The following is a 72,089-nucleotide window of genomic DNA, read 5'->3' on the forward strand; positions in this document are numbered from 1 at the left end:
ACACTGGATGGACATTTGCAGGCCAGAGCCATGGCTGTGGTGTGCTCTCACAGCCCCTTCAGGCTTGCTGGGGTTTTTTACCACCGTGACAGTTTGGTTACTGGAGAAGCCTGGACAGGAAACGTCCAAAATTAACGTATGAGAGGATGGTAGCCCAGGCTTGGTGGGTTCCCTTCAAAGGGTGCTGAAGGGAACCTGTGTGTGGACATCAGTGAGAGAACATGAAGCCTTCAATAACTCACTGTCGGTTGTTCTTAAGTCAATACATGTATTAATTGTGTAGGAATATGTTGTTGAGTTTGGAAAATGCCCTAGTCCTACTGTGCTTAGCATTCAGAGGGCTCTTCAAAGGCAACACTGGAAACTTCTGTTGACGCTGTCAACTTAAATAATGTCCTGTGGATGCCAGGTAACTCCTCTACAGATGTATAATGAATTGCTTTGCTTAAATCAGACATTACCGTTGGATACTGGTCCTCTGCCCAAAACTCCTGGCCAGGTCTGGTGAATTATGGCACACTTTCCATTGTGCTTTGCAGGAACTGAAGCGTTCCAGTCTCCATTCTCTGAGCCAAGCAGAAGTGTGTGGAAATGTGCTGAACGATTATTTTTTTTTCTGCAAGAAACAAAGGATGTATATGTCACTTGCCTCCACTGCTTTAACTGATTGGCTTATTTCCAGGAGGAGATGTGGTGCTGAGTGTGTAAATTAGTGGCATTAAAAAAGCTGATCAGCCCACACAGGGACAAGGTTGACAATATGTTTTAAAATGCTAGGGAACCTACCAACCTGCTAAGTTTGAGGCTGGATTTGTCCTCCCATTTGAGTCCTGCTTTCTCTGATTGTATACTTACGCTTTTACACATGTTAACTGTGGCAATGCTATGAAGATCCCCACTGGACCTCGTTCTGTACTCTGTGCCATGTCTAGTCTGAAGTAAATCATTGAGCCCATAGTCTTCTGAAGTTAGAGCAGTCAGCACATCTCGGTTCAGAGGGCCACATCAGCACTGTTTGAGCTGGCTCACCAACTGCAGGAAATATCTTTGCAGAGTGAACTCTTCTCGGGATGGCCCCGATCCAGCCTTCACTGAAGCTGGTGGAATTGCTCCCATTTTCTCAACGGAGCTTGGATCAAACTGTCAACTTAAAAAAAAAATAAAATCCAGTAATACTTTGCCAAAATGACATGGTACATTAATTTCTGGGTGGAAACCAAGTATCTTCCTGTGGTATTTTGTCTGTCTTCTTTCTTCTTTACTTTTCTGCTGATGTGGTTTTGGGAAAGCTGTATGGAGATAGGTAACAGTGGGAGTATGCGAAGGCGAGGAGCAAAGCAGCTGCCCCTGTGTGGGTTGCTGGATGAGAAGGGTGGGATGTTCTCTTTCTCTTATGCCTCGCAGTTATGGTAAAATACCTTTTTTCTTTTCCTGTTCATGAATAACAACTGGATTGAAAGCCTTGAGTTGCACAAAGGACAGCAGAGGTCTAGATGTCTGGCTCTGCTAGTAAAGCTCTGCTTTCTCCCTTTTCAGATACACTCTTGTAATCTATTTCACATCAGGTGAAAAAATAAAATGGTGTATTGGATTGCCTACTGGAAGATGGTAGCACACCATGTGGAAAACTACGCCCATTGTAGTATGAAAAAGGGATGGGTGATCATGTTGCAAAGTATTTTTGAAAACAAGAAACTTTTTCCCTGGCAAAGGGCTGGCCATGATACAGCACTTGGTACATGAACACTGCCACCTGATTGCGGGGCTTTCCCTCCCTGGCTTCCCTGGTGCCTCCTGCGGGACTGGTGTCCCTCAGACTTTCTGTGCCCCTGAGCAGGTTCCTGTCTTGGTTTCACAAGTTGCCAAACAAGGGTGATTGTAGATGTGCCCTAGGATGTGTTTGCCATGTGTGCTGTGAATGGGAGTGTCACCGCTGAAGCAGTTGCGTTTAGCAGAGGCTGACAAAATAGGTTTTAGGAGTGTGGATGTTTTACGAAGGCTCTTAGCTCACAAATGGAATTAATTTTAGAGTTGCCAGCTGAAGAATCAAAATGTAGTTCCTCTTTCGTGCTGTTCAATTATTCACTGTCATTTTTTGCTACCAGTACAGCTGATATCTTCATGGTGTAGGGCTCAGATGCTATGAGAATACATGGTATACAGGAGTGTTATATCTCAAAGAAATAGCTTAGAGATCTAGGAACCACAGCTGGCTGTGGTACTTTTCTAGCCCTAGTGGTGGGTTTTGGGAGGGATGCTGCAGAGTGTTTGTAAACTGAGTTGCTCAGCTCCGAAACTGGATTGCTTTTGCAGATTGACAGTGGTGCAAGGTTATTACCTCAGAGGACGATTGGTTGTGCTTTGGAAGCAGTTAAGGACTTCTTAAGACAGGGATCTACTCTTTGAGGAAGGTGAATGAACTGAGCAGTTTGGCACTTTTTATTTGTCTTCTGTACTGTTTTGTCTGTAAAGCAGCAGTAGTCTCAAATCCAGGGTACAGAGTCAGTCAGTCTGATTTGATGCTTAGAACTTATTTTTAAAATAAAAATAATAATAAAAACCAAACATCCTCCCACCCCCTACCCCCCCCCCCCAAAAAAAAAAAAAAAAAAAAAAAAAAGAAAAAACTCCACCAGTTTGCTGTTGCAGTGTAGACGATGATAATTTTTGGTCAAGTTGCCCATGACAGGATTTCATCTACCAGCTGGCATTTTTTGCCTTTTTAAATGAAGGCAGTTGATCACTTCCTGATGAGTTCATTATCTCTCAGGAGCTACAACTTCCCTCTTCAAGCTTTTACTTTGCTCATGACTGGGTCACTGTGCTTAGCTTCCCAAACCTGTGCCTGAAGTGAAAAGAGGGGTTGGTAGGTGTTTACAGATTATATGAATATTGTCTGGTGACGGTGCCAAATATGTGTCCTCTCTGCAGCAGAACACATTTTGTAGGTCCGGTTTTCCAGTCCTGAAGTAATGGCACATAGAAGGAAAATGTAAAAAAGTTTTTGCTGATTAGGGAAGGCAAAAGCAAATATTTTGTACCTAGACTTGTAAATCAAAGTACCTGTTTTTTTGTGACCTCATATTTCAACTTTTGCACTTATTTCTTAATAGGTTTGAGTTGCTTGGGATATTTTTCCTCACAGTTATAGACGGATTACTAGGGGTCAGTACTTAGTGAGTTATTTTGTGTTTTCCTTTGATAGATAATTGATGAGACACTTGGAAGGATCTGTGTGATTTGGCAAGTGCAAGCTGTCTCCTTGTGTGGCTGTTTAGAGGATGTTTTACCCTCAGCTTAGATCTCATGCTCTGGGCTTACATCATCTGTAAAATGTTCTCCCACAGTCCTGACATGCACAGAAACTTTGGCAATATTAGTGGACGTTTCAACTGCAAGAAGTCAATACTGAGGCTTTAATCAACCCTGCATTTTGGGGGCCAAAACACTATACACAAATTCCTGCAGCTGTAGGTAATATTGGACTTCTACACTGAAGAGAGCACAAGGGAGTGACTCTTCTTCATTTTCCAGAACAAAAGGATTTGATTTTATTTTTATTGCAGGTAGCTCTTTAGATGAGGTCTGAAGATGTTTACCAATTACCAGTTTGGCCAGAGAGGAGGTCCAGAAAACAGTTAAATCAGTTATGGAACCAAAAGTGAAAAATAAAAGCTTAGTGATATTTACAAGGGCAAATAGCGGGGAGATGGAGAAGAATCAACCTTCAGTTCAGTCAAGCACATGGTAGCTGTTCCCAAAATTTATTAGAAAAAAAAGGAGTCAGGAGTGAATGCATCTGAAGACTTAGGTTTTTCATTGCTACTGATTTGGGACCTCATCCAGTTTGTTGAAATCCAGTTGAATTCCTGGTGTGCCGGAGTAGGTGTTAGATGGGGAACAGACAGCCACAGTCCTGTATGCTTTCATAAAGGTCGTATCTACTGTCTCGGATAGGAGAAACCACAGACACTGTAGTAGCTGTCAGCTGTGCAGCCTTCATGCTGATCCAAAATCTTGTTTTGGAATCTGTTAGGGCCATCATCCACCGAGGATTCAGGCAACCTGCCCAAGCTTAGACCATTGAAAAAGGTAGGGAGAGATGCCTGGCAGGATCAGACTGCAGCCCAGGGAAGTGGTGGAAATGTTCCCCACTGCTCAGGGGCCCTAAAAGTGACTGATGTCCTGGGCCATTCCTGGATGCCCGTTTGTCTGGGTTGGACTCATCTGGCCTGGATGGAGCTGTGGTATTGATGTTGGGAGTGAGCAGCAGTGCAATGCATCCATCCTGTGGTGTAGGGCTGTTATGCTGGGTAGTGAGCAAGATACTGGGGTTTGTGCTTGGTCCTCCTGTTGGTAAATCTCCATTTCCTGCACCACTGGGAGTGCAAACTCCCAGATATAATCTAATGTGTCTTTTATCCCTCTGGAAGGATGAGGTTTTATTTACAGGTCTCCACACCACTGTTGCTGAGATTGGTGTACTTTTATACTTAGTGGATATTTGTGCTTAAGTGAGGCAGTTTTTATAGTCACATTAATCTGTTTGGGGGAGACTGGAGGATTTGTGCAAGATCCTGCTGAAGGTGGATGAATCCCAGCATCCAGTGGCTACAACTCTGTCTTGTCCTTCCCTCATTTCCACCCATACTACTTCACTCTTAGGCTTTTCTCAGTTTCAGCACTACCTTTCTTCCCTGTCTGCATCAGATTTCCATGTGTGTTTCTATTTCTGTGTCAACTTTAATATTTTTGTAGTAGTTCTTTCACTGACTTGGATCTCCCCTGTTTCAGCTTCTTCTCTCCACGCTCCTTTTCTTGGACCTATTCTTGTCTCCATTGGTCTAGGATTGAAATGATGCCTTGATTTTTCAAGAGGTTTTGCTTTCTTTAGCCCAATATGGTAAAAAAATCCACTGAATAGTCTCTTGAGCAAGTTCAGATCTTGCCATCTCTAGGTTCACATACAGCACCTAAATGTGCAGTGAATGGGATCCTAGTGATACAAGAAGGTGATGGGATGTGTCTTCATAGTGCTTGATCTGTGGTGACAGCATCCTCTAATTCTTTCTTCATTAGCTGTGAGATGTTCAAGACTATTGTCCCTGGGGAGTTCAGTGTCCCACAGGAAGGGACTACTTTGAGAACTGAATGTCTTAAACGATGCACAGGATTTATTTCTTCCTCATCCCACACCTTCCCTGATGAGTGTAGGTTGTTTAGGACAAGGTTTTTCTCTTTTTTTTTTTTCTTTGGAAGATCAATGAGCCTGGTCAGCAGGACCGATCTCTGGTCGTTAGGACACAGTAAGCTCTTCTTGTTGCTCAACCTCCACAGTCTCAGGGTTATCCTCCCCACAGAAAACTAGGCTATTTCCTGGAGCCAAGATGACAGGAGGAGACCAGGACAGGAGAGTGCTCATGTGCAGGGCCTGTGACAGCAGGAAGCCATGACTGGCTGTCACATGGGGGACTTAAGGAGTGGGAAATGTCCTGACTGGGGAGTCCTGGACCTACTGTGCAGCCGAGCCTGGTGGGACAGCAGCCCTGCAGGTGCTTTTACGGGGTGATGTGAGCCCAGCTTCACCTTCTTCCTCTGTGTTGCTGAAGTCAGGGCCTTCAGCCTCATCCCAGACCAGGCTGATGACTCCTGCGCTGTGGACTACAGTGGGGTGGCCAAGGTCCTTCTGCTGCTCTTCATTTTTAATGAGAAATCATTTCCATGTCAAGTCTGGCACAGACTTCACACAAAATTACTGGTTTTGGTGGATCATCAGTTGTCAGCAAAGTAATTTAAACTATTCTCTGATAGCTCCATCCTGGATGCCTTCAGATTCATGCTGGTCAAAATGTGAGAAGGAAAGATAAATAAATGCTGGAGCTAACTAGTGAAATGGGAACAATGGGCAGTAAAGTGTGGTACTACCACAAGGAAAGTAATCGAAGCCTTAGAAAGCCCTGGTTTTAAAATCTCAGCTGATCCCTTGCATTCAGCATTAGGGTCGATAAACTTCTCTTTGCCTAAAGCCACATTTGTTTTAGATTGAATACTTTCCATATGGCTCTCTAGCTGGGTGGTTCCTTTTGTATCCTTTGTCCCTTGTGACTTTCTATTTTAACTCCAGTTGGAAGCTGCAGCTTTGACTGGAGGAGCAGAGCTGATGGGCTGCAGTGTTTCTCGTGGCCACCCCGGGCCAGCGGGCTCTCGGTGTTCCATGGCATAACGGGACACTGAGAGGAAACCTGAATGGTGTGCTTGCACCACAGCCCAGCAAGCTGCAGGCACCCAAGAGAGCATGGCGGGTCAAGGGGATGTGTTACTCCCCTCTGGCCAGGGATGAGCTGCTCAGGAGAGATGTTGAGGATCTGGGGAGGTGGTGGCTACTTACAGCAGGTGGGCTACAAGGAGAGACTGGCAGTGGGGCTGGCCCAGTCTGACAAACAGGAGGGGTAGGGTGACATCCCACAGCAGCCAACTGCTACTTGATTGGGAGCTACAAGGAAACCACTTCGTGGTGGTGGCAGGCCACAAGTTGCTGTTTGGGAGGTTTGGGTTGGACATTAGGAAAATATATCAGAAACAGTGTGGCCAGCAGGACTAGGGAAGTAATCATTGCCCTGTACTTGGCACTGGTGAGGCTGCACCTCAAATACTGTGTTCAGTTTTGAGCCCCTCACTACAAAAAGGACATAGAGGTGCTGGAGGGTGTCCAAAGAAGGGCAACAAAGCTGGTGAGGGGTCTAGAGCACAAGTCTTAGGAGGAGCAGCTGAGGGAACTGGGGTTGTTTAACCTGGAGAAAAGGAGGCTGAAGGGAGACCTTATCACTGTCTATAACTACCTGGAAGGAGGTTGTAGTGAGGTGGGTGTTGGTCTTTTCTCCCAAGTAACAAGCAGTAGGACAAGAGGAAATGGCCTCATGTTGTGCTAGGGAAGGTTTAGACTGGGTATTTGGAACAACTTCTTCACCAAAAGGATTGTCAAGCATTGGAACAAGCTGCCTGGTGAAGTGGTTGAGTCATCATCCCTGGAGGTATTTAAAAGTTGTGTAGCTGTGGTGGTGCTTAGGGTTGTGGTGGACTTGGCAGTGTTAGGTTAACAGTTGTACTCAATGATCTTAAAGGTCTTTTCAATGAAAATGATTCTGTGATTCTATGATAAAAGCTTTCCCCCTAGGCAGCTGGTGCAGCATAGGAGCACGTCCGCAAGGGGGGCTGCGCCATCTCCGTCCTGAGAGGTTTTGAAGACTGAGCTAGGGGAAACCAAGGCTGGCCTCACGCAGTGTTGGTAATAGTTTCTTTTTGAACAGGAGGTTGCGAAGAGATGTGCAGGCGTCCCTTCCAACTTGAGTTTTGCCCTCTTGGAGTTCTCCATGGTGGTGGTGTGAATGAAGGCTGTGTGCCTACGTGATCAGTGACTAACGGGCTTTTGAATTCTGTGTCGAGCAGCTGCTCAGGAGAGAGCAAGAAAAAGAATCGGTGTGGGAACAGGTGGGGTTTTTTAATAGAGTGCATGACTGAGAAATTCCTTGAAAAGTGGTCAGAGAACCTCATGAAAGGAACCATATTTATTGTGTAGCAGAAAGTATTTATTGTTTGTTAAACACTTAGGACCAGATCCGCTGCTGTGATCCAGCTAGTATACACTGCTCTGGCAACATAAAGTGTCTGTAAAACCAGCCTAATTGGCTGATTAATCTGGGTTTATAGCTTCTTTGTTTTGCTGGGCTGGTGAGGAACAGCCAGAAGAGAGAAGCTGCTGAAGTCCAAGTGTTTAAACTGATGATCTGTCTCTCTGTAGGCAAAACAGAAAGGCAGGGTTTACCATGCTGAGCTGTTGCCCCTGTTTCAGTAGAAAAGTAGAGTTCCCTGGGAGTGTGCAGTTCTCTGCATGTTTTACCCCTCATCAGCACTGAAACCTTGCATTTCTCACTGGGATTTCAAGAGAGGCTTAGCAAACAGCTTTGAGAGTTGCTACGATCCTTTCCAAAAGGTAATTTGATAGAAAAATCTTTGTTGGGAGCATGTAAGAAGATGCAGCCTTGTCAGCAGATCAAGACCAGTGAGCACTTCAGTTATAGGAGGTGTCACTGAGCAGAAATACTGGAAAAGGTCCTGCTTTTGGTGTATATAGGGACCTGCAGACATCAATACAGACAAAGTAACATGTTTAAGCGCTGTCATGAATAAATGTGAGCTCTCGAAGTGTTACTGGAAAGAGGATCTCACTATTGTTTTGACAGGGTACTTTGGTGCATCGTTTTTTATTGTCTGTCCAGGTTCCTGTCCCAGTCTCTTGTTCCCTCAACATTGCTGTGATTGCAATGACTGGCTTAGCTGGCGAGTGAGAGGGTTTGAATACAGCGTGTAGCTTCTGTGCTGGCAGGTTTATGCAACCTTGTGCTTGGGGGAATGGCATTGCTAGAAGAGACTGAGAGAGTCCTGCTTTGAATGTGAAATGTAAAAGATAAGAGGCAAAAAATTACTAGTGGTGTGGGAGATCTCAGTCCTGGTTGGTGCTGCCAGCACCTTCCTTCCTGCTGTCTGCTCTGCTTGCAGTCTGCACTGTAGCATGGTGCGGGTCATATGCAATGGAGAATGCTGCGAAAACTGGGGATGCCATTCAGAGCAACAAAACTGATTGCTTGAGTAATCCTTTTATCAGTGCCACTTCTTAAAAAAATGCTGCCAACTTGAGAGCAAGTGTAAAAATAAATGACTTGCATAAGGTACCTGTTACAGTGCTGGATGCTCAAGCGTTAGTATAACGGGAGTTTGGGGAGTCGATGAAGCATGTGCAAAACAGACCTGTTAAATGCGGGGCTGTCAGAGAACAGAACTGTTAGTGATGGATTTAGGAGAAGAGAACCTGCTTTTAGTGTGGATTGCTTTCTAAAAGAAAGTTTAAAAATAGTGAAAAAGTTCTGTGCTTTATTTTACACTGACCTTTAGCACTTGACAGAGATATAATGTACTGGTGTGCCTGACTAGGGAAAGGGGATTTTAAAAAGAAAAAAGGAAAAGATTAAACAGGAAAGCTACGCCAGTTTCTGGCAGGAGTCCTTGTATTACGATATGTTTTCACTTTAAGTGTCTTGCAACCATCTGTCTGGGGAGCCTGGGAAAAGATGCTATTGAGTATTGTACATCCTGCCTGGAAAACTTCTTGTTAACGCAGTTGAGTTTTATAGCAAAATTAAAAAATGATAAAATTATGCCTTTTATTCTGATGTTATTTAATAGATGTGCTTGCAACAGACATATGTGGGCTGCTATATATGTCATGTGCTTCATAATAACTGCGATGTGTGTGTTTGCTTATTTTTTGAAGAGAAGGACATGCCAAACAGACCTTTGAGAGTGCGCGCCCAGTCTCCAGATGGCAAGTTATCTTTTCGGTGGAAGCCACCTTATGGAGCAGGCTTCAGGGGTCCACGCAGCAGATCCCAAGGTTACCTCCGTGGGTATGGAGAGAGCAGCCGAAGGATGAGCTATGCTTCACTCCTGCAAGAGCGACAAAACCAGGAAGCAAGAAAACTAGGTGAGTCAGAATTCCCTGATAGCATCTAGCTGAGCTAGCATACTTCTGTAATCCCCTGCAGCTGCTAGGTGATCACAGATCACATGTTGTTGTAGCCATCAAAATGACTTCTTCCTATAAATGAAAATGCTCACTATAATTGCATTCTTAACATGTTCTTAACAGAAAAATATGATGACAAGGGTAGAAGGTGTAGCAAACTTGATGCTGCTTAAAGAGACACCATGTGCAAGTTATTCATTGATAGCAGAGGGAAGGGCTGGGGAGGAGAGCCATAGCTCAGATTCTCCTTACATGCAGTGGGACCACTCTGAAATCCATTGTCTCTTGTCCTCTTCTTACACTTTGTGTCCCTGTGTTACTTCAGGCCAGTGGAGAAGAAAATAATGCTTTAATTAAATGTATCCATGCTTACCATTAAAACTGTTTCGTGGGCTCCATAGTAGAGTGTTACACTTGGGTGCCCATATTCTCTCCAGTTTCTTCATGAGGTCGTGGTCACTAAGGGCTCCTGCGACAGTCAGGTTGGCCTCTTCTGTGCCCAGCACCCTGCTGTGCTGTGATGGTTTGCACTCATGCCCTAGCTCACCTGCCCTTGATTTAAAGGATTTCCTATCTAATGGTATCAGTGGAGTTTGCAACGTTTTATGTCCCCAGAGGCTGAGCATCTCCCTTTGCACTATTTGTGTCACTTGCCTGTGTTGTGGCTGACCTACCTCTGTCCTGCTGCCTGAGCTCCTCTTGCCTGAGTGGGTGCTAGGCCTGCACTTACAAGTCTTACTTTGCTCCTGAGTTGTTCCAGTGCATTTGCTCGAGGTTAGGCTTCTTTCTCAAAATCTCTCCTGTAGGCTGGAAGCTCATCCCACAGATAGTTTGGTCTTGGCTTACAGAACGGGTGATGATTCCAAAATTACACATGTCTGCCTGAATTCCTGGCTTTGCAATTTAAATGTCTATTTCCCCTTCTGCTTTGTGGGGTTTGTATTAAACACACATCTTTATCTCTGTTTCTCCAAAGAGAGGGAACTCCTCAGTCACCTTTCTCAGTCATTCCTCCTTTTCCTAACAGGAATCTCATACTAATTTCTCATCCCTTCTCTAGTATTCACTTTTTCGTCTTTCTATGCACCACTTGTGGAGGTGCCAAGACACTCTGATGTCTGTGCCAAGGTAACAGGGCCAAAATACATATGCGTGGGAGATGCTCTGCTGTTTGTTTGATGCCCAGCATGTACCACTGCTCTGCAGGTTGAGAACCTGTCCAGGCAGTACAGAAGTCAATGGAAATCTTGTCATGGACTTAGTGGGAGTTCAGTAATGAACTTAATCTTGATGAGAAATACTATATAACATGGTTAGGAGCACCTACTACTTGTTTTCATTACTTTTATACTATGTTTTTTTTAAAGAGGGAGAACAAATGTTATTTAAATAATCAAATTATCAGGAGATTAACTCAGTCTTAGAATACAGAACTTTGTCCAACTTTACCCTTCTTACTGCATGCATATTGAACTGACATAAATGCTGTGACTATAAATAAATTAACTTTCAAGTGAGCTTCTCCTTTTGTATCTCAAAAAAGAATAAAACAGAGTTCTGCCTGATAAAAACTAAAATTTTTTTTCAGTGAAAAAAGTTACAGGAAAGCCTCTGTTTTTTCTCCGATTATACAGCCTCTGAGTCAGTTCATGTGGTTTCGCTGCCATCAAGGAGCTCCCAAGGACGGAGCCAACCTGTCTATAGGTCATCTTTAACTAAAAGAAAAGTCACAGGTATGTTTCTTTCACATTTGTTTTCAATTCATGGAGACATTTGTATGCAATGAGGTAGCTTTGTGATTTTTAGACTGCAAGTCTTCTGGTGCTGGAGCTGCTAGGTTTTTTGCTGTGCATTAAAGAGCTTGGTGGATGTCTCCAGTTGCTTCTGTAATTCAAGCAGGATTAATAAATGATACAACTCTGCGATATGAGTTGGCTGGGTTTCTGTTGTTGGGATTTTTGTTTTGTTTTTCTTAATCTCCTCCTCTCTAGCTACTGGCAAATGTTATGCACTGCAAGAAGACTTGATTAAATCAAAGCCAGGACCTCCACAATAGTATGCCTTCTTGTCAGATCTTCACCCCCTTTTTTGAAGTGTTGATTTCCAGAAGCCTAAACCTGGTCAGCAAAAGTTTTCACTTTTTTTGGGGGGGAAAGAAGGCATTACGTACTGCTTCCAAGGTTAAAAAGGATGAGAGAGATTCTGAGTCATCTCCATGCCAGCGCTGCTTTCTCTCCCCCTCGCATTGCGATGAAAATGCTGTGGGGGTGACAGAGAGTTTTAGATATTTTGATGGTGATAGAGAACACCTTTGTCAGAACTGACAACTATGGTGTATTGAAATCCCACATCGCACCTTTTCTGGTGAGGTGATGCCATCCACTTCTCACACTCACTCTCTTTCTTTGGGTGCTCCCATTGCAAAACTTTGTGAATATGTCCCCTAAGCCACTTGTGGGTAGTAGATGGGTCCTCTCAGCCATTTTTTGTGCAGTAGCTGTTTGGCTTGGAAAACCTGGAATTGTCTGAGAACCCTCTGCATTAGAAACCTGTTTGGAAAAAGTGAAATGTGCTTCCCTGCTGTTTGCCTTTTGTGTGGGCAGTGCTTGGTTTCGGGGTAACATGCCACCTGCTGAAGAGAAGGGCAATCTTTCCCTGGACTTCAGTCATACATGACTAAGGTCACTGAAGAATGAAATTGCACTCCAGAGTTTACTGGCCTCTTTCTTTTCCTGAGACATTGATTTTTTTCCAGTGTTACTCTTCTGTAAAACTTGGGCTGGAAAGTTGTACCTTGTGCATTCTGTGCCTCTGGGAGACGGAAATAGTTGCTGTGACACTAATAGGAAAAGTAAATTCTTCATGAGGCTGTAGGTAGACTACACTGGAAAAACTCTGATGGACAGATAGAAAAAGGAGCCTCATCAAAATTAAAAACCTCAAAAAATCAAATTGACTTCACTTAATTTAAAGTTTTGTAAATGATTTGCAAAAGATATTCTGATACGTCAAAACAGCCAACTTCAATGATTTTATTTTTTTTCTTTCAAATTTTTTTTTAAATTTTTGTCTTATATACCATAAAAAATGAAGAGCTGAATTCAAACAACCTGTTTGAAGCACTCAGAAATGTAAAATATGCAGGAATTCTCTATGTGAAGAATTTTTGACAATCCTTGATTTTATTGCCCTCCAAAATGAAACCAAATTTTGAAATCTCAAAATTTTTCATAAGGCAAAATTTCTGCTCACCAGGCAGCTCTAGCAGTGAGTTTGCCAGAGACAGTGAATGTCGGTATGTTAATAAGACATTTGCTCTAGGTGACAGTTTGGGGACTGATAGAATAGTGAAGGGCTGTAGAATATATTAGTACTCTGGTCCTGTAAGCAAACAAATACCAAAAGAAATTATGTTTCCATGGAGTACCATCAGTAATCAATGTACTTGGTTTTCCACTACCACTGTATTTGTTATTCATCTTTGCTGTGTACATGTTATAACATCAGTTGAAGACAGTTACTGTTTTTTATGAGAACTCCGATGTTGTTATTGATATGCTATTTTGTTTTGCTATTTCAGAGGAGGAAGAGGTGGAGGTGGCACAAGACATAACTGTTCGAGTTATGTCCTCTCAATCTGTGCTCGTTGCTTGGACAGACCCACTGTATGAAAAACAGAAGGTTGCAGCAAATAGGTAATTAGCCCTGTTTTCTTTTCTGAATGCATGCTGAAGGTGAACTGCTGACAATGCACTGCTGATGGTTTTTGCATTTATTTAATTACAGTTGGCTATGAGAGTAATTGAATTTGCATATCCCTCCCTATGACAATGGCTGGTAGGGATGCTTCAGAGAAGTTAGAAACCTGATGTGGGTGGATGTGGGGTGATGTACCCTCCTTGATTCCTTGTGCTCTGGTCTCCAGTATTTAGAGGTCTGTGTAAGTGCTGGATGACTGGGGTTAGGATCCCTTCTGAAATGTCATCACCATCAGCTAGGGATATTTCCCTATTCAAATGCTGGTATATCACCACCGTCAGAAAATCTCCATGCGTGCATGGGAAAAGATGGGATGGGGGACACGGAACAAACAGCCCACAGAGGTGAGGTGTTGAGTTGGATTGTCAGAGAAGACTACAGCTTTGAGATGACCCTATGGCAGGTGAAGGAAGCATCACTGCAGTGGGAAAGATGTCCATCAGTGCCCCTGCATCAGCATGCTGCAGCAGTTGGAGACCAAAACAAACAGAGAAACGGCTGGAAACTGCCAAAGGTTTGAAAGTGCTGGACTCTGTTGCTCAGCCTGGGAACATTGAAGGGCTATGCAACCACACGCTAAAACACCCCGAGGGGCACAGCAGGAGAAGTGGTAATTTTAGATGCTTTCAGTTTCCTTGTGGATGCAGTAATCTGGGCAGACATGTGGGAACCGAGCTGCTGGTGCTGCACTGGGAATGAGGAGCTCCCAGCCGTCCGGCCTCGCTCATGGTGAGATGGTGGTGTGGAGCCCCCTGGGATGCCTGGCTTGTTTTGGAAAGCCCTGTGGCTTCCCCCCAGGGCAGGGAGTGTTTTGAGTAAGAGGCTGAAAAGAGTGGTCTGTCCCTTGGGGTGAAAGCAATCAGACTCGGTTAGAGGAAGGCACAAATGTTTGCTTAAAAGATGCTGGCTCTTGGTGATGGTGGTACTTTGTTGTTTGCATTTGGGGAGAGCAGCCCTGTTCCTCTCTGGTTCTGCTAATGCTAGGTTTTGACATCTGAATTTTTTATCTTTGTGTGTTTCTGATCCCAGGCAATACAATGTTCGCTATCGGGAAAAGGGAGAATCAGCAAGGTGGGATTACAAGCAGGTGTCTAACCGACGGGCGCTGGTGGAGAATCTGGTGCCAGACACCATGTACGAGTTTGCCGTCCAAATCTTGGAGGGAGAAAAGGAAGGCAAATGGAGCGTGTCTGTTTACCAACGGACCCCAGAGGCAGGTATGTATTCAAAACATCCTTGGCATAACACGACTCTTACAGTTTGAGCTGTGAAATAAGGCTGACTTGTGGGAAATCCAGAATAAGTGGTTGCCTGGGGCAGCAGAGGGTTGGGAACGTAGGAAAATCCTCTGTGCTGCTGCCTTGCCTCCCTGCAGCAGTGCTCTGGGACCTGCTCTTGTGGTACAAGAACAGCTGCTCTTGTGGCATGGTGAGAACAGGGGGAGATGGTTTGGGTATTTCGGGGAGATGGGTCAGTACCTTGAACCCATGCAGCTGGGTGTGCCCCTTGCTTTGGGAGGAGCAGCCTGGCTGCTGTTCTTCTCTGTGGACAGGAAATTTAAATTCTGCCTTCACCACTGAGAATCTGTGTCGCTCCTTTGATACAGGGAAGTGGTGCATAACAACTGAATTACCATGTCGTTCCAGCTAAACCACAGCAGCAGTCTCATGCAGGCAGCCTGTTCCTAAACTTACGGAACAAAATTTCAACACAGGAGTCTGATAGAGAGATGTAATACAGGCACACATGGACCTGAGCCGTATGTGCTCTTCACATTTATCTTTGAAAAGGCTGTGTAGGAATTTCTGCTATGAGAAGAAGGACCAAAAGGTGTATGCTAAGTCAGCTGTTTTCACTTGCCTCTTCTACGTATGGCTGTTTCACAGCTCCTGCCAGTGCACCTGAAAATTTGGATGTTTGGCCACTAAAGGGGAAGCCAACCTCTGTAGCAGCATCTTGGGATGCTCTCCCAGAGAGTGAAGGAAAAGTCAAAGGTAAGTCGCCACGGTCAGTTTTTAACCGCCTCAAAGAGCTGGTCTTGAGACTAGACCACCACTCCGCAGCAAGCTGGAACCACTGACTCTGCTGGGATTTTTTTCTCTTGTTAATGGCTTATACCCAAGCAAGATTTTCTTGTTTCCAGCCCAGCGTCTCCACACCGCCACTGGGAAGCCATCGTCACCATGCACCTGGGATGTTGCAGAGCTTCCTGGGGTGTCACATGTGCACGCTTATCTCTTCTTCTGTTAATGAGCAGGTGTAAACAGAACTCAGGAAGGAAGTTTCCCAAAGGATTTGTAACAATTAGGTGAAGAAGAAAAAGTTGGTTAGTTGCCAGGAAAGCGTGTGGGTTTATGTTGTGCTTTATTTCTAGTTTATCACGGAAGGAAATCCTCATCTTAAGAAGCAAGTGCAAATAGTGATTTCAACAGATATCACACATAAGCCTTGTGTACTGTAGTATTATTGTACATGGTCATAAAGCTAACTTGTCAGTGGCTACTTATTTGCACAGGACATTAAAAAAAGCTTTATTGGATTTTTTTTTTCCTTTTTCCCCCCTGAAAATGAACTGGCTGATTTTTTTGGCAGCTCTCATTCTCCAGTGGTTGATGGGATTGTGTTCTCAAGTTACAGAAGTTTCTGGAGGTGCCTTATCAGCACTATAGCATCTCAGAATTTAAAAAAAACCCTTTGGCCTGGAGGGAAGTGCACCGTGTCTGCATACAAGACCTACTTTATGTGTTCTTCAGGGCAGTGGTAGAATTCCTTCCTCTTTGAAGTCAGTGGGAGTCTTGCCAATTTCTTCAATGGAGCTGCAATTGTGTCCAAGAATTATTATTTCTTAAAGTAGGGTCATGCAGGGACATTATCTGAAATTTCAAATCTGCTCCTAATTTTGAGCAGTCTGTAGCCCTTTGTGCATTTTTGTCTGCTGATCTTTAGATTGTTCATCCAAGGCAATAATTTTATAGATACCTGATATTCAAGGGCTGAACACTTATATGTGTTCATTGTTTTTCTTGAGTATGAAGTATTACAGGAGAGGTCTTATTTTTAAACTAAATAAATGACAAAAATTTTATTTATACTGGCTAAATGAAATCACTGAATTAGCACTTCATAGTTGTTTTCATAGCATATGGTAATCAGGAATTTTTGTCTTTTAGTCCTTTTGTTTTTCAACCCTGTCTTTTTATATATTTATACCACATATTAAAGTAATGGGAGAAAATGCCCTCTAGTAGTCTTTTGAGAGTTACCAGAAGTTACACCAGTGCCTCTGCTATTAAAGCAATTCCTGTGTATCTTAAAACAAACAAAAAATCCTAATCCAAAGCTTACCATGCCTTCTAATACATTGATTTTTGTTTTCAACTGAGTATTAAATGCATTTGCATATAAAATACTGATTTTTTTTCTCAATTTTGATTATCTATCCATGGCTTATTTCTTAACACAATGAATATGGGCTCATTTTCAGAAAAAAAAAAACAAAAACGTTTTTAAAAGTATTACTATGTTCTAGAATTTTCCCATTGTGGCACTGTGACTCCTCAAGTGTTATTGTGTTTCTTTGTGTAGAGAGGCAAAACTGTCAGCCTTTGGAATTTTATTTTCAAAACCCCGTTTTGGTCCAATACCTGTGCCTCTTACAGAGGATTGAAAAGAAAAGGAAGCCTGTGCAAGGCCGAAATCTTACCTGTACTCCTTGGGAGTTTAATGGGAAGACTCCTCTTCATGCCTACAATTATTCCTATAGGGGTGGAATTTCTCTCAATACAGAAAGCTAATATGAAGCACAGGTACCACAGTAATCCTAAACTGGAAAGTGAGGGCCGGACAAGTTTCTTAAGTGTCAATATGACCTTGCTTTGCTCTCTCGGCAGTGGTGGTTAGCCCTGGCTATAGTTAAGCACAGTGTATTAGATTTTGATTTTGTTGGACAGGGGTGCTATTGCCACCATTTGGCAATATACCATGCTGTTATTTCCTGGTAGAAGTATCTTTTCTGAATAAGAACCTCAGTCATCCAGGCATGAATTTTACCTACTGGCCTGTAGATTACAGCTAAAACCCCTCTAAGCAAAGACTCAGCTGGAAACACTTATATTTGACTGCAGTAATATTGTTTCCAAGATTAAAGTAAGTGACTTGGTGTTTTCATGGGGATGCCCCTGCTGAGGAATGAGTATATGGCCTTTGGAGCTGATAGACTTTCACCACGGTGGACTGTCAGAACTGCTTTTGCATGACTAGGGTCAAAAAGTACAGTACAATTATAGCCGTGTCAAGTCTCTGTTGGAAATGTAAGATAAGAAATTAATTAATAGTAATGAACAGTGTCACCTGAATTTAATACTAATGTCTTGAATGATAATGATGTGAATACACCATTTTATGCTTCAAAATAATTTCTGTGTGAAAGAAAGTTTTTTAACATTCTTATTTTCTGTGGACATAGCTACAGTCAGCAACACAATTGTGTGTTGTCCACCATTGTGAGCAAGTTATGTTTTGTAATAATATTCTTGGGATCATGTGTTGTTGATAGCAAATCTGATAGCTAATCAGTAAGTTCAAAATATCTCTTTCTCTTGGGAAGTCTAAAATCCGCTCATGGTTCATCAGCTGTAACCACACAGGTATTCTGATTGTAGCAATCCTCCCTACCTAACATTTTGCAGTCTGAAAGATTTCCACAAGTAGTAGGACAGTGCATGTTTTCTTGACAGTGTTCAAACATGTTTTCTCTTTGTAGGTTTCCTCTGTTATTTCTGATTTAGGGCAGTTAATTTTTTCAGAGTATTCATTTCAGAGGACTCATTCAGAGGACAAAAAAAGGTCTCCTGGTGCAGCATACCAAATCATGCAATAGTTGGTGCTGTAACTTTATCCTGTCCCCGACACTTTCTCTGGAAGTGCACATGGCTGTCATCCAGCTCCTCTTGGTGATACTTCACTCTAATGGACATTGTTGCTTTATGTATTTTTACAAAGGTATAGCTAACATATTTTGTCTCAGTCATTAGGTCATTGATGTGATTTGGTTTTGTCTGTTAAGACGAACAAATGTTCAACTTACCTACATACCTATGTATATATCTCTCTCTCATGTCTTTATACTCCAGCTGTTGACTCGGCGTGCATTGCTAGTGTATTAATTTTAGTAATGCACGTTCTAATTCATCCTACCCATACAGTCTGTCCGCTGGAAACAGGACTGTTTTCAGTTTCCTCCTTCCAACCGTCTGCCAAATCATTTCAGAATACATTCTTTCATACGCCCCGGCTCTCAAACCATTTGGAGCAAAGTCCATCACCTACTCTGGAGCTACAACATCAGCCATAATAGATGGTCTGCAGGCCGGGGAGCGCTATATTTTCAAAATTCGTGCAGCAAACAGGAGGGGACCTGGTCCTCAGTCTAAAGCCTTCAGTGTCGCCATCCCAGCAGGTGAGCACCAAGCCGTGTACCAATTCTATAGTCCACCCATTCTTGCCTCAGTCCCAGTTATGTTAATTTTTACTGACTTAGCTTCCTTTGCACTGCATCTAACCTGTGGGATTTTACTTCCTTAATACTGTTTCTGTTAGCTCTTTCATCATGATATTGTCCAAAGAGATTCTTGTAGGTAAGCATTTATCACTCTGCAGCATGTATAAGGATATTTTATGGACATTTTAACATCTTAAATAAATGCATATTATACTCTATTTCCTGCATGAAAACACTTGTGTGCTCTTGTTATCCAAAGCCTAAAGGATACAGTGCTTCGGGTCTTTGGTTGCACTATTCCTGATAACTCCCAGTCTTGAAAGACACTTAGAGTGGCTTACTCAGATACTATTCCTTGCTTTTGCTTCTTGTTGAAGAGATGCTGTTGTGGGAACAGCAGATTTGCTGAGTTAACTAAAAATGTGGGCCACAGCCTCAGATGGGATAATGCAGCACCATGCCTCAATATGACCAAGCTCTGCTGAAGATTTGATTCCACTGATAGGATGATGCAGTCCCTGCTTTTAGATATTTGATTTTAATTGCTCTAAGTTTTACCCAAGCTACAGTAATTCCACACAGGTACTTTCCTACAACACAAAACTTACTCAGCCAGACTCCAGAGACTGGCTAATACAGAAATAATTGTTGTCTCATACTTTCATAAATTGTTTTGTTCTTGCTATCTGGCTGGTTTCTTTGCTTGGTGTGTTTTTTGTGCTTCTTGTATTGTTGTGAATAAATGTTTTGGTTTTTTTTCCCCCAGCTGCTCATGAGGAGTCAGTTGCTCAGCAACAAACAAGTATTCAAGATAATTCAGAGGCTAAAAAAACTGTGACTGCTGCCTCATCTCCTTCTCAAACTTCTGTTTCTTCAAAAGTCCAGCCATCACTTTCCTCCAAGCAGTCATCTGTTCGTTTGCCTAATGTTAGTGATAAGAAGAGTCTTCTTTCTGAATATAAGAATAAAGTCTTGACTCGAGGAGTTCTAAGTAAATCTCAGTTGCCTTCTAGAAATACAGGAGAACTGGAACCTGATCTCCAATCCACTGAGGTGACAGATGATCGTGATTCCTCCCAAGAAACTCCAACGATGCCACCAAAAGCCCAGGATCAGAGGAGGAATGTTAGACCCTTGTCCCTTAGTCGGCCAGTCCACCCTGTCCTTGCCTCAGGGAGGACCTCTGTTCGAACCCACACATCAGAGGTGTCACAGCAGATGAGCACAGAGAAACATGAGCCACCATCGTCAGCACAACACTCTTCTGCCTTATCTGGTCCCAAATATACAGATAATGAAACAAAGCAACTGAGGCAAAGCAGCCCTAATGTGCCTTCTAAAACCTCTTCCCATACTCTGCCTGTCAAAAATAATGATCTTGTAGGTAGTGTGGAAAGAAAGCCAGACACCATGCCAGTGAAAGTGTCTTCTAAAACTTCAGAACCTAGCCGCCTGGCTTTGCCATCAAATCAGCAGTCTGCTATCTCTCATGAGGTTGTCCAAAGCCATCCTAGTAGGTCTGGGTCTCTAGGTCATTCACATCAACCCTCTTCCAAATCAGCAGATTCGCATGCTCATGATAGCCATAATGAGTTTGGCAGTGAGGAAGCAGAAGACAGAGGAGGACAGACCAGTTCTAGGTCACAACAAACGAGGCTTCCCTCAGGCTCCAGTTCTCGCACGTTGAAGGATTCAAAATTAGCTGCAGTGGCAGTCTCATCAAGGTCTGCTGTTTCTGGTCACACTCGCTCCTCCACCAGTGCCAAATCTGACAGAAAGGATGTTGATAAGAATTACAGGGAGGACTCACAAAATGGAAACCCCTTATTTCCTTCTCTACCCTCTTCCAGGCAGTCTTCTTCAGCAATCTATTCCAAGAGAAGAAATCCTCAGGTCGATTCTGATTCTCACCTCAGAGACACACACAGTGAAAAGTCATCCCACTCTGACTCAGAAGAACAACAAAGTCAAGCAGCTGCTCCAGAAAAGCATACTCTTTTGCAGTCTTCTCTTTCCAAACATAAGTCTGAAGAGCAGGACAGTCGAGAGGTAAAAGAAATGCTCTCTCAATCAAAACCAAGTGTATCTTTACCTAAAAAGACACTCCCCTCTCGTCTTCCATTGGAGAAGACCTCTCACTCAGAGCCTCCACAAAGGGCACAAACCAGTCCTTCCTTACTGCATTCAAGGGGCCGTCGGCTCCCATCTCACGTCTCATCCCAGAGTAACGAAGAATTGCAGGAAGGTGATGATGGGGATATAACAGAAGGGAGTGACAGAGCAAGCAGCCAATCTGTGTTTCCTAAAAAGATGTCCTCTTCTAGGGGATTACCTGCATCTTTCTCTCAGGGAAGCTCAAGTTCATCTCTATCAAAGCAACAGCAGCCAGGTTCTCAGGTACCTTCCTACAAACCAAAACTTACTCAGCCATCCTCCAGTTCTGCCAGTGATACAGCAAAAGACAACCGGTATAATCCAAGGTTGTCATCCACTTCTTCGAGACAAGCTCGTCCTTCATTACCTGCTCGCTCAAGGGTCACTACAAGAACAGAATCCCAAACAGACAAAAAATATAGCCTATTGCCCTCAAAAATGTCCAAAGCTGAACTTCCTCAAAAAGTTCCTTCGTCCTCTTCATCTAAATCTCACCAGTCAGTTTCTGATGAAGAGGATGATTATTACAGTGAATATGATCAGAAAGAAATGGAAGAGAAACCCTCATCCTTGGCAGCAAAATGGTCCCCTTCTGTTTCTAGAGGTAACAAGAACACATACGATGACACTACTAGCAATAAAAGGAAATCTATGGACACTCTTCTACCTCACAAAGTAAGCTCTGAAGAGGAGGAGAAGGAAAAAACCCCAGCATTAAAAATATCTTCTCCTGAGTCACCAGGAAGTTCTGCCATAGCATCACGGATTACTCAGTCCTCTAACAAACATACCCCGTCTAAACCAAGCTTTGTCTGGCCACGTTCTTCTGCATCTACCGTGACACACACTGTTTCTCCAACAGTTTCTTCTTCCACTCTGTCCCCTCGCCAGCGACTGTTGAACTCGAGGCTACGGAACCCTTCCCAACGGCAATTTGTTAGACCTCCTTATAGGCAAGGTATCTTGTTTTTGTTGTAGTAATCTCACTGGACTGTGTTTTTCCTAAGATCAGCAGTTAGATGAAAAGCCCTCCATCAGAATGCACTTTCAGTTATTTAGTAGAATGTATTACTTTTTATTTTGGTGGTTTTCAGGGAGCCCAGTTCTTGAGGACATGGGCTAATTGGTTAATGTGGTGCCACAGTCCTTTGGTCCTGTGGTCTGATCCTCACAGAATCCCATGATCCACAGAGGAGATGACAGAGATAGGCGCTAAATTGGAAAAAGGATTATGTTCCTTATTGAGCAACGACTTCACTGAATGCTCACTGAAAGTACATGTGTACATATGACAACTTCTCGGGTATATTGCTCTTCATCGTATGGATTACTAAAAGCTTTTGTAGGTTATACCCACAAAGTGCTACTTTGACCACACCTAGGTAGTAAGGTGTTTCTTCATCATGTCCTGTCATTCTGTTTTCTTTAATTAATTTTTAAGCCTTTTTACTTTTTTCTCCTCTTTTTTCTAAGTGACAGCTCAGGGTTTCACATTCCTGTTGAGGACTGCTCACATCACAGTCAGGCCATCTAATACCTTTATGGCTCTGATTTACTCCAAATATTAGAGGCTTTCTTTCTGGCAGAATATCTGCTGACCCTGAGTGGTAGAACAGAGGGTCCACTACACATCAAGGTGTGTCACGTATTGATTTCCCATGTCACCTATGGAGAATCCCAGTCTCAGTGACTTTGCTAGGTAGAAATAATTTTTCTCCCTCCGATGCATGGACATCCAAAATAGCATTGAGTGACCTGAGTGTTTTAGTAAATACCTTCTATGCTATATGTAGATGACAATGTTTTGTTCAGTGTGGCTGGACTATTGTATTTGCTATGTTTTAGGCAGATTCAGTGTTGTGTAGAGGTCTACCAGCTTGCAGACCTTTAAGGTAGGAGTGGACCTTAAATAATAACATGGATTATGAGATGCATGGCATGAAAGAATAATATATTTCTCTGTGGAGGTTGTGTACCAGCTTACTGCTAGCCATGCAATTGGGAAGTTAATAGCTGAGGAGTGTTCAACTAGTGTATTTTTTTTTTTTCAGTTAATATATGTATATATTTTCATATATTTTTCTGGAGGCATGTCTCTGAGCTAGGATTTGAAAACTTCTGCCCTTTTTGCCCTGGGGGGCCTGCAACTCAGTGCCACTCCTTCTCCACTTCTGAGCCGAGTGTGCCTCTATGTAGCAGTGTTTTTTCAGCAAGAGAAGGAGAGTCCTTCCTTTTACAGGTTTAAATAAAAAAAAAAAAGATAATTCTCATCTCCTCTCCTGCAGTTAATCACTACAGCTTTATATAAGGATAGGATTGAACAAGTTGTGTTTAATAATGGTTTCTTCCCTCTTCCCACTCCTTAAATGTTTACAAAGATCACAAACATTTTGATGACTGTAGTGCCATCTAGAAATGTTGCCTTGCTTTCTTAAAAAACCAAGAGGGAATAAAGAGACCAAATAAACATGGTAGAAACAAACCATGAGTGTTTAATCTCTTCAGGAGAAACCATTTCAGATGCTTGTGTCAGCTGTGGGGATCTGACAGTGTCACAACTGTTCCAAGCAGAAATTAAATGCCTGTTTTGCCAAGTGTGGTGAGGGTTCTTTCTGTGCTCGTTTATGTCCAGATCAGTCTGAAAATGCATTTCTTTGAATTTTAAAATGTGGTTTGTAAGTTGTACAACTTTCTTCAGAATAGTATTTTCTTCTCCATTTCAGGTTACAACAGCAGACCTAATCTTACAATGAAAAATGGAAATGGAAATGGAAAAATAATACCTGGTAATAATGGAAAACCAAGTGGACAGAGAGTAATCAATGGCCCTCAAGGAACAAAGTGGGTAGGGTGACCTTCTCTCCAAATTCAAGATGCTTTAGCCTTTTATTGTACTTACATTTTTATTAAGAAAAGAAAGGAGAAAAGTGTCCTCAGTCAATGAAGCTGTAAAGTGAGGTTATACTTAGTGATCTGGTTTCCACTGTTTCATTGAAATCAAATGTGAAATTTTGCATTTCATTATTTGAACATTTTAAATGTCTGATTTAAAGCCTGATGGCTTGAATTTCAACTATAGCATTGCTCCCATGACTTTAGTGAAACATTTTTTTCCTCAAAGTCAGTGGGACTTACACTCCCCAGTGACGCAGGGCTTGTCTGCCGTGCAGTGTTAGTGGGGACTACCTGGGATAGCTGCTGTGAAAGACATGTTCAGCAATGCTTCTCCCAGACTCACACTCCAGGTTGAAGCTCGTGAACAAAAGTATTGAAATGTAAAGTTACTCTGTTAAGTGTCACAGTGCTGCAAATGTACATACATAGGTATCTTGTACATTTGTACAGACATGTTTCCAGTGATATTTTCAGACAATCTCAGACACCATTGATAGGAAAGCCCCACTAGGTGTCTACATGCCAAGACCTTGTCTTTTAAAATCCTTTGCAGTGAGTTTGCAGTGAGTTTATAACGGACCAATGCAGGGAAGGAACTAGTGTTTCCTGTGTGTTCATCCAAATGCTGAGCAGGAGGAGACTGTGACCATCCTCCCTGGCACCTTACAGGATGATATTTGATGAGCTGGTCACACACAGTATGACACATAAAGACATTTATTTTATGGCCTCTTCAATCTCACTGTTTGCATTCGAGGAACATAAAAAGGTTCGTCAGGTATGTCACATTCAAGGGAGGCATTTCAAAAAAGCATACCCAAAGCCCTTTAAATAGACTCCAGAAAGTGGGCTGAAAAGGTCCTTGGGAGAATGTGGGGCATCTCTCTAAACCCCATGAGAGGAGGGCATTGCTGCAAGCAGGACAAACACCTTGTAAATCAAGAGGTTCTGTGTCAACATCTGGGGCCTGGAGGGCTTTGGAGACTGATTTCATGATCTGCCGTCCCTCCTGCTACAGTCTTTTCCCCATCACCAAATGTAAGTCTGTCTTGCCCACCTAGAACTGCTGCTCATGTCCTCTTCCCAGTTTTCTCCCAGCACCTTTTGCATTTTTGTGTTCTGTGGTTCAGTGTCTGTTACCTCAGGTTAAAACATCATACAGTTCAGCTATTTTGGGTTGAAATAGCAACAAGGACTGGATTTTAACTACAGTTGCATCTTGAATTCCATCCAGGCTCTCAGACAGATTTGTTTTATGAGACAGAGGCTTTTCTTCAGTCTCCTACCCCAATTAAAATCTTAGCTACTTTGTTTTCACTGCTATTTCAATCTAAATTAACTAGTTTAATTTTTTCTTTTTCTTTGTTTAGAAGACATGCTTTTAAATCCTGTTTTAAAAAGGTCTTGGGGTCATTTTCAAAACAGTATTACAGGAATCCACCTTAGGAGTTGCGCAGCCCAAGAAAATCAAGGCAGTTGCTCCTTTGCACATGAGAGCTACAGTAGACGATATGAATATAGTTGTTGTGCAACTCTAGAGCCCAGCTCCTGGGGATTTGCTTTCTTCAGCAGTCATTTTTCAGTGATTACTATACAATTAGTGACTCACTTTTAAAAGTCTGTGGGTGTTGTAGTTATTCCTGAACATCACACTTAGCATCTGAATTTCCCCAGGATTTCTGTTGCTGTGAAATTTCATTTCATCTCCTCTTGTGTTAGCTAAACTTGAGTCCATCTATTGCTTTTAGATTGTAGATCTTGACCGAGGGCTCGTGTTAAATGTTGAAGGAAAATACCTCCAAGATTCCCAAGGCAACCCTCTCCGAGTGAAATTAGGAGGAGATGGACGTACAATTGTTGGTAAGTGGCAGCTTCCTTCTTACGGAAAAAAATCTACAGCTTTTGTGCACATGGTACAAATCTTTGAGCTGCTGAATGCTTTAGGCATCCCCAGGTCCCATGCAAGCATTTGGAGCTGCTTGTACCTCAGGTCTCCATCAGGCAGCACGTTGCAGGACCTGGGGAGTCTTTGGAGCATCCTGTGAGGCTCTGGAGTATGAGGCAGCAAGAATCACCCAAATCCATCTCATTTGTATCAGCATTAGACAGGACTGCAGAACTGAGCTAGGATAAGGATTGACTCCTGTTTGTCTTCTTATACATAGAAGTAATTATTTCCCACCACTAGCACTGTACTAGCCATACGTATGTGATTATTTTTTCTTCTGAAACTGATCACAAATAGTAAAACCCCCCCGTGTGTGATCTGTAAAAATGTTGCTGTTTGCTTATCAGTCCACCTGTATAGATTTCTTGAATGCAAATTCAGTGCCTGCTGCCAAACTGGTTGCCACGACTGTTTGCGGTAACCAGAATTTGGCACAAAAATTTATCTGCAGTGACAGCATCTCACCAGCTCATCCCAGTTTTTCCTTGTGCATGTTTGACATTAGGGAGTAGTTCATCATACCTTTCATCAACAGTTACAAGACTGACTTCAATTAAATACAGGCACAGTCTCTACATTGTGATTCTGAAGTGAAACCTCCCTGCAATCTTCCTGTTATCAAACAGCCGATAAAAGTGAATACCACTGTGGTTTATCTGAGGTTCTTCTGAACTATTTTCCAGCTTCTTTAGCCATGGCTCTCTCCTAGATAACAGCCTTTTCTGTCAGCTTAGTACTGAACCACACTCTCAGTGCTCTTGTGGTATCTACTATTGATAAATACCATGCTATAAGTCTGAAATGGATTAATAGTGATGGGTTTTTTTCTGTTTTGTTTTTCTCTCCTAGATGAAAAGGGTGCCCCAATGGTGAGTCCCGATGGATTACCTTTGTTTGGACATGGCAGATTTAGTAAACCTGTAGCGAGTGCACAGGATAAACCAATAATAAGCCTTGGAGGGAAACCTCTGATTGGTCTTGAAATGATTAAGAAAACAACCACTCCCTCAACTACTACTACAACAATACCCCCAACAACTACCACAACTACTACAACAACTGTTGCTACAACTACCACCACCACTCCTGAACCAACCACCACTGAACCACCCACTGAGAAGCCACCCCCAACCTGTCCTCCAGGCACTTATGGACACTATGATGACGAGGGCAACTTGCTGTTGGGATTTGATGGCCTGCCAGAGTGCAATGCAGAAGGTAACTTCATTTAGTGCTGTTTGAACTTCTTTGGTTGTATTATTTGTACAGCACAGTTACACAAATGTAAAGCGGAAAAGAATCTGCCTCTGAAGATTTTGGTCCATGTGATAAGGTAGGAGCAGAGATTTAGAGCAGCTAAAGAAGAGTTTGGGTGTTAAAAGGTTTTTAATTGAAAAATATCAACTTTCCTCGAAGTGGAAGTTTTTCATGGATGTTGATTTCAGTAAAATTCTTACCTTGTGTTGGATCCAGTTTTGTCACATATATTCATGCATGTGAGCAGAAGTATAGGCAGTAGTTTTGTAGCTAAAGCACTCACATACAGGAAAGTCCTCACTTGGGTTCAGGCAAGGGAAGGACCTGAAGGCACTATACATTTTGACTATTTTATGTTCTTTTCTCACAATAAATTCTGAAAAGTCTCTCTTTTGAGCCATGGTGGAACCAGCTTTTGCAAAATGAGATTCTTGTTCTCTTGCCAGCCCTCGGAGATAGAGATTGTCTAGCAGGAATGTAGCACAGCACAGATGAAGCTGGGGAAAGACAACCCTGGCTCTGCACAGATAAGGCAGAGAGTTGTACACTAATTTCTTTCTCATCTGAAACTATATTTGAAAAAATGAAAACATCATTTCCCTGTTGCAGTTATACAAGCTTAGAATGTGGTGCCAAACTGAAATCCAAAGTAAACAAGTATAAATGTACTATAGTCTTAGGGTACTGATCCTGTTCCTACCATGTTTTACTCTTTCATCACCTGAATGTTGCATTGCAAACCAGTTAGTTGCTTATTTTCCAAAACTAGATCGGGGAGCACCATGGTAGTCCTTATCCTTTCCATTTGTAGGTAATCCCCAAATCAGTCTACAAATGGGCACTAGCAGCATGGTCATAACCTAAACAACAGGTTGGCAAGTCAGATATCTGCCAGCTGCAGTAGTGAGTTTTAACGGGTAATGAAACCTTTCCCCCATACACCTGTGTCTCTGAGGCCAAAGTAAATTTACAAGTAGGTCATGTAGCCATGGCCTAGGAAGCTGAACTATCACTTTGAAGGGTGCAGAGATATGGAAGGATGTGGCTTCAGCAACTCACAGCGAGTCTCAGGATGGCATCCTTGGAAAGGATCTCAGAAACAGACGACTGAAAATCCCCTTACCAGCTACCCTGGGTAAGTAATGAGCCAGAGATGTTAGTGCCTTGTGCAGGTGGAATTACAGTGATTTTTAGTGTTAATACTTACCTAACAACTATCCCCATGTTTGACAGTAGAAGTGTGTTTGCATATGTACATATGCATGGATGTGTACACACAGAGACATGCATATATGAAAATTACTATTTCTTTGAAGATTTTTGGTTTTCCCTTTAGTGCTTTCATTGTTTTTAATTGTATTTACAAAACTGTTACAAATATTTTATATATATAGTTACCCTGGTATTTTCAAAGTTGCCTAAAGGGGACTGTGATTTTTGGTAGAGTCTCTCCCACTCCCACCAGATCCCTTTGCTTACCTTAAATGTCACTTGTATCCTGTAATGTTTTCTGTCTTTGGCCTATGCTGTTTGATACCTGAAGGACCTCTTTTGAGAATACATGTAAGAAGAGTAAGAGTTCATGAAATATGGCTGGGGTTACTATGAATATAGACTCCAAAAGCTGAAAAACAAAAAGCTTTGCAGTATTATTTTTAGCAGAGTTGTGGACTGGGGAATTTTCATGTGATTTTATGAACATTTTAAAACATTCTGCTTGGGTTTTTTCCTTCTACCAGATGGACTTGCTGAATCCTTGACCTTTGTTAGAGGCATGAATGAAAAATAGTTTTTTATACAGGCTTCATGTTCAGTGGCCCTTAAGTCACTGCTAAACTGTCTGGCATTTTGACAGTATGTCTACAAATGCATCACAGTGGAAGAGTGAAAGGAAAAGATGGTGCTAGATTTCTACTTCTTACCTGCTATATAGCTTGAGCAATACTAGTCCCTACCTTGCAATTGCAAAAGTTTCTCTGAAGAGTAATTATTAGGATTTGATTTTTTTTTTTTTTTTTTTTTTTAAATCCTGGTGACCTGCCTCAACATTTGACAAATGCAGCAAAACAACCTGCCTGTTCCACAGAGGAACTTGCCTGAAAAGAAAGCATCTTTGTGGTGTTTATTTAATGATGGCTGCTTTTGTTTAGCAAGTGCAGTGTCTGTTTCAAGAGGGATAAACAACTACTACTTGAACTATCAAAACATTTAATGCAGTTTTCCCTTGACCATTTTCAAATCATATTTTTATGATGTCTTTCCCTTTAATCTGAGTCTGGAAAATACTCCAGATCCTTTAATGAAATACTTTTTCTGCCAAAGCTTGATATTTGTTGCTAAGTGCTTTACTCACAAACAGTCGGGGGCTGCAAGTGCCAAAACCCACTGCCAAACATTCTACTTAAGCTTTGGCAAATTTGCTTGCTCTCTGGCAGGATTTTTGCTTGACCCAGCAGAATTTATTGTCAACATTTCACTAGATTCAGCACTCTAACTTTCACAAAGGAGTCTGGCCACACAAGCATGACTTGTCAGTGAAATCAGCTAAACTTTTTTCATGAACTCACAAGGAGAAAAAAGGTAGAGTCTTAACCACGTGTTACATGTGATAAAATCAAGTGGTGGTTGCAGTGTGCCATCCTTACAGATGCCAAAAGTCTATGTCAAGTGGTCATAGGAAGACTTCGTCTCATTTGGTACAGGCAGGGTTCACTGAAGAGCTGCAGTGAAGGGTGATGGAGCAAGCTGGGGAACTGCAGCTGGTGTACGTATGTATATACAGAAAATTATAAAGTGAGAGGTCTTTTGAGAAGTACCCCTATTGCCGCCATGCCACAGCTAATGCAAAAGAAGCACAGACAGTGAAGTAGAAGAGACCGAACAAGTACAAAAATAGAAAATAATGTTTGTTTTTGCTGGATTGTACATAGGCCAAAGGCTGATTAGCTAATATGTGTGAATGAGTTGAAAACTGCACATGAAGGACTTAAAATTTCTGCATATCTGAGCCTCTTGTTTACTTGGATATAGTCAAAGGTAAATGCCTACATTACAGACATTGGCTGATGCTGGCCAGCTGTGGTAAGATCTGCAGAATTCAGCAAAGGATCTACTTTGTCACTGACTACCCTCAGAGAAGTCAAGTAGCTTCCAAGTGGATGATCTCCTGATGAGTGGCTGCAGAAGTCTACCATGAGAAAATGTCAGATTTTGCTAGATGAAAGTCTGACAAGAATTAACTCATTTCCTGTGTTTTCAAAGCTTATTTTGGCATTAAAATCACTACAATGTATTTAAAAAAACCTTATTGTAGTAGGAAAAAAATCAGTCTTGTACAATAATTGTTGGTTCTAAATAAAAAAAAACCATGCAAAATGAAAATGTAACATTCAGACTACATATATGTGAACTATCTGACACTGGCAGTTGAAACTTTGCATTGTTTGTATTACTGGCTTAGTAAAAATAACATTGTTGCTTTCATATCAAGTGTTACAGGAACATTAAGAGTTTCTTTGTAGTAGAGTTCTTGAAGTCAAAGCTGTCTTTCTCTTGCCTTTATTCACACACTGGCCTCTCCCCAGCCTCGGCATTTCACTGAAGACTTCTAAGTGTACCTGCAGTGGGTTCCAGCACAATGCTTTTGTTGTTGCATTGCTTTTCATGGCTAATCAGAGCTTTGTGTACTCTTTTGGCTTCCCTGAATAACACAGAGAAATGCATTTCTCAGAGTGTGCAGGGAAGCCGCCAGAATTCACAAGATGAAGTACTTGATGGTTGATGTATCTGGATACATGTCCTACAGAGATACTGAGATAATCTGTAGGGATGAGCATCTGGGAAGCCTGTGGGTGCATTGGATTTTGGGGTGGATCGGGGAGAGTTTTTGATGTGCACCTCACAGTCATCTCTTCTTGTTATGCTTTCTTTCATTTGCATCATGGAGCAATCTCAGTGTGCACAAACTGAATTCCTGTTGGGTGAAACTAAAGCAGAAGCAGTTCTGCAGGATGACATGTATGTGCCCCAGCCTGTAATGAGCATTCAGTCCACAGGATCAGACTAGAGCTAATGCAAACTAAAACCCCAGAAAATCTAGCACCGATTACTTCATTCTACAGATCCATTCCTTTTGGGCTGCACTAAGTAACTAGCATAGGCACAGTCTGTAAATTGCATGGTTCTATGGGTTGTTTGAGTTTTATTCCCCTGCAGAAATTATTGAAGCTTTCAGTTTATTCCAATTGCTTGGTTGGGTTTTTGTATATGATTTTCTCACATTTGCTGCTTCCGAGACTATAAAATGTTGTCAAATCCCGACCCGAGTGTTACGCGGTTGCTGCCAGCCTGCCTTTGCTCCAGAGCTGATGGGCCTGGAGCAGAGCTTCTGGAAGGTGCATTACCCTCGATTTTAAGTAGCAGCACTGAACCCATTTTCCCTCAGCAAAACTCCTGGCTACTGCAGTTAGCCACTCATCTGTTACTCTAAATATGCCAAGTGGACTGTCACTGTGTTATTTGGAAACTAGGCAGTTATCTTATTTGAGAATCAACTGGCTAAAGATTTTTATTTTAAACTTTATTCCAGAAGTGTTTTACTAGGAGGGTAAGGATGAGACCATTGAATTCTTACAGCATTTTTTTCTTTCTCCTTCAATAGATACATTCTCAGGACTGGATTCAGATGTGACAGCAACTCCAGAGGCATATGTGATATACGATGACGGTACTGTTTAACTGTAAAGTCTGTTGCAAGTGGCATCTTTGGGGTGGTTTTTTTCCCGGTCTTCTTTCTTTGGAATCGGATTTGAGGGGGCAGGTTGGTGAATGGGAGCTTAAGCAAGCAGTGGTGAGCTGGAAAAGCTTTCCAGAGTCCTGCATCACATGTGAAGATCAAGGGTGCAAAGGCAACTGCTTCTGGATGTGAAAGTCCCTTTCTATCAGTCTTGCAATTTAACAGGAACCTATTGGGGCAATAAATTATGTTCAGAGCTGCGTCATACAGTCACCAATTCAATCCCAGCTTTACTTTCTCTGGTAAAACTTCTAACTCCAGCCCAGTCAAAGTCAATCAGCTCTTCTAAAGTAGAAGATCCAAATAATATCTGAGCCCTAGAAACCTGAAATACCTTAGTGAGTTTTTAGCACTCTACAGCACTGTGAATATATTTTTTTAATCCTTTTTTTTTTTTTTTTTGATGTGTAGTCTGGATTTAGACTATAAAACATGCTCATACTGATTGAGATCACCTACTAAAATAATTAATCTGCTGAATTCATGTGGAATTTAAATCAAAGAGATTTGAAAACAGATAAAAGGAGAATACAGAAAGATTTTTGCAGAGTTATATTCATGACATCTTGATATTATAATCCAGGACACACAAAATTTAGCTGAAGAGGAAGCCTCAAGTCCCAGCATTTAATTGTATGTTTGCATAGGGAATGCAAATTCTCTGTTACTAGAACTAGCATTCACTTTCTGCCATCAGTGACTTCTGATGTTCTGCTCCTTTTAATCCTCAGATTCCAGCTCCTACCCCTGCATATTAAAGTGGAAAAGTACTCTGTTAAAGTTGAAGCCTTATAGTAGAATTTATGGCTCTAGAATAATAAGATTTTTTCTTTGTGTATGCAGTGCTGGGTTCCTAAGTCAAACCAACAACAGAAAAGCATTTAAAAAGAGAGTGCAGCAGCTGAGAGGAAGATACAGACTTTTGTGCTTTTTAGTCTGATCACTTCATACTGAGGCCAACATTTCTAATGTGGGGAGAAGAGCGTGAACTAAAAATTGCGCTAGTCTTACATCCCCTGTTCCTTACATCCCCATGAAAGTGGAATATCCTCAGTGCACAGGTCTTTTGCCAGGCCTCCCCTTAGGTGCAGGTCACCTGCAGAAAACAAATGCTTTAGCATTTTAAAGCCATGAACTGAATCCTTCCACCTGTATGAGGATATGGCAGGGATACCAAATGCTTCTTCCCCTTCATTTCGTGTGTCAATCTGGTAGCACAGTAGCTTTTCAAGGAGCACTGGATTTAATAGGATTGAATATCAAGGAGTACTAATATCAGGAGATTGATGGGGGCAGTTTGCCTTCCCTCATAGCCCTAATGGGATCACGAATGGTAAGTACAAGACTCCGTGCCTCTTAAGTTGCAGGAGGGTGTAAGAGCGGTATGAACCAGCTCTAGCATTTTAGAATAATAACACAGAGTTTTCTTAAAAAGCCATTTTTTCACTCCCTTATCTCCTTGCTTTGGCATCTGAGGGCTGCAGCCAGGGATTCAATTACTGTGCTGTCTTCTCTTGGGTGTTGTAAGGGAAGGTGCCAGACAAAGTGTATTCAGGGTATTGGTGTATGAATACATTTGTTTATTGTCATCCTTTTTACCTGTGTGAACGAGGTCTAAATCAGCAACGATTCTAGTATTCTAAGGCAGAGGCTTTATGCTCGCTGTCCATCAGTTTGGTAGAAACCCTCACAAGGCTGAGGTGTGACCAACTCTGACTTAGAGGCCTGTGAGGAGTGTGAGGCCCCTAGGGCAGGGTGCGTAGCAGTGCTCTGGGACTGTGGCTGGTGATAGAAATGTTTTCCTTCTCATACTTAAGCCAAAATAACATGAAGCAAGCTAACATTTTCATCTTATGTTTTCTCTGAAGACTATGAGTTTTTTGAGAGCACTTTGCCACCAACCACCACCACCATCACCACCACCACTGCTTCTACAACGACAGAATTGGATGTTGTCTATCCAGAGACTAGTGATGTTGGCACCGGCCCTGTGTCAGAATATGATATTGCTGGGAAGAAACGGTTCACTGGTAAGGATGTCTTTTGGTTTATGTAGATTACTACTTGTGCTGCAAATAATTATTGTTCTAGCAAGGTCAGCCCTTAAACTCAGACCATTGCACAAATACATCCAACAGACTCCTGTGTGGTCCTTGTGAGGACTGTCACCTGGGAAGCCCAAACAGCAGAGCTTTGTTCATAGCTTTGTTGCTTGCACGTGTACGTGTGGACCCACACCAAATTTGTTGAAGCAGTGCAAACCTCTTTGTACTCTTTTAGTATAAATGCTCTGCTCTGTATTCTGCATTGTTTGCTTTAGCTGAAGTCAGTAAGAGAGCAAGACTGTCGACTCTGGTGCTCAGTTCAGCTCTAACTACAGCATTTTAAGTTCACACCAGTAGTTCAAACAGTGTAAGTCTCCATGTAAGTGTGAGTATTCCTCTGTGGGACCAAATTATTTTCCACTGACTCATGCAACCCCAGTGATTTCACCCACCACTGCAGAAGCATGTATGTCAAAGGTGTGCTTCAAAGTCAAGGAAGGAATGTTGTTTTGGATATGATCTTTCCAAAAAGTAAAACCAGCAGAGATAAATTTTTCTTTTCTATTTGTATCTTTGCTCTGTAAAAGAAACTTGGTGAAGGAACCCCCAATACATTGACATGAGCCATGAGGCTGGCTCCTATATGTGAGCCATTCAAGTGTGTAGGTATGTGTTGCAGCTCTGACTTCAGACCTGCTCTGTTTCTTTGTCAGAGAAGCAGCTGGGGGCCAAACTGGAGGGATTTCGATGTGGTAGAGCATTCCAGCCTTCACCCCAGACTGGTGACATCCCCACAGCCCTTTACAAACCTCTGGCATTTGAACTGAGGTCAGGTCAGCTGCTGGCTCACCTGGCATTTCAGAGGGGAGTTCAGAGGATGGAGAGTCAGCTTTGACTCATGTCTTGCTTTCCCTTCCAATATCCACAAGCTTCATGTGGCTTAGAGTGGAGCTCTGCTGCTGGAGTAAAACATTTGTTTTTATATATGCTAAGACTTTTTCCAGTGCATCTTCAGTTTCCCTGTCCAAACAATTTCATGATGTTTCTATTCGGCTCTCTCACTGACAGTGCTTCTTGATTCATTTAGCTGGAGAGGCTAAAATTAACTTCATTGCAGGATCTGGAAAAAATCCCTTCAGGGCATGAAATCCAATAAGATAAACCAAGAAATGTTGGTCTATGAACATTTCAAGGCTCTAGGGAAATAATATTACCATTTCAATGAATTGTATTATTGCAACTGAATAAACATTTCCAAAGCAAATTTTATAGTCCTTGCTTTGAATGTTACAGTGACTTTTAAGGCAATAGAAAGATGGTTTAATCTTTTCCTGATCTGAAGTGCAATTCCAGTCAGTGTAAAGCTTTTAAATATGTAAGTTACAGGTTGAGAGCACATGCCTGGAAGGTAGGCATTCATGACTCCCGGTCCCATAGTACCGAGGGACCACAGCAATAATCCCTTCTTTTAACGTGGCCAGACTTCACCTTGGAATTACTCTTCCTGTCCCCTCTGTTGTTTCACTCCAACTTTAAGATGTTTGTGTAAGAACCAACCACTTAGACCCGTAAAGTCTTAGATGATCTAAGGCCCTGGCAGGGATCTGTTCCCATGAGTGGAAAGGCAGAGAGTTTGGGTGACAATTTCAACCCCACCTTCCAGAGCCGCTGGAGGTAGCCTGTGGAGGGTCCTGCAGTCAGACCATCTCTTGTAAGAAAGACAATCCTTCTGTCTTTGCATAATTGGCTACAGTTGTGAGTGAGTGTGGGATAGACCTGAATATTGGCATCTCATTCTCCCTGCTCATCAATCAAATTGAGTGCAAGCCATGCTTTGTTGGCAGCAATGAACTGTCTCTGGGCTGGAAGGGGAGAAATTTTAAAACTCAGAACCCATCTTTCTTCTTTTCAGGAAATCGCCAACCTGTGTGCTCCTCTGTGGTATGTACAAACTGCTAACTAAACACCACCCTTCTCTGTCTCTTCCAGCTCCTTATGTGACCTATCTCAATAAAGATCCAGCAGCCCCCTGCTCCTTGACAGAGGCCCTGGAGCACTTCCAAGTGGAAAGCCTCGATGAAATAATCCCTAATGACCTCAGAGAAAAAGATCTGCGTCCCCTTAAAGCCCCTCACAACATCACTGTTGTGGCAGTTGAAGGCTGCCACTCCTTTGTCATTGTTGACTGGGCCAAACCTGCTCGAGGAGACATGGTAACAGGTACTCTCCTGAGGATTGCTCTCCTGATGGGGTAGTGGGGAGGGTTGTCTCAAATGACCATTTTTGCTTTAAAATGAGCCAAAGGCTCATGAAGTTCTCACTTCTCTGCAATTTTTTAAGGGAGGTGAGCTACTTTCTGAGGAGTGAGAAAGGTCCCTTGTCCCTCAGTGCTAGACCAACCAGCCCATGTTGGTCCAGATGTCAAGATTTTGGCACTCATTTTGTGCCAGTGATTCTGAAGGCACCACTTCTTGCCTGGATGATAGCTGTGATAGTGCTTTGCTCAGCTGAGCACTTCTGACCCCAGGGAGTGCCCTCAGCAAAAATGCAGGTACCTCCCAAGCCTGTCTTTGGAATATCCTTCACATTCGTCTTCTGTCCACTCTGAGCAAAGGTGATGGCATATCTGGAGCCGGTTGGAATCCTGCCTCGCAGTGAGCGTGGCTACAGGAGCCTGTAGAGAGGCTTCTGGCTTGGCAGTCTTCTAGTCCTCTTTTTTTTTTTTTTGTAGGCAAAGAAGGTATCAGGGTCGATTAGCTTGTTTTACTGAAATTTTGCTCAAATATCTGTCTGATAAGTGAGGTCCAGAAATGGGGAATGTGTTAAACAAATGTATTAAATTAGATCTCCTTTAATGTCTTTAGACCTTTTGAGAGTCAGCCCAACTGACTTCAAGAATGAATCTCAAAAGTTGCTGGAAAAACATGAGTACATAACCAAAATATTTTAGAAAGTAATCAACCCCTGTTTATCAGTGGACCCAAAAGATCTGGAGTAAGCACTGGAAAGCGCCACTGCTTTGGTGCTAACGTCCAGTTTTTGAGGAGCCTCGCCCAGCTCTGTGGCTGACAGCCATGGCAGAGGGGTAGGAGCTGGTGGAGACGAAGCAGCAATAATGGTATAATTGGGAAGGGAGAAGGTGGCACTTGAACAGGCTGTGCGGTGTCTCCCACAGCATTTCATTCTTGAAGGCTGTTGATCTAGTTGCTTACCAAGCTCAGTCCGCATAACTTTTTTTTTTTTTTTTTCCCCAGAAAAACCCCTGGCATTTTTAACTATATTAGTTTCTGCACAGTCAGTGTATCACTTAAAACAGTGAATGGGTTGCTTCTGTCATCTTTTACCTTCACTGTGTTTTAAATCAGAATTTGCACCTGAGTGCCATCCTTTCATATAATGCTCCATCATTATTAGCTAATGACAGGAAATTCTTGTAGCCTGAGATTTTCCAGGAGAGTTAGGAATCAAATAATTTTTGCATTCAAAGATGCTTCTACTTCTTTTGACCTATAAAATCTACCATGACACCTAGGGATTAAAATTTATTCAGAATCCTCACAACTATTTGTCTTTCCCATTTACAGGCTACCTGGTTTACAGTGCATCCTATGATGACTTTTTAAAGAATAAGTGGTCAACCAGAACTGCAGGGACTACTCATTTGCCAATTGAGAACCTGAAGCCCAACACACGGTAGGGAATTTGATCCGCTCTTTTTCAGTTCTGTTAGGGAAGTAAAGCAAACTTTGAGAATTGTTAATTGTTCTTGGCCTTAGTATAAATGCTTACATCTGATCTAGATTTTACTCGTTCTGTTTGACAGCAAATTCTCTTTCTAAACTGCACACAACTACTTACATGTTATTTTTACCATATTGACCCTGGAGCAGATGGCTCTGTATGTGCATAAATGTTTGTGATATAAAACCACATATCAATAATAGAAAATCTTACTTTAAAAATGCATTTTATAGTCTTGTGCATAACTGAATCAAATTTTAGGGGGAAGAGTATAGCCTTGGTGTGATGTGAGTGGCCATTCCCACATACTGGTGTGGCCAAGGTTTGATACCCAGCTGGTGGGGAGAGGTGCCACTCCCTGGGATGTTTTTGCTGTCTGTTCACATGAATTGTGCTGGAAGAGAAGACTTGGAGTCATATAATGAGGCTGGGACAGTTGCTTAGAAGTCAGTTTGGCAGGAGCTTTAAGTCTTTATCTCGCAAAAAGTGTCGCTGAAGGGGCAGAACAAGAATGCATGCTTTGCATGATATTGGAATAATTCATGGCAGTTAGGTGGGAAGTAAATGGCCACAGAGGGACTTCTTTTGATAGATGCTTGGTGTCTCTCATACTTTTCTCTCAAATTCTGAGTCTGTAATAGTTTGGTGCTGTCTTAGGTGAAGTGATTGCTCTTCATTTGCTGATGACTAGATGACTACAGTCTCTTAGACACTGGTAGCAGGTGTTGCTCACATATTTGGTAACATGGGAGATGCACTGGGATTGTGAGCTAGGACTAGCATACCTCACCTGATGATGAGCTGCAGATCAGAGCATCCACTCCTAGGACAGCCACATAGGGTTTGTGCCAGGGCAACACAGGAGAGAAACGATGTCACCTAAAGTATATTTTCTTTCCAAGACTATTTATAGACAAAGGGAAGGTTCTAGAGGTTAAAAGCAGTTGACTGAGAACCTCAATCTAGAAAGCAGATAAACGCTTGAGCATGACCTTCATCTAAAATCTTAACAGATTAAATAATAAAATAAATTATGAAAAGTCAATGCAGGGTAGCATTTGGGTCTCAAATATGACCAGGCTTATTTTTTCTGACCACATCACAGTGCTTCACCACACAGCTCTGACTTTAGCATAGACTTACACATGCCTTGCCCCTGCAGCTGCTCCTGCTGGCCCCGAAACATCCAAGCACCAAGAAATCACAGTGTGTGTTAAGAAGGGGGTGTTACTTCCTTGTCTCCTCTCCGGACAGTTCCCTCCAACCACAGAGTTCTGAGGTCATGGCATCACTTTGGGAGACCCAGCACCAGAGAAACTTCAGCAGCAGTTCCTTAGGCAGGTGTACCAGGGACACGTCCCTGGAAAAACTGTGTCACCTTATCCTCTCCTTTTCTGTCTACAGTGCTGTCAGTCCCATACTTCATGAGGCTTTTTCTTACATATCCAAGAGATAAAAAAAGGCAACCTATTCTGAAGATTAATAATCTAGACCTCAGTGCAAGCCTTTTAGAGTGGTTCATGGTGCATTAAAGCAATATTATTTGCACAGTAGAGAGCTGCAATTGTATGCTCTGCCTCTGCTAGTGCCCTTGTTATAAAACATCAGTTACAAATTTATGGAAGGTGGTATGGGGCACTGCTTATCTGTGGGTTTCACCTGTTATAACAAGATGGAAGAGGTCTGAGATCTCCTAAAGTCTGTTCCTAGATAGCAAGGGAAGCAGGTGCAGACCACCCTGCCTTTGTACATCCTTGTCCTTTTGACTTGAGGATACCCTTTCCCTAAACCTCTCTTCTCCTGCCACTAGTCCCAGTTCTTGCCTCCACATCCCAGACTCCTGTACATCCCCAGCCCTTTTCCCCTTCACTGGTTTTCACTCCTCCACTCTGACCTTGTCCCCCACACAGGCCAGGGAGGTGTGCCTGTATGCCCTAGCTTCCCCTGGCCAGGCTCCTGTCTCTTGCCTCTCTGCCATTTCCACCTTCCAGCCACAGCTCCTCACCTCTTCACTGTCTTTCAGTCAAGTCTTCCTTTCCTGCTGCCCCAAGGACAGTGCTGAAGGGTAGCGATAGCTCTCCGCTTCTTGTGCTCACCATCTTAAGGACTCCAGGTCACCAGAAAGAGCAGTTGCAGTGAAAGTGCCCAGGAACCCTGCAGCCACTGTCCCAGCCTCGCTCAGTGCGGAGGAATTGGTGGGATTTGAGCTGCCAACCTGTGATACATCTGCTGAGATGTACATTAACTCCAGGCTTCAGAGGGTCATAATTTGACTGTATTTGTACGGAGTTTTATAGGAACAGCAAGGTTATAGGTTTATGCATTTCCATGAACCTAGCAACTCCCATGTCAAATATTAAAGTTCTGTTTCAAAGTAGGGAGGTTCAAACAAGCACTGTTTGTTTTAAGCATATTATTTCCCCAGCATCTTACTGGAGAATGGTATCATCCACTGGCCCCTGTTGTATGCTCTATGGAGGCAATAAAGGCTTCATGTGGGGTCTGTGGTGGAGAAGGAGAATTCTTTCCAATAAAGAAATTCTGTGTATCAGCCAATCTCATTTACATTCTCTAAATCCACAGACTGAATTGATTGCATAATTTTTGTCTTAAAAATAACCCCCTAACCACTGGGAAAAGACCCCATGCCTAACTAAGAAAATAGGGCATGAAATCTGAAGTTAGTCTAAAAATTTTGTGTTTGCATTGTTAGTGCCTTTTGTGAGAAATCTCTGATTAAGTCGGATTTACTGTATGCAGATGCTGTTGAATGCTGGGCATCCCATGAGGGGCTGTTGGTGGTGCAATCTTGTGGCATGCACAGCATATCAAAATGGGTTGGCATCTTGGCAGGAGTCAGTCCCAGAGAAGATTTGAAGATGTCAACATATCCTGGAAAACATCTGCCTGGTATTTAGGTTTTACAAACGAAACGGAAGTCTATGTTTAACCCATGTCATAAGTTTTCTTCTGAGACCTGGTCTAAATTCCATTTGAGAAGTGGAAGCTTTTCCATTAGCAAAACTCTGGTCAGCTTCAGTGGGCACAGCAGCTGCTTTTATGTGACATGCAAATGTAAACACTAAAACTACTTTAAACCTTATTAAGTCTTAAAAATGGGAGTCTTGACAACGTCCCTTCCCTAACCTCAGTTCTCAGCTGTCACAGAAAACTGATGCAAAGGCCATCCGTGCTATCACTAAATCCAGTCTCCTGCAATCACAAACATTATAATCCTCATCATAAACATTTCAATCTCCTTCTTGAGCACAGTTAGGCTTTTTCCTGCCTTTTTGCAGGAAAGCTGTGTCAGCGCCTGATGGGAGTGACTAGGTAGTCTCATAATTTGAAACACTATCCTTTACCACCTGATCTCCATGTCTCATCAAATCTGCTTCCCTGTCCACTTGGTTTTTGTTCCCTGGAGGGAACAAAATTTTGATCCCACAGTGCCTACTACCAATTCCAGTGCTTGCACAGAGCATTTCATAGGAGGCTCTCAAACATTTACTCAGGGCTCACAACCACAGAGTCTGGATCTTCTGGCTCTGGGGGGCCAGATGCACCATAAATTTCTGTTTTCTATCTGTGTCTCCGTTAAAGCAAAATTGCAGTATGTCCAACAAGTAGCATCAGCTACTGTGTATCACCAGAGCAGCACAAAAGAGGTGAGATGTCAATGAAACCCTTGTCCTGTGCAGGTGGTAGACCTGTGTGGCACATACCTACCCCACACCAGCTCCTCTTCCAGGTCTGCTCTAGTGTCTTTTATAGTATTTGTTTTAAATATTGATGATAGATGTAGTGCTATACTATTTTTGATGGAGAGAGATACTTTGCACTAGCCTGTGAATCTTCAGGCAGCTGATTTACAGGTTTTTCTTCTGGAGGGATGGTGCAGTTGTAGGAGGAGGGTTTCAGTCCCTGCTACCCTCTCCACTTGCTCATGGGAGGAAACCTGCCTGTCCTTCTCAACCCCATTCAAGAAAGGTCTCTTTTCCCCTTATCCACAGATTCTGCTGGGCAGGGGGGTCTGTTGGCTTGTCCCCTCTCCTTCCTGGGCAGTGCGTGTCTCTCCCTCCTGAACACCGGTTTGGGCATGCCGGTTCCCCTCCCACAGGCAGCAGCCGTATGCTCTGTGTGTCCCCTATGTGCATCCAGCCTGGCTCTCACCCAGTGCTGATGGAGGTCCAGCAGCCGCCATCCCACCATCTCTGCAGCTGGCGTGTGGTCACGGTGCAATAGGTTCTGCCCTGCCACCTGCAGCACGTGTGGATGGATGGTACCACTGTGAGTCCCATGGCTGGATGGCATCCTGCCGTCTCAGCCTGCCGAGATGGTGTGGAGTTGGGGCTCCATGCAGGCATGCCTTTGGAGAGGCTGGAAAAAGGATTTTACAGCTAACCATTTTTTCTAAAAACAGCTGCTTCCCTAATTAGCATGCTGAGTGATTATCTCACTTTGTGGCTGTGAGTGCCAGCTATTTAATTCCAACAGAAGGGAGATACCTTGAATTAAGTCATAAAATCATTTTGCTCTAAGTGACAGGTATGGTGATACGATTAGTCATATAGTCTAAATGAATAAAAATACTACATACTCATTGCCCTACTAATTTACTCTGTCCTTTCTTGACATGTGAAATGGTATATAAAATCTCAAAGGAGGTTTATTCTTAGGAGGAATTTTTTTCTTGTCTGTATTGAAAATGAACAAAGAACAGTATTGCATCTGTTGCAGTTGTGATTCTTCTGTGCCTGTTGGTAACAGTTTATTGCAATTCTGCCTAAGCAAAGTGTAATCAAAGCACAATCAAATATTACAATTTTTGTTCATTTATTTATGTGATGAAGAACAGTTGAATTATACTGATTTGAGATTTCCTGGCAAATCCAACAGCTGAAGGATTCTGAGTAATGAAAATGTCAGATGCCTGGACCTAGGAAGGCTTTGGCAATTTCTTTTTTATTTGTCATGTCTGAGAAAGAAATATATCCTGACTGTATTATTTTACTGACATTCTTAATACAGCAATCATAGCATCATCTATGTTTAAATCACAGGTCAGCAAGTCATGAGACCTGGCTCTCTTTCTGGCACGACTAGAGGGTTCTTGTGTAATATAAAGGCCTAGAATCTAATTTTCTGATTTATCAAAGAAAAATGTACTCATAACTTCATCATAGGGTTTTTTTTCCAGACAGTCAGGCAGGCAACTTAAACAAACATGTGTCCCAGACAGGCTTCTATGTGCATAACAGGACACCGTAATGTACCCTTGTCCTGTTGCATAACTAAGCAGTTCTTGCATTATGCATTAGATACAAAACTGCATATTTTTCCCCACTTAAATAGGTGCACAAGGTTCTTGGGCTGCTCTCACCTCTTTCAGATGTGGATCATCACACTTACATATCTCATGGGAATGTTTTGAAGCTAGTGTTAATACATACATATTAAGTGCATTGAAAGGGTTGCTCAGAAGGTGCTGCTGTGTTGTGAAGGTGGTATCAAATTATACCTCTTTGGAAGCATTCGGAAGTCAGGCATCAACACAGATATTTTCACTTTGAAGCATTACAGAAAAGATAGGAGCTGGAAAACATTTTTCTCCTGCTCTTCTGAAGTAGTTACACTAAGCGCTGGGTGAAGTCAGTACAGCTTGGTGCTGTGTTGTGGCCATTTTGGGAGCCAGCATGAGGAATCATTGCCCTGTGTTTCATCCCTGTGGTCAGCCTTGTGCTGCTGACCCCTGCCTCGATCCGGGTGGAGAAGGTGAGAGTGGGTGAAGGAGGTGTGGATGGGTACAGGTGTCCCATAAGAGCACTGGCAACTTAGGGCACTAAAGCAGTGCTCAGGCTGCCGTGCTCTTTGGGTGGTCAGAAGTAAAAGAGCACATAGGAGGCTTTTTGCCTCCCCTCTCCTCTTTCTTTAGCCATGCTAAACACTCAGAAGCTACAGTCAAGAAATCAAGGTCAATATTTAAAACTACAGGCAAATATTTCTGCCAGCAAGAGGATTGTGCTAGGCACAAGTAAAAAGCACAGCCTTCCTAAATTTTGCTATTTAACATGACTTGTTTTTGCAACAGTGTGTGCGTCTTTTAAAAGAAGAAAACCATGAATCATTTGTGAGCATCATATAGTCATTAATTACAGGCAGAACTGGCTGCAGAAAGCAGGAGTGGATCCAGTTTCTGGTGTCTGCTGTGGGACACAGCAGGGACAGGGGGCACGTCCTGTCTCAGCCCAGTGTGAGCTATGCAAGTGGGGCAGTGCTGGCAGGTTTCTGTGCAGGATGGGGAAGGCTTTCCCACCAAGAGCAACCTGTTGTTTATAATGGTGCAGGCTCACTTTCACCACCTGAGGAGCGTCAGGCCTGCCACTGGGATGGGGCATTGCCAGGGGAGGTAATCCAGTGCTTCATGGGAAGCATTCCTGCAAGTAACGACTTGTCCTGTCAAGTGGGTCACATGGAGCTTTTGGGGATGTCTGCTCTTGGATGACAGGCTAAATCAAGATTCAAACACTATGTGTGTATTACAGAGACACACTCTTTTTTTGTTGTTGTTCAATTAATTTCTTTACAAGAATGAAATTGATCAAGCAGGCAAGAAAGGAAAACCTAAACTCATGCACTTTAAAAATGCTGTGCTGGAAATTTTTACAGTAGTCTTCCATTCTAATTGGTTTCTGCTGTACCAGATAGAAAGATAAAAGGAAAAGAAGAAAATATTAATCTAGGGAAAAAATGTCAGGGTAGGCATTAACTAAAAATCATTGTATTTGGAAATTAACTAAAATGTGCTTACCTCTAAGGACGAGGATAATTTTGCTTCTACTGAGCAAAGAATGGAGTTCTACTGGCAAGTCATGTGCTTTGAGTTAAGCATGTGATTTAAATACTTTAGGGGAATCAATAAGGCAACATGTGAAGCTTTCTCATATTATTCAAGTATTGTGATCTTAATGCTGCTAGAGTTTTTACAGAAAGGTCAAAAGCTTAGATTCCAATCTCATAAATCTGATCCAGTTTCAGTTTGCAGTTTACACCACTGCTTTCATAGGAGTTCATCTCATTTAAAACTGTTGCTGAGATCAGAATTTAATTTCCTTGCAACTTTTTTTTTTTGTCTGTTGATATTAGTTGTTTCATATAAAGTGGATGTAGTTGTGTGTAGTTTTTGGAAGAGGGATGATTAAATGATCCAAAAATATACACGGGAGCAATTGCAGAAATGAGAAATTTATCTGTAACAGCTAGCTCTTACCCTGGCTCAGTATCCAACTCCATTTAATGCAAAGGACACCTGAACTCAGTGGAATTCTGCTGGTTTGATTCTCATCGGGTTTTAGTATTATTTATAATTTAGCCATTGAAGTGGAATCAATGTTTTAATCTTATTTTCCCTCTCTTTTTGTTTCAGTTACTATTTTAAAGTCCAAGCAAAGAATCCCTTTGGTTATGGACCTGTTAGCTCTTCAGTCTCATTTATCACAGAATCTGGTATGCTTTGCTTTTTATATTAATCTCAAAACTGAATTCCTAATAACAGGTGTGGCAGGGCAATGACTGAAACCAGCACAATAATAAAGATGATCCTGAACTTGCTGTTCTGAGACATTATTTTTTAGGTTAATTATTTGTTTTCAGTAAAGCTAGGAAAATCATATGCACTCCTAATGCCACTATGAAAATGTAAGTGACATTAAAGTGAGCTTCAGGGGAACAGGAAGTTGAATTTAAAATACAAAAGAGTACTAATGTTCAGCAATACAGAAGCAATGGGAAGTTTAATGTCTTTGATAGATCAACCAAACATTTAGTAAATTAGCCTCATAATTGTGAACAGCTGAACAGTTGGAAGCAGCTGTCTCTGGAAAAAATATAGGAAACAATTGTTCTGTCAGGCAAAATTCTCCGTTCTTTTTTTGACAAGGCATGCTGCTCTTTCACAGGGCTAATAGTGCGCTCAAGAGCAACACCCCCTTCTAAAAATAGTACATTAAATGAGCTATTTTTACCCATTTCTTCTTATTCTCCCATTGAGCCAGAGGCCAGTGACTCCACTGAATAATGAAGGACAAATTTTTCAGTCTTGAGGGAAAGGTCTGTTGTCTTTTGCAGATTTTGCCCTTTTGATGACATGGGGTTTATGCAGTCTCTGCCTTTGCTCATTTGACATTAACCTGTACAGCTTGCTTCATAAACTCCATTAAGAACCCTGGAAGTAAGTCTTTGCAGAAGGGAGGCAAAAATGCAAGTAAATGGTCCTCCATAACATATTCAGATTGTTCTTTAAAGGAGTAAGAAGCTCAAGTATAAATCCAAGCATAATATATAGCATTGGAAAAATATGGCAGTATGCCCAGGTGGCCAGGAAGGCCAATGGCATCCTGGCTTGTGTCAGCAATAGCGTGGCCAGCAGGGACAGGGAAGGGATCTTACCCCTGTACTCGGCACTGGTGAGGCCGCCCCTCGATTCCTGTGTTCAGTTTTGGGCCCCTCACTACAAAAAGGACATTGAATGACTCGAGCGTGTCCAGAGAAGGGCAACGGAGCTGGTGAAGGGTCTGAGCACAAGTCCTCTGAGGAGCGGCTGAGGGAACTGGGGTTGTTTAGCCTGGAGAAGAGGAGGCTGAAGGGAGACCTTATCACTCTCTACAACTACCTGGAAGGAGGTTGTAGTGAGGTGGGTGTTGGTCTTTTCTCCCAAGTAACAAGCAGTAGGACAAGAGGAAATCACCTCAAGTTTTGCCAGGGGAAGTTTAGATTGGATATTAGGAAAAATCTCTTCGCTGAAAATGTTATCAAGCATTAGAGGAGGCTGCTTGGTGAAGTGGTTGAGTCGCCATCCCTGGAGGTATCTAAAAGACATGTGAATGTTGTGCTTAGAGACATGGTTTAGTGGTGGACTTGGCAGTGTTCAGTTAACATTTGGACTCAGTGATCTTAAAGGACTTTTCCAACGTAAATGATTCCATGATTCTGTGATTCTATGCTGTATCTTGCAGGTAGTTTTGCTGATTATCTGGCTGCCAGTTTATGGTCCTAAATGCCTAGTTTTCTCATCCAAAATCAGCTGCCTTGTGAGCTTTATTTAATAGGTTAAATCCACCAAATTTCAAGTTTTATTTGCATCATCGTTCTTTCATTTGTCACGTGGCCAAAGGTGGTTTTCTAGCTGGCAGTTGCTAAATCTAAATCAGAATAAATATACAATCCTGTGGGAAGTTTCATCAACTGAGAAAAACAGTGGAATAACAAACACTCATTAGCTCTGCAAATTGATGAGACATGTAAATCTCACATTCATAAAGGAGCTAAAGGCAGTTACCCTGCAACTGATATTATATTGAGTGACACTGTATATTTTATATTATAAAACAACGTTTAGAACAAAATATTAAATTTTGTGTTTGTTTCATTCTTCTAGACAATCCTCTCCTCATTGTCAGACCACCTGGTAAGTCTTATTTTGCCATTTCTTTCATGATGTGCAGAAAACCTGTGCAAAACAGTTACAGTATAGGTGTTAGAAGCATGTTAACATGCAGTTTGTTACAGTTTTGAGCAGGATCAGGTAGTAAATTGTGATAATTCGCAAAATATTTTCCGTCTTAGGACCCCTTATTCTGGTCTTTGAAAAGAAAATTTTTAAAGATATGTTAGAATAAGCACTTGATTTTGTTCCATCTTTTTCCTGGTACAACAGCTTTAATTGCTTAAAATAAGCACTAAAATATATTGCTTCTGTATCTGTGTCCTTCAGTTCCCTGAGCATAGCTTGAACTGTGGAATCAGGTTTTCCTCTCTCTAGCTGTTATGCTCATCTATACTGAACATCATGCCATTATAAAAACTAAAAAAATTCAAGGATTTGTTACTGATCTGAATGATATGCCATGAAGTTGTTGAGCTTGCTTTGCATTTCTGAATTTGCAATAAGACAATTCAACGCCTGATCAGAAGATCCAATTTCCTGGTGCTGGAACCAACCTTGTGGACATGTACATTGGTAGGGTGACTCCAGGCAGCACGTGCTCTCAGAATAGATGCAAGAAAAAAGACCTCATAGTTATTACACTCCATCAGCTTTCCTAAACTGTTCAAACGGTTGGTTCTGGGGCTTTTTGACTAAATCATTCATTAAAACAATGTCCAGCCTGTCCCTCCCTTCTATGTTTTATTATGCTTGTTAGCCTGTTTTTTCCATGTCCTCTCAGTTGTCTCTGATGATTCACAGATACTGCAGAGCACACTATTTCTCTATCAGTCAGTGTTGGAGGCTTCTGAAAGCAGTGGCCTTCCTCTGTTCCCAGTCACCTTCAGGTTTTTTGCTGTCAGTTGTTTTGTGGGTCTGTTCATGGAAAAGAGGTGTTGGAAGATGATGGCTTGTAGTTTCTGCTTTGACTGGACAGAGAGCTACATTAGTAGAGATAAGATAGACCAGAAAGAGGTGGTAGACCTCTGGGAACCTGTGGAAATGAAAAGCTTCTGAACATTTGACACAGCTCTTACAGAACATGCTAAGTCTGTCCTTGAGGGTTTCTGGAGTGGACAAAAGCAGACTATTCACAGCAATAAAACTGCATTCAAGGATAGATAGTTTATTGTTTTATTCTAAAGAGAAAGCTCTGGCCAAAATCCTGCAATCCTGCAATCCTTTCACCATGTGACTAATTGCATAAGAACAGCCCAGTTACATTTGTGTCCATACCAGTGGAGTTTTGAGGATTGCTGATCAGCGATTGCTTCTCACATGCAAGTGTTTGTAGGATTTGATCTGTGTGCCTAGTGAGAGGCAGGAAAAATGACTAACAGAAAAAAATCAATCTCATTTGTAAACCACCGCAAAACAGCACAGTAAAAACGGGACTTTTTGCTGCAGCCAGAGAGAAAAATACCATTTATCACATTGGAAGCTTTTTGTGTAATTCTATATACGTTACTACAACAGCAATTTAAAAAGAAATTCTATTGTCTTGGTTAGTATAAAGCAAACATTTAGGTAAGCCAGTAGGAATATTTAGTGTTTTGCAGTACAGTTAAGCAGTCTCCTCTGCAGCAGTGCTCTGGACAGAGTTCCCAGGAAAGGTCTCGCTTGTCTGGTTTTGGAAACTCACCTGTTTTGATGTAATGTGAGAAAACAAAACAGAAAAGTATGTTTCTGATTTGTTCTTTTCAACCAAATAGCAAGAGTAGACTTTACTTCACATCACAGGCTGTTAGTCACCACAGAATTCTTAACAGCCGTTCTTGAGCAAAAGGGACAAGTTTTGTACTTAGTGTTAAAATGCAAGTGACTGTATTTAGACAGTGTCACTGTCAGACCTAAGATCAGGCTCTGTTGAGAAAAAAACCCTAAGTATCACAAGGTAGAGAAGATGTCTTACTAAAAACAGTGAGACTGTTTACTTAAAACTGTGGTTCAGTACATGAAATAATCTTTTAAAAATTATTTTAACAGTTATTAGTGTCTACTGCCTAAAAGTTACTTAATCAAGTCCCTTCCTTTTGACTGTTTTTTTATATTTCTTCTTGAAGTAGTATTTCTGGATATAGAAAAGTTGTGCCTTAATCTGCTGCAGCATCTCTTGTAAAACATATTGCCGGATGTTAACCTCAGCAAAACTCGGGCTGGAATGCTAAAGTCTGCCCCTAATGTTGAATTTTTTTTTTCTTCAAGGTGGTGAACCTATCTGGATCCCATTCACTTTTAAATACGACCCCACCTATTCAGACTGCAGTGGAAAGCAGTACGTGAAACGAACTTGGTACCGCAAATTTGTAGGAGTCGTTCTTTGCAACTCCTTAAGGTACAAGATTTACCTCAGTGATGACCTGAAAGGTAGGCACCAAGATTAATTTCCTGACATATGATTCCTTGTCATCTCCATCTTCTCGCTTTATTCACCTCATCTGTGAAAGAATTGTGTGACGGCTATCTGGGAGTCCTTCTCTCGAGAGGTCCGGTGTGGTAGCTAAGCTGCCCTGCTTTTACGTTACACTCATGCCCTGGGCATTAGCTTTCAAGCAGAGCTCTTTAGACAGAGGACAGGAGGAAGTTTCCTTTGAAAAGCCTGTGTGTGTTTGTACCCTGAGAAAGCAATGTGCTTTGTACTGTGAAAACAAAGTGCTGCTCCCCACACATCTCCCTGGGAAGTCCCATGCTTGCTCCATGGGTGGGTGAGCCCCAGCTGCACATGGTCGGACAGAGCAATACACCCTAGAGATCCCTGGGGCAGATTGAAGTGGGGAACAGTGAAGGAAAGACTGGTATTACAGGGACTGGGTGAGCAGTACTTCTAAGAGTTAACAGTAGATCTTATACGGGTGTATTTGCTGAGAGATAATGAAGAAAACTTTCCATATTTTTGATCTGAGGTACTGGGATTATCTCAGTGGCTTTTCAGATTATGCTAATATGTTATTCTTATTGCAGGGCATTGGTATAGTTTGAAGGCAGTGTTTGAATATTCAATAAGAAACAAACAGGGTGGCAGGACCCACCCCATCTGTTAGAAAAAGAGAGCTCCACAGTTTTTAGTTTTCATTTGAGACTACAATCAAACTACTGGTATTGACATATACAGCATTTTTTACTTTCTCATGATATATTGAAATGACTGGTCAGTTGAAATGGTGCAGTGTCCATGGACTTGTAAAATGGGAGCTATTCCTTAGTGAGCAGTTTATCCATAATTTCTCCTTCCATACTGTGAGGTAGCATTCTCCCCCTTTCCAGCCACTCTTTGTTCATTGGTAATATCATGTTTGCCACTGTAATACTTCTGCTTTCTCCCACATCTATTTTCCTGGTGGTAAAGAGCATCCCAAACAAAAGTAATGCCAAGTCAAATAATCTGTCTGTATCACCCTTCAGACACCTTCTACAGCATTGGGGATAGCTGGGGAAGGGGCGAAGACCACTGCCAGTTTGTGGATTCACACCTGGATGGAAGAACGGGACCTCAGTCATATGTTGAAGCCCTGCCCACCATCCGAGGTATGGCAATGGGGGAGTGGGATGCTGGCCAGGTGCCTGTCATCCCATCCATACTATTAAGGGGTAGGGAGTGGAGCACAGAATGGAGCTCTTTGTCCACAGCTGCTGGTATCTTCATGAGGAGTCCAGCTGATACAGTAGGTGATGAGGTGATGTTGTACTCAGCCCTGCCTGAACAGGTTATGAAAGTCCCAGGACTTGTGGGTGCTGAGAGAGAGAGAAAGAAAGAGAGGGGCATATAATGCAAATAATTAACAGGAACAAAATGCAAAAACAGAAATAAAAAAATTGTATAGATCTATGAAACCCTTCTCTTATTTATAAGACCTGCCTCATTGAATTGAGGTGCAAAAACTCTTCCACATGCCACAAAGGACCAGCTGCATCTTTGCAAATGGTTTCTGACCAGTTCATTCAATGCAAAACACATAGCAGTATGTCTAGTGACTTAAGGTTGGACTGCAGGACTTTTATTCTGGCCTGGTAGATATCTCCCTCCAAGTGAAAATTCTCACCTAGGAGTTCCTCTGAGTAAACTGCTCAGCTCGTATAGCCAAGAGGATGATGGCTTGCTTCACAAAATGAACCCAGTCATGAAAGTCAGCCAATCTTTTCAATAAGTCTATTGATATAAATTATTCAGCTGGCTTTAATGGTTTCCATGTTAAATTCTTTGTTGATATTCTTTTCATGGTGGTGTTACCAGGAAGAAACTGAAATAGTCACTGATATTTATATATCACTGGGAAGTACTGTATTTCTCAGTTCAAAAGAGGGATGATTAATCCAGATGTGTATTACTAGGTCTAGGAGACAGAGATAGAGAGCACACAGAAATTATATTATTGGCACAAGACATGAGTGTTTCAGATGTTCCAGTGCACGAGCTATGCAGAGAAGAATGCTGCACCTCTCCTAATGCTTTAAGCAGTCACATTCTTTCTGCAGATGAAGAAAAAGGGGAAGAAAGGGCTTAACTCCATATTTACTGCATGAAATGATACCTTTTTGTTTTGTGAAAAGCTGATGTTTGTTGATAGTCTCTTGAGCCCTACGAGATAAGACGATTTGATGGTATTTTTTGCCCCAGAGTCCTTCATATATTTAAACTGACTTACAGACTTCATAAGCACAGCTGAAATATAGCCACCTTTTGGAGTGAAATGCAGAAGCTGTTTGGCAGACCACAGCATTACACAATAGTTCAAGATATTTTGAACAGTAAAACCAATCAAAACTACAGGAAATATAAAGGACCAGAGTTAAATCATTGAAGAAAGATCTAGGCCAAATACCAGGGCTAGCAAATACCCATTTGACAAAACTCCCTACCGGACAGCTTCTAAGTTTTCATTTGGGCTGTGGGATTGATTCTTGGTGCATCTGTTACTTTTGTGAAATTACTGTGCCTTTGTTTTGAAATGCAAACGGCTGTTTTTTCTTCTGGCAGGGTATTACCGCCAGTACCGTCAGGAGCCTGTATCATTTGGACGCATTGGACACACAACACCCTACTACTATGTGGGCTGGTATGAGTGTGGTGTGCCCATCCCAGGGAAATGGTAGCAGTCTGCCTTCCTGTCTTAGGCAGACCATGCTTTTCAAATTATTTCTACCAGCGGACTGTGAGCAACTGATTCAGAAAACAAACAAAAAAAAGATAAATGAGGTAAACCAGTGAAGACCAGCTGCTCAAAAGACCCTTGTGAAGCCAAACATGGTCTCCCCTTTACCAGCCTAAATCTGTGGTGCTGCTTGATTTCTGCTGGGAAGCAGGGACAGGATATAAGTTTGGTGTCGTACCTTCCTCCTGTGGGTCTTTAAGGCCCAGAGAGGCAGTTGCAATGTGTGCAACCTGTGAAAACTAGAACTGTTATTAGCTATGAAAATTTGGAAGTTTCTTATATCTTGCAGGAACGACCTAAGCATGCTGTGCTTGCTTAACGGGATGCTAAACTGTCCTTTGCTGCCCACCAGGGCTCCCCTATGCGATTGTGCCATGTAACTGGCTACCCACCAAAGGCAATATATTCTCCTGAAGACTTACCCTGTGGGTTCGCCCAGTGCTGGACTAATCACCAGGTCACAGTGTAAATTCACTTTGAGATATATGTATATCTATATCTATATAAATACAGTACTGTACATCTGCAGAAGTACTGCTTAGAGATGCCAAGATTTTCTTGTTCACTAGATAAATGTTTGGAATTTTTATGTAAAAGGTGCTGTTAATTCTTTGAGATATTGCTATGCACAATATATTAACCAAGGAAAGAGCTGTATTCTTCTTGTCAGTACTGTTGATCTAACATTTGAATTACTGATCAAAGACCTGTGTCCCACTTCCTTGGCAGCCTTTGGACTGGATGTTCAGTGGTATCCACCCCTCTATCTGTGTTAGAGTGGCACTGTATAGTCCAGAAAAAACACATTCAGCAGTTTATCAGGATCAGTTAAACTTCCTATCCTTTTCTATTTAAAAGTTTTGGTTCAACTTTTCTTCAATCCATCCTCACCTTATTTGTTATTTATTCCTTGTCAGTATCTTTCACTTTACTGTGCAGAGACATGGGATGAGTAACTTGGAAATTAGAAACTGCCTTTAATTTATTTGCCCTCCAAAAAGAAGCTCAAGCCACCAATACAAGAGTCAACTAGCAGGAAACTCATGTGACTTTGATCCGTCCTGGGGACAAATTGAGACACACTTCCTTTAAAGTATTACTGAAATCTCTTCCATCCAGGCCAGAAAGCAAAATCTGACAGGGGTGAAAGGTACGATGATGTTTTTAGCAGGCATTTTGAAGCTTGCAGTAATGTAGGATTTTAGTAGTCCTTCTGGGCAATCTAGCATTAATGGTTTACCCAGTAACTTTCACAGTCTTACTGTTTCATGGTAACATCTCAGCAGCTTTTGCTCATGTTAGTAAGACTCCCCCATTTTGGTAGCCTGGGAGAGTAGCAGCATACCTGGGGGACGGATCTGGTCTCTGGTCCATCTCTCACCCTCATTCCAGCTTACATGTAGTGTAGGTCTAATACCTTTTCATTTGCTTCCTGTAGCTATTGTAAATTGTATGGGGACAAAAAATGAACTAAAGTGATTAAAAGAGCATTTTATTTTTCATGGTGATTTGGGGTTTAACATTTTAATTGTTCTCACATGCTTTTGCTTCAGTACAGTGCCAAATATATGGCCTTGAAGTATAACTTTTTTCCCTAATAAACCTATGATACGTGGTTCAATTTCTCTTTCATCCTTTCTGGTCATCTCTGTGAAGTATCTGACAAAGTCACAAATTGTTAGCTTTCAAAAAGTCTTCCTTAGCAGAGGAGTTGGTGTCAACTTTTTCAAAGAGACTGGAAATATGTGAGTGTGTTGTTCCCTTTAAAAGGTGGTTAGCAGCTAGTGTGGAGTTACCAAGGGCAAATCACACCTGAACAGTCTAATCATACTCTTTGTTGAGATGGCTGGCTCTGTGCACAAGGGGAGAAAAGTCGATGTCGTTGACTTCGGTTTTTCTACGGTGCTTAGCATGGTCTCCCACTGTGTTTGTAGACAAACTGGTGGGATATGGCTTGGATAGTTGTTTAAGGTGGACATAAAATCAGTTGCGTCATGAGGCTCAAAGGATTGTGATCAAAAATAGTGCAAATTCCAAATGACAGGTGGCTACAAGTGTCACCCCAGGGGCCAGTACTGGGTCCAGTTCTGTCTAATGACCTGGACAATGGGATGGAGTGTGTGGATGGAGTGCACCATCAGCAAGCTTGTGGCTGATACTGAACTGGGGCTGGGGAGTGGTTGATGTGCTGAAGGGCAGAGCTGCTCATCAGAGGGACTTTTAGGGGCTGGAGAAATGAGAAGTCAGAAACCTCATGCAGTTCAGCAAAGGGAAGTGAGAAGTCCCACACATGGGATGGAATAGCCCTTTGCAGCAATACAGGCTGGATGACTGTCCAGAGAGCAGCTTTGCAGGAGAGGACTTGGGAGTCCTTGTGAACAACAGTTTGAATGTGAGCACCCCAGAGATCCATTCCAACCTAAATTATTCAGTGACTTTTTATGATTCTAGAGGAGGAATCCAATAATAATTTTTCCTTTTATTGAATCAAACTCATGCCTTGGTCCAGAGCCCAGTCTTCAGCACTTGTGAGTGGGACTTGTGCCACTAACTCTAAAGAGCAAGGCCTGGTTTCACCAGTTATGGTTTGTCCTCCTGCTTAAAGATGGATGTTTCCTCCCCACAGACAATGCTTTCTGCATTTTCACCTTCAGAGCCCACAGGTGGGTTTCGATTTGTTCATCTGCAGAGATGTGGTTTCTTTATTCTCTGCTGGAAATACCCTGGGGGTGGAACAGTCCCGTTCAGGAATGTCAGCATGAGTGAAGAACTGAGGCCATCATTTTTTCTGCAGCCTCCTCTGGGGAGGAACTGTGGAGTGCTGGGGGCAGGGGTGGAGGGCATTGCACACTGTTCCCCTCCAGTGTAAATATTCTCTGAGGCTAAACCAGCCAGGGCAGAGTCAGCAGTAGGACACAACAGGGAAACACATGAAATGCAATGTTATGCAGTCTGTTCCCTTCACTTTGAGGTCTGGGTAAGTCTGTGCTGTATGAGGTGATCTGATTGACACATTTGCATGCTTTGTCCCATGCACAGTGTACATTTCATGGTGGTAGTTTTCTGAAGAGATTATACAGAGATAAGAGATGAAGAGATATATTTTGCTCTTTGTTTATCTAAGAGGTGATATGATTAAAGGGGCAACTAAAGCCATGTGGGTCAGGAAAGCCACTTCTCATCCAGTTCCTCTCTCCAAGGCCCTGACTGTGCCCTGACCAAGGTGCCACCCTCCTCTTGCCTTCCCACCCTTCCCTGCTGTCCCCGTGACACACTGATCCTGCTGTGCCACTGTAAGAGAAGCAGCATGCCCACTTGGAGGTAAACCCCGTCTCCATCAAAATAGCTGTACAGCTTTGTGACTGTGCTGTGTACCAGGGGACATCATACAGCTCTGGATAGTGCTCATGGGAGAGGGACAGGTCTTTTCCTCCATTAGCTTTCCACCCATGCCCACCTTGCTGGCAAAGCTACATCTGCATCTGGTCTCCAAGCCCTTGGCATCATCTTTGGAGAATGTCATGTCCCTTTAGAGGCTCTGAGGGGTGATGCACCACCCCTGCAATCCACACAGCTTGTGACTACATCGCCTCTGGTACAAGTCTCTCTGGGCAGAGGGATGCCAGGGCCCTGCCTGGTGGGGAATTGTACAGAGCTGGAAAAGAAAGGGAGAAAAACACAACAGGGGAAGGGGTGGGGAGGAAAAGAAAGGCGAAGAAGTTGCTTGGAGCATTGTCTGGCCCTGGTCAGTTCCAGATGCTAATCTCTGATCACTGTACCATATTTTTGAGAGAACTGGGATTTCTGCCTCAAAGGCAGCAGGAACAATCACCACCATGTGAGAAATGCCAAGGGCTCTCGGGGGCAGCCAAAGCCCAGCATGTGGACCCAGGATGTGAGCAGAAGAGCTCTTTGGTGATGAAGGAAGCATTGGGCGTTGCTTGGAATGATAATTGAAGGCCTTTGCGGGAGGTAACCCAACTCACTGAACAATGTGAAATGCTCCTTGTGGTTCCTCCCTACAAGAAACTATACGGTTTTCTGTCCCCAAAATCCATGTCCTTTTTTCTCTTCATGTGAAGAGCTGCCTTCCTCTGGCAGAAGAGAATGAGGTAAATGCAGAAGGGAATGAGGTCAACACTGCAGCAGCCCAGCTCTACTTCCCAAGGCAAAGCTGACATCCATGGATGTCTAAAAAAACCCACCCTTGGATTGCTGCCAGTCTGCCTGAGGGCCCTTAGCTGGTAACATTTGAAAACAAAGCCATGCCTTGTACTGCTGCTCCCTTTCTCATCGTGCTTTTGTGTCCCATAAAGCAGGAAGCACTCCTGCAGGACTTGTGCCACATCACTGTGCCAGCTTGCACAACAGTCAGCGAAATGTATGGTGCTGATGGGAATGAGAACCCGGAGCAGAATAATGCCAGAATTGTAGCTAAGTGCGATAATCATGATGTCAATATTGGGAAGTCAAGTGTCAAAGGCAGCAGCCTAAGGGCGAGGTCCTCTGGTGCTGTTACCACAACTCCTCAGTGCCAGTTATGTCACCCAGCTCCAAACACAACCTGACCAGCAGAAGAGCTGAGGGAACTTCCACATGGCACATGCTGAGGAAGCACGTACTTGTGACAATGAAGGTCAGCCACAGACTGAGCTGCATTAGCAAGGACACAGTGACGTACTTCTCTCTTCAGCACACGTGAGCATGCATGTAGAGTGCCCTCCAGTACAAGGCATACTGGAGTAGATCAAGGAGAGGATGACCACAATGGTTGGGGGACTGGTGGACAAGATGTACAAGGAGAGGCCAATCACTGGATTTGTTAGCTTCAGGAAGGGAAGGCTCCACTTGTGGATCTAATAGATCTTCAACAGCCTAATGGGATTGTAAAAAAGGTGGAACCACAATTTTCTGAGAGACATACAGTGAAAGGATGAAGGGCAATGGACACAAACTGCAACATGGGAAATTCCAGTGAAGCATTAGGGAACTGTTTTTATCATGGGGGTGATCAAGCACAGGGACAGTAGACCAGAGAGGTGGGGAAAACTCCATCCCTGAAGGTGCTCATAACTGGCCTGGAGAGGGCCATGAGTAAGCCAGTCTAGCTTTGAGCAGTGTGTTGGACCAGACTTCCAAAGTTTCCTTCCAGCCTGAAGAAGTGTGCAAGTCTGTGAATAATATCAACCACTGCACCATGCAGCTAGACAAAACCACAATCAAAATTTCACAGAAGCAAAGCATAAACTCCAGAAAATTGTCAGAGTGGATTTATTTATTGGACAAAAATGATCATAGACTCACAGTATGGCTGAGGTGGGAAAGGACCTCTGAGGATCGTTTAGTCCAATTGCCTCTGCTGAAAGCAGGGTCAGCTACATCAGGTTACTCAGGACCGTGTCCTCTTGCGTTTTAAATATCTCAGAGGATGGAAACTCCACAGTGTCTCTCTGCAACCTGGGCCAATGTTTAACCAACATCCCACAATAAAAAAGTTTTTATTTTTTTTAAATAGGATTTCCTATATTTCAGTTTGTCTGTTGACTTCTGTCCTGTCACTGGACACCACTGAGAAGAGTCTGGCTCCATTTTCTTTACTCCCCACATCAGATAAGATCCCACTGAGCCTTCTCCTCTCCAGCCTGAAAAGTCCCAGCTCTCTCAGCCTTTCCTTGTATCAGAGATGCTCCAGTCCCTTCATCATCTTTGTGGCCCTTCCATTGTACTCTTTCCATTATATCTGTATCTTTCTTGTACTGGAGAGCCCAGAGCTGAACACAGAGTATTCCAGGTGCAGCCTCACCAACACTGAATAAAGGGAAAGGATCACCTTTTTGGAAATAAACACCTTGATTTAAAAAAAAAAACCCTTTTTTTTTTCTTCTCTAAATGGAAGGTGCAAGCTGGCTCCCAAATGACCATTTGTGAGGAAGTGAGGGAGGCTGTGAGGGCGAGAGAAGGAAGGAGTGTAGCCTCCTAGGCTCCCGTGAAGAATCTCTGACCTTGGTTTCTTGCTGTGAGTAGGTCCTGCACATGCTTTCCAAATGTGACTTATGCAAGCTCACAGCTGCGTCTGGGGCTCAGGTCACACGTGAGCATTGGGTATACCCTCATGCTTACGCAAAAAGCCTCTAGATGGCAGGAGATGCTATTTGGCCAGGACTTGCAGCAGGCCCCTACAGCAGGGGCTGAGTGGCAGGAGTGCAGATGGCATGTACATTCAGCGTTGCACACACATAGTGAGAAAACCGCTTTATTGAGAGCAGTTTTGGTTCAGGAGCAGCAGTCCATTCCCAGGTCTTAGAAAGAATCTCTAAGGAGTCCATCCCTCACAAGGCAAAACTTGCAATCTGTTATTTGGAAGATTATAAGTAGAAACAGACAAAGTGCAAATACACAATGTGCTCCTGTTGTGCTTTCCCAGGAGGTACTTTTGCTAAAATTGCAGGCACTGTGATTTTCCCCAAGGTACTGTGGGTAGTAATAACCAGTGTATCTTGCAGTAGGAGTAAAAGTTTTACAGACTACTTCCAGGAGGTTTTCAAACTCTTCTTGAATGTAATTGCAATAGTTTTCTGCCTACCTAATTGTTTTCCACACTCATCCTTCTGAAGGTCTTTGTTCTGTGAGCTTCAGGCCCTATTCATGCATTAAAAATGTGGCTGTGTTTATTTAAACTACTAGTAAAATCCCCACAAGCTTTTGCTGTTTCTCCCTCATTAACCTCCTTTTTTTCCCTTCATTGACCTTCTTGCTTCTGTAGTTGGAGATTCTTTCTTGGAGCTGAGTGAAGCATTGACTGTGTCCTGAATGTATGATCTAAGGCATGTCCAAAAATGCTTCATAATGAAGCACTCAGAGGTTGGTGTTCCTCCCTGGCACCCATGGTCATGATCTGTCTTGTCCTACTCAGTGTCTTCTAGCAGATGTTTAAACTGGATTGCCCACACATTTCTCTACTGCATAAACAGGTAAGATGTTAATGCCACAACTCTGTAAGTCCCCCCAAAACACACAGTAGCAGTGTTTCTCCCTTCCCTATGGTCAGTAGCAACATGAGGGAATGAAATGAAGGCAATAAAAGACAAGAGAGAACCTAGGGTTGAATCTTCCCTGATCCTCCAGCTCAGTCAGCATCTCTGGCTTCATGCTAGCCCTTGTCCTGCCCGGCCCAGGCTGCAAAATTTCTCCTGTATGAGCCCTTCTTATGCTGCCCATGGGTGTCCTTATCAAGCAGGAGTGCTGGCATCATGTCTCTTGCTTGTGGCAAGCTCATGTGCTGGACTCAGGCACTACAGAGTCACCTCCTTCCCCAGGCTACATGTGCCGTTACACTGGGTGGTGAGGATCATTTTGGCCAGCCTTGGAAGGTCCGTATTCACAGCTGCAGAGAAGAAGGAAGGGGCTTCTCTAAATGGCTCCTCAGAGTGTCCTGGCTGCCCTGCTTTTTGTTTGGCATACCCTTGAGAAAGCCATTAGGGCATCTGCAGAGCTGCACCCCTCATCTCACCAGACCTCCTAGGGCAGATGCTGCAAGTCCCATCCCTCAGGAGAGCCCAAACCTGTGTGACATGGTGACCCGTACAGGTATAGCTGCTGAAGACATGAGTGAACAGATGAGAGGTTGCAAAGAGCAGATACACTACACATTTTTGTGTTCTCTAACAAAATAGAAGAGTATGTAAATACAAGTCAGTTGAGGTCGTGTTTAGTTTATGCTGCTAATCAGCAGCGAACAAACAAGAGAAAATGTTCCAAGCTGTGAATATGTTACTATTTCCTCTCCCTGAATGTGAGAACAAACAAGACCTACAAAATTAATAGTATTGTCAACACTGGCTTTAGGCAGTGTAACCTAAACAAAACAGAGAAGTAACTAACCAGAATGAGGACTCATCCATTAATTTCAGGTAGCACTATGGGTTATTATTACCTCTACTGTTCATTTTTTGGTACTTATCCTGCTCTGAATATTTACCTTTCAAAACCACACACTGATAAGCTTATCCACTGTATTGCATCAGCACAGTGCGCCCATGGTCATGCTGCAGCCCATCAGCTCTCCTGTCAGGTGCTCTACTAGTCCTCAGTCTGCAAAGACTCAAACCAGATCTTTCCAGCAAACACAGAATGATTTTCAAGGTGATGGGGAATCTTCCTCTGGTGGGAAAGCTGGTGATTCCTAACTTTCCAGCTTGCTTTTTGCACAGAAATGGTCTATGTTAGATCAGAGCATCTTATAATTGACTAGCTATTTCCTAGGTGCCTTTACTGCTGCTGTTCATCTTACATTTTAAGGTTATACTATTTTTATGGATTTTCAGCTCTCCTGATAGAAAAATGCTTTTTGTTCCAAAAAACACTCTACTTTGGATTCTTCCTTTTGAAATTTTCTTTTGAAAATTATTCTGATATCATGTGTGCTAAGAAATCTGGACTGTTTTTCTTTAGAAGTCTAAAGGTTCAGAAAAAAAACAAAAAACAAACCATGTTGCTCAGAATGACTGAAATGCCATTTATTCATACAGTTAGTGAATTCTTGTGTATATCTGGAGTATATTATAATATTGTATACATCAATCAGTATATCACATCACATTTGATTAACCTGTACTGAAAACAGGATTGCTTCAGAGAGCCATCATATAAGATATAGAGACAAAAAGCTTTATAAGGATGGTTTGAGTTGCATCTGAGGACAAATATGTATGGCACTGAAGTACATAGCGGATGTAAAACACATGGTACTATATAGCAAATTCTTAGTGAGTCTTAGTGTTACACTAATGTTTCAAACAAGTGGATCAAGTAGGATTAAGTAGGTATTAGAAGATGCTTACACATTAGAATGATGCTTACACATTTTGCCCAAGACTGAGTTTGTGACCCAGGACAGAGTGAGGGCATGGGCTTGCTGTCATGCTGAAGACCCACCACAACGCATTTCTGCAGACTTTGTAAAGTTGTTGGACCTGCTTTAGAATCCCCACAGCAGGAGGAAAAATATCCTCATTAGACAAGGGGAAGATATGCTGTCAACAGTGGGAGGGCAACTTAGTGCATGTGAAACCCCCATGCAAGTTGCAAGAACTTGGAAAATTCTGAAAACATTTGGAAATCTTTCACTGGTCCACCTACCGCGGCACTCTCAAGAGTCTGCACAATGTCTCTTGCTACTGCCAGTGACCCCTAAACAGCTTGAAGTCAGTTCAGCTGAGTGATCAAAATGTGATGCACTTGTGATCCTTCAAACTTCTGAGATTCCCAGGCGCTGACTTCCTTTGCAAAAAGGGAGGACTGAACCACGGTCTGCCGATGCAAGTATGTTTGGTTCAGGGATCTTTGCTCTGTCATCGGCAAAAGCAAGCAGCTGAAGACAGGTCTCTAGCTTGTCCGTGCTGAGGGGCATTCCTATAATCCTGGTGCCTAATTGCAGTTTTTCCGTTCTTGTCATCCAAATTTTCATTTCTGCATTCTGTGCACCTGAGGGGTCACAGCTCCAAAGAACAACTTCAGGCTTGTGAAAAACATTTTCTTGAAATAATTGTGTGATATCAGTCGAGAGGTTAAAATATTGCAATGTGGGTTAATTTCTGCAGTATATGGAATATTGAGATTTTTACAGCTCTTATGTAAAACAAGCGAGATTGCCTAATTTGCATCTTTCCATTCAATACTTTATTTGTTGGCTCAGTTATTGTGGAGGGGAGTGTCCTTCTGCATGATATGCATTCATTTTTCTAGAGCTATCAGCTGCTGTCAGCCACATCAAACACAATACGTTTGTTTTCCAAAGAGAAAAGGAGGCAAAAGTCAGTATGATAGCCAGTTGTCCTCTGGGTTTTTGCTGACTTTGTCCTATGTCCCTTGTTCATCCCTTTATGATGATAATATATGTCCTTGGAATGCAACTAAACCTGAGGTCTTCTTACATTCAACACCTTGCATTTCATTCAATAGCAGTACAGCAAACAAAGGATGCTTTGGTCCTCTTGGATCTCACCCTACCAAGGAATAGCAGGGAAGGAGTTTGCAGGAGTGTTAGTGGAACCATTTCTGAGGGTTTTCCTGTATAAGAGAATCCCCTGATAAATATTATCCTTGTCGTAATGTTGCTTTATGCAATGACAGAAGTATTAAAGGGACTCTCTGAAATCCCCACTGACTCCTGATGCTTCACAGGACTGGACTCAGATCTATCTGCGGGATCTCTCAGCATGGGTCAAAATCTGGCCATGGTTTTCTCCAGGCTTCACTGGTCCTGAGAAACTTGTGCATTGTTTAGGAAGCCCAGTTATAGGGAAAGCTCCTCAATATGGGGCCTTGTTTTTGTGTCTTTTCCATCGCCTTTTGTTTCTGTTGTTGTCACTAAGCCTGAAAAACTGTAAAAAGCCACTTTGGTACAGGATCACACATTTCACACACATGGTTTGTCGTCCTTTTTCAGGGCCTCAACTAACAATCTGAATCACAGGTTCCTCCATCATTCGGATAGCCAGGGCATGGGTTAGCCAGCTGCTAACAGCTGCAAGGAAACAGGCTGCAGCTAGAGGCTCTAGACCAGCTGATTAATCCCCATCTCCTTCCCTACATTGCAGTAGAAAAACTTTTCACTTACTGAAAATGCAAAATCTGCCTTCTGAAAGGTTTCCTATTAAAAAATGGCATTAATTAGCAGTAGTTGGTTGCCTCAGTACTGGGTTGGGGACAAGTTACAGTTTCACTTCAGTTGAGTTATGGTTTTGCTTCAGTTGTCAGCCTGAAGAGAACATTTAGTGATCTTGAATTTGAACTGGTATATAAAGTTGGACAACTAACTGTTTACAGATGCAATAAACTAGATGCTTGTGTTTGGGCTCATATTGCACTTTCTGCCTTGGTGTGCTGCCAGGAGGGCAGAGCAGCCATGATAAAGTCAGCAGAGATGTCTCTGTTGTGCTTCACCTATGAAGCTCATTACCTTTAAGGTTGGAAGTGACTACAGAAAACAGTATTTTAGAGAGTGAACAGTACTGTCTAAGGGTTTGTTTGTCATTTCCCCCATTCCTGACTGATTCTAGGAGTCACACAGCAAATGTGGCTTTCTTCACATGCATGTTATTGCTGTATTTCCCTGTTTTATGAGAAATGTTTATTTGGCTACTGTTACATTGCTTTGTGTTTTATGACATTGAACCTGGAAGTGGTTCTGCTCCAAGATCTGAGTAGATCTAATGGGAAATAATACATGCCAGAACATGCAGACATGGTTCGACAGAGACAGTCAAACCCCGGATGAATTGCAGTTCTTCCACTCAGGTAGGAAATGGCAATCTTAATGTCTGGAATAATCACAGAGAAGCCAATATCTGTGTGTGGTGGTTTAAGCCCTGCCAGGACCGGAGACCACATTGCCCTTGTCCCTCCTCCACCCTCGGACACAAGTAGGGCACAAACCCCGGGTTAAAAGAAGAAGAAATTTAATACAACAGTGTGATAAGCAATCTGAACAACAACAGTAGCAATAATAACAACAATAAACAGCAATAACAGTGAACAAGACAAAAGATATACAGAGAGATACCATAATGGTTACAGACAGCCGCGTGCTCCCCGCAACCAAAGCTACAAAGGAAAAAGTTCCCGCGCGCCTGTGCCCGGACCTGATCTCAGCATGGTATGAATAACCCACCTGGACATCCCTTCTCCCTGCTGGGGAAACTTAACCCTATCCTAGCTGAACCAGGACACTGTGCCAGGATTACATTTGGCTCCCTTGCTGTGTGGATGCTCCAGTTGTTGGCTGTGTTGACATGGACAGCTTAACCAGCTCTTGAACTCCAAAAAGCATCTCAAGAAATGGTGCATCCACATCTGAATATGTCTTGCTTGCCTAGACTTGTCTTTCAGAGCTTTCAGCTTTTTATGTAGAGTTTAAATAGGCCGTATTCAGACACATGTATTTGCTCATCCAGTTTGTCCCTGTGAAACTAGCAGAAGCTAGCCAGCTGTAGTGGGGCTGGAAGCCAGCTATAGAAGAGACTTTGCTGTTTCTGAAAACAGTCAGTCACATGCCTTTTGCAATGTCGTATGATGAATGCTTCATAAGAACTAGCTACAGGGGGAACTCCATATAATAAATGTTGGCACCATTCCCAACATTTGATATTTTGCTCTTGCAAATGGTCTTTAAAACAAACTGCACTGTGCTTCCAGAGTTTCTGAGCAAACAGGCTCAGACAATAAGTAATTATAATACAGAGTTGCAGGAGAAGGAAATGGAGGTTAGAAGTGATTTCTCATCCTCCAGAAAAGAGTCAAAAAATGAATTGCAAGACTTTTTGCAGATCTGCCATCAACAGAGGAGGAATGTGAGCTGGGACAGTGCTGGGGTTGTGTTACAGGGAGATATGTGAGTTACCTGGGACCATGGGAATTTGTTTTACTATAACCTCTCTATGCTTGATATAAGGTAGAAGACTTGCCAAATGCCAAGACCTTCACCAGAACTTTGTTTTCAGGAGCCAGAATTTCTTTCTAAGTTGGTAGCACAGACGGTAGTAAGAGAGATGAAGGCATATAGATATGGGTAAGACAGATTCCCATATGAGAAATGGATGAAAGCAAGGAGATTTGAGTGTCCTTCAATGGCCAATAAAATCAAGACAGGCCCACAGCAGACTGCAGCTGTCTCAGGAGAGTTCTGGAGAAGAACCCAGCAGAGCTCAAGGACAGGGTGGTTAAAAAATCCCTTCCCCTTCTGTTGAGGTTGGTGTGAAAGAAGAGTAGCAGAAAATTTGGCATTCAGTGTGTGGGAAGCCGACTTGTGTGCGAGTGGGAGGAAGAAGAGTTAATTGCTAAGTGGGAGGGAGGCAGAACTTCACACTGGGAGGTTTTACTTATTTTATGGGGCTTGCTCTAGGCTGTGGAGCTTTTATGGGTCTCTGAGGAAACATCTGAGCTGGCTAAAAGTTCTACTGAGCTGGAAAGAGGAAAAAAGTACAGTGAGCTGGAGATAAGAGAAAATACTTAACCCAATTTATATTTACCCTTTTTTTAATCCACACATCATTCATATGTCAGTATTTGCTCTTTCCCTGCTACCCCCCAACAATAAAGCTTTCAAAGCACTGAAGTGTCAACACTTTTTTTCAGAAGAACACTGCAAAAGTCCCTGGAAATCTTAAACTGAAAAAAAAAATTACATTCCTAAGCCCTGCCATTTCCAGGATGTTGGGGACAGGGACAGAAATCCCTCAAGAAATTAAAAGTCACCAGCTTGGTTTGGGGTTTCAGCGGTTTCACTGTTTGGCCTGTGCTGAGAAGGCATTCCAAAATACACAGCTCCTGCTAAACACCACTGCCAGAGCACTGCTCCCTCACCCATGTTTTAAAGAGTCTTCTCAGATATATGAAGTAGTAGAAAGGGCCAAGACTGGAAAACCTGAAGACCTAATAGAGCCAGAAGAATTCTGAGGCAGGTACCTACATGTTGCATCCAGACTGTGGCTGGCCAGGATGAGTTTGTGTCTGCTCTGTACTGTCAGTACAACACAAACTGGTATAGGGCAGCTCTAACCCAATGCTTTTCAAGCTCAATCACTTCCCTTTGTGATTGAGACATCCTATTCCAGGTCCAGGTGTCCCTTGCCCCTTGAAAGCCACAGGTAAGTTTTCTGAAGTAAGCAGTTTCTACAGCTGTAGTTCATTTTCCACGTTATAAAAACAATGCAGAAACTAGAATGTCATTGAAATCTAGACCCATATTAAATACCTTGTTTGGTACTTCAAGGTGCTTGTACTATAACAAGCCCTTTAGAGCTTCATGGAGCATAGTGATCACCAGCAGAGCCCCAGCATCCCTATCTCTATTAAGTCTCACTGTGAATCCACTGGTTACCAAAGACATGATTTGAGTTCATCATCTTCTGACAAGGAAATGCTGAGCTATCTGAAAACTTTTGAAATGTGCTGTTTCCTTCAGAGCAGGGGTGAGGAACATTTTCCTTGTAGAGACCCAAATAAGTCCAAGTTTTGGCAGGCCAGATCCCTTAATGATATCCAGTAATGTAATAACATGAGCATGGAGGGCAGTCAGATGGCTGGGGACCATAAGAATGGCACCACAGGTTGTAGCTCATCCCTGGTCAACCTGGTCACCCATGGCCTCCTTCACAAATTAGACCAGAAGACTGGTTCCCCTAGTGATCAATATTATCCCTGCTTCCCAGCATCATATGGACAAGGCTAATTTGAAAAGCTTAGTCTATGAAGTATTTTCTGATATGTAATTATATTAAATTAATAGGGAAAGAAAAACCTTTTGTGAACAGAAGGCAACATTTTATTTACTCTGTGACTATTTGCTGACCCAAATCTTGTGTTACTCTGCCCTCTGTGACAGAAGACTTTGTTCCCATGGGGGAAGAACGCATATATCATACAAGCACTGGAGGAGAAATATCGGCAAAAGGAGCAACAAACCCCCTGATGTGTGTGTACCATGTGTCAACTATGAGCACATGGTCAGATGCAAATGGCTCATGGTACCTTCCTTTCCCCTTCCACTGAAGCTTAAGTGAAGTTGCACGGATATGAAATTGGTGTAGACACAGAGCTGGACAGTGTTTGCTTATTTATCCAGCTCATTATAGGAACAGTGGAAGCAGCTGGCTTTTCATAATAATGAGTTAATTATCCAGCCTCATTCAGAATGATCCCCCCCCCAAATAGTAGTAACAGAGCAGAGCTAATAAAGGTTTTGCTGCTGTACCTAAGATGGGCACTGCCTCAGCGTACAGGCACTGCACAGACGTGAAGGACTCCGTCTGTCAGTCTATTGACAGAATGCACTCTGTCCTCAACCTGCTTTGGACAGCACAGCACCTCTGGGCAAACTGTTTGCCTCCCAGGCTGACCTCAGGGTGAAAAAACCTTCTTCTTATATCCAAACTGAACCTCTTTTATTTCACTTTATACCCATTGTCTCTCCTCCCCCTGTGCACCACTGTGAAGAATCTGGCTCCATCCTTGATGCAGGCACCAAGGGATGCTGTCAGGTCTCAATGAAGTCATGTCTTCTCCAGGCTGAGCAGGCTCAGCTCCCTCAGCCTCTCCTCACAAGGCAAGTGCTTCAGCCCTGACCATACTGGTAGTCATCTGCTGAAATTTCTCCAGTTTACTGATGTCTTCCTAGTATTGGAGCATCCAGAAATGGACAGTGTTCTAGATGTGGTCTGTCGAGTGCTCAGTAGAAGCAGTCACTTCCCTTGATCGGCTAGCTGTGCTCCTGCTCATGCAGCCCAGGGAGCTGCTGACCATCTCTGCTGCCTTTGGACAGAAAGGTCAGAGGGAACAGTCCTGATGTAGTTCACTCTTCAATTAGTCACTAATTTTATCCAGTGGACCTGAAAGCAAAATTTGAAACAGACTAAACAGCTTTCAGCATCAGCACTTGAGCTTTGTCTCTGATCATGAGCTGAGGAGTAAAGTAAGAGTGATGCAGAAACCAAGTTAAAAAAATAACTAAAATACATGAAACCACAAAACCCAAGGAAATTTTAAACTGCTAACTACTAAAACTTCAAGGGATGAAAGCAGAAGAAACTGCTGTTTATCTGATCCACACAGCTAAATCCAGCTCCCTAGCCATACACTAAGACCTTGATGGGCAGACACCGCCTCCACCTAGCACCAGACCAAAGTTCATGGTGCTCATCCATATGACTAATGCACACAACACCAGCCGTGAATTTGCTGGGGCTTAAGGGACCTGTAGCACCCCTTTAGGTCTCCTCAAAAGGACTGCCCTGTGGGGCACCTGTGCTCTCTTGCGAGTGGGTCATGTCCTCAGATGCATGACTGTACAGAGTCCCTGGTCATACTGGAGCTGTATCCACTATTGCAAAACATGAAACTGATATGAAAATTCAGAGATGTGGTGAAATGCTGGCTTTACAAAATCAGTGAGAGCCAAAGGAATATGTTTGCATTCCTTCATCAAGCTGAGCTGCCTGTTTAGATCCGTGATTTCTTCTTCACATACTTTACACTTGTGGTCATGGAACTGCCTGTGAAACATCTGCACCAGCTTGAGGTCAGCTGTCCACAGCATCCTGGAGGCCTGGGAGGACAGATGTCACCAGACAGCAGGACACTGACACTGTCACTACTGTCATCAGAGGGCTACAGCAGCAACATGTTGCATTTCAGAAAACAAGAAGATTCAAGTTACAAATCCGCTGAAGGGTTGGCTGGAATGGACCTGGAAACGTTAGGCGTTCCTGGTAACATATCATATACTTTCCATCTGCAATAAGCTTTTATTGTCATTTCAGCAAAGTTTGGTTAATTTCATTTCCAGAGTTTTTTCTTCCTCATGATGCTCACTGCTCTTCGGGGGTCAATTCTTTCCGCTGTCTTACTCCTTGTATTTGTAGCCAAGTGTTGCCGATCCAAAAGGTTTACATAACTGTAGCAAGCATCCAAATTTCTGCACTGGACCCCTAACCACTAGGGATTTTGCTGACCATTGCTAAAAAAAATCCTTTTTGGGGACCCAGTTCTACAAATGCTTATGAGCATGAGCAACTGCCATAGATTTATTGACTCATGTGCATTTGCATGATCAGATCATTAAATATTTGGTTTGCGTTCAAGGAATTTCCCACTTAAACCCAGGAGTTACATCTTCATGGATCCAGGAAAAGGGTTTGGGTAATTCAGGATGAATATTTTGAACTCTTTTGAGAAATGAGAATCCATTCTTGGACAAGGAGACAACAAGCACATGGGAGATACTGATAATTTAGAAGAGAGGTTGGAAAGAGAGAAGACTTTAGCTAACCCTTAGCTTTAGAGTGTGCTGTTTAATTATTTCAACTCAAACAAAATCACCAAGTGTAACACTATACTTCTCACCCCAGAAGGTAGCTGTATCAATTAAGTATTTTTTAAACAGCAAACTTAAAGTTATCTTCATTTCCATTCTTGAGTTGGAGCATTTTACTCACAAGGTTTCCTCTGAGATAGCAAAAGCTGGGCTCAAGAAATAGAATATCTCTGGTACACAGAAATAAAACACCTCTGGGCAAGCAGAACAACAAGCACTGAAAGACTTGCCCTCAAAGAGAGCCTATTTGCCCTTAAAAGCTGACAGTGCTGCATCTGGGCAGCACTGAACTCATGCAGAGCAGCTTGGTGTTGCACTGTGCTAAGTGCATCTGTCACCCTTGGGGGGCTAGAGGTGGATCAGTGTTCGTGGAGTGGGGGAGGTTTCAGTGCTTTCCCTCTTCGCTGCCTGCTCTTCCAAGCAAAAATACTCATATAAATGACAATTAAAGTGATCCTGAAGTAGTGACTCCCTTCAAGCGCAGTCCAGAGATTAAGTCATTTATGTTTTTACAGGCTGGATGAACTGCAAGCAGCCTGGCAGGTGCTACTCACATCTCAATAGGTAGCTGTCAGCACCTGAGTGCAAGCTGAGCTGGTGCAGTTTAGCCCAGCTTCTTAGCACCACTTAGAGAGACGTGACTGGAAAGGAGCTTTCTCTCTTTCCCTTTTTTAGTAATGCCAGCTGAGTTTTTAACTCTTCATTGACCGCTTCCTATATACTCATTTCTGTACCCCCAGGTGCTTTGGGTGGGTTGGATCAGCATGGTTTGCTGTGGGTTGTAGGAAAAATAGTTGTAGCTGCCTATAGTTAATGTCTTGATAGCGACCACGTCTGGCCTTGCCAGGCTCATTCCCCACCTGGTGCCACACCAGCACTTCCCAAATGGCATCGCTATAGCTAAGAGCATCGTAGTTCAGTCTGTTCTGACAGGGCAAAGAGGGGAGCTATTCTGCTGTCCCTGCATTACAGTTAATACAGGGCTCTGCTGACACCAGCACTCGGTTGGAGCAGGAGCACGCTTTTGAAGTATCTCTTCCCCATTCAGAACTTGCAAGGATTTGTACTGCAGACTGGCCTCAAGGACCTTAAACTGAGCTCCTGCCAGGTGAAACCAGGGTGAGAGTGGTCCCTGGGAGTGCTTGTAGCATGTGACACTTCATGGGCAGCCAGTCCAGGCTGGAGCTGGGTTGAAGAAAAGCCCAAGGTGCTGAGTAGTGTGAGGCGGGTCCTCAGCACTGACCTACGCGACAGATCTTCTTCAACAGTGCTGGACTGCTTGTTGGTGCAGACAAAGCCATGGCTTCCTCCAAAATCCATCTTGGTTATGAAGTGCAGAGTTTTGAAAATAGCTAAACAATCCTCAGAGTGAATACATACAGCAACAGAAAATCTAGGAAATAATAACTAAAAAATAATCCTGCACACAGAGAGTGAGGCTAGGAAATCTGGTTTGGATAAAGGCAGCACAGCCCTGAACTTTCACCCAGTTTCAAGTTGCACTTTCATGCAGTTTAAAGAAAAGTCTTCACCTTGCCTTCCTCTGACCTCCTCCAGAACCACTTCCACTCCTGACAGCCTCCTCTGGCTCTTCATTGCCCTGCTGCTTTCAAATCCTCTTGTAGAATCCCTCTGCAAGTGTGTGGCATTTGGCAGTATTTCTGCCCCCCTTTGAGATCTCAGGGCTACTTTAAATTTTCCCTGTGGTGGCCTGATCTGCCTCAGCTGAGAATCATATGCTGAAGAATAACTAAAGCCCATGGAAATACTTTGGTCACAAAAATTAGGGGTAAAATCTTGCCCTTAATTAAGTTCATAGGAGACTTTCTATCATTTTTGGCTGGACAGGATTTCATCCCAGAGCACTGCTTGCCTTTGGCATCACCATGAAGGATAAATGTGCGGTGACAAATAGACTTCAAACCTGAAATGGCCAAGAAATGCATGCTAGTCAGTGTTGGAGAAATCCGTCAACCTGATATTTATATTTTATAACAAATAAAACTATTTCCCTCCTTTCCCCCTACCCCAAATGGTTAAAACATTTCATTGGAAAGAAGTCAGTACTTCCAAAGGATTTTTTCACACAAACATGAAGAGCCCCTCGATACTCACCTGCTGTGGTGGTGGTCATGGCATTCCCCTAGACTTGGGTGTCTCCAGCATCTGCAGCACAGTTGCTGACACCTACCCAGCTGGGCAGATTTCCCATGCAGTCAAAGAAGAGAAATAGGCAATTTTATGGAAAGTCTCAGCTCATCCTGAAGCGGTGGAGGGATCTAGCTCTAGGCAAACACCTGAGTATGGGTGTCTACATGCTTTCTAGAGGGGGGACTCAGCTGCCTAAACACAGGCCTCCCTGAGATGCAATAGTGTATCTTGTGTGGGTCCCTAGACATGACTCTGGGAGGCTGTGGTCACCCATAGGTCTTGTGTTGTGCCTGCCAGCCTCACAGGGTGCCTACCCTTAGACACCTATGTTTAGGCAAGGGAATGAAGGTGAACTGCATGGCTCTGTAGGCTCTGCTGGCTCCCTGGAGTAGCTCTTCACTCAAGATTTTAAATCTTACCACAGGTACTTACATGGAGAAACAAACATTTTGGTGCCCATATCTGGAGATAAATCCCACTGTAGATGCCTAAGTTGGCCAGACAGCTCTTATCCTAAGGTTTCCTGCTGCTTTCTATTGCCCTGTGCAGAGAGGTTATGTTGCATAACATTACTTTAAGGCAGCAGTGTAGCAGATGGCTCAAGTTAGGTGAGATGAGTGCCTGCTGAGGAAACCTGAGGTCAAATTCTTTCTATATCTGGTCCTGATCCAGGCCTGGAGCGATGCAGACTGCATGGAGAAGGTAGCTCTTCTGAGGTACCTTGCCCTCAGCCCCTTTTCACATCTGGGGAAAGGCACAA

At 42.8% G+C, this 72,089-nt stretch overlaps 1 protein-coding gene across 1 annotated transcript; it reads left to right on the top strand.

Annotated features, from left to right (window-relative positions):
- The first annotated feature begins 9,336 nt into the window (after nt 1-9,336).
- FNDC1 (fibronectin type III domain containing 1) lies at nt 9,337-53,852 on the top strand. The gene is made up of 19 exons (XM_074924763.1): nt 9,337-9,538; nt 11,215-11,313; nt 13,161-13,275; nt 14,369-14,556; nt 15,226-15,333; nt 18,609-18,797; nt 19,606-21,951; nt 23,717-23,838; nt 25,637-25,748; nt 26,686-27,054; nt 31,754-31,819; nt 33,757-33,918; nt 35,923-36,153; nt 37,518-37,626; nt 45,101-45,180; nt 47,111-47,140; nt 49,364-49,525; nt 50,561-50,683; nt 52,134-53,852. The coding sequence occupies exons 1-19, from the start codon at nt 9,337-9,339 to the stop codon at nt 52,247-52,249; spliced, it is 4,929 nt and encodes a 1,642-aa protein (XP_074780864.1). The 3' UTR covers nt 52,250-53,852.
- Nucleotides 53,853-72,089: the final 18,237 nt, after the last annotated feature.

Source organism: Athene noctua, chromosome 1, assembly GCF_965140245.1.
Source record: "Athene noctua chromosome 1, bAthNoc1.hap1.1, whole genome shotgun sequence".
Lineage (NCBI taxonomy): Eukaryota > Metazoa > Chordata > Aves > Strigiformes > Strigidae > Athene > Athene noctua.

Coding starts and splice junctions, on each gene's coding strand:
- FNDC1 (XM_074924763.1), top strand. CDS start 9,337: ATGCCAAACAGACCTTTGAGAGTGCGCGCCCAGTCTCCAGATGGCAAG. Junction 9,539..11,214: donor CCAGGAAGCAAGAAAACTAG/GTGAGTCAGAAT, acceptor CCGATTATACAG/CCTCTGAGTCAGTTCATGTG. Junction 18,798..19,605: donor CAGTGTCGCCATCCCAGCAG/GTGAGCACCAAG, acceptor TTTTTCCCCCAG/CTGCTCATGAGGAGTCAGTT.